The sequence below is a fragment of the Haliotis rubra genome, unplaced genomic scaffold, assembly GCF_003918875.1.
Source record: "Haliotis rubra isolate DU_JTF1 unplaced genomic scaffold, ASM391887v1 Scf495, whole genome shotgun sequence".
Lineage (NCBI taxonomy): Eukaryota > Metazoa > Mollusca > Gastropoda > Lepetellida > Haliotidae > Haliotis > Haliotis rubra.
Window position 1 is genome coordinate 659,736 of NW_025767185.1, and position 72,089 is coordinate 731,824.

General features: G+C 39.7%; 2 protein-coding genes across 2 annotated transcripts in view; one reads left to right on the plus strand and one right to left on the minus strand.

Moving 5' to 3' along the window:
- LOC124291546 overlaps window positions 1-325 on the minus strand; it is a 1,927-nt gene extending 1,602 nt beyond the window's left edge. Inside the window, exon 1 of the mRNA XM_046728562.1 lies at window positions 1-325. This exon is cut by the window's left edge and continues 1,602 nt beyond it. Within this exon, the coding sequence (XP_046584518.1) occupies window positions 1-250 (250 nt within the window). The 5' untranslated portion in view covers window positions 251-325.
- A 32,348-nt stretch (window positions 326-32,673) lies between these two features.
- On the plus strand, window positions 32,674-37,936 carry LOC124291537. Its single transcript, XM_046728540.1, has 3 exons — window positions 32,674-32,779; window positions 33,096-33,356; window positions 34,071-37,936. Exons 1-3 carry the CDS (start codon window positions 32,674-32,676, stop codon window positions 37,934-37,936), a joined length of 4,233 nt encoding a protein of 1,410 aa, XP_046584496.1.
- Window positions 37,937-72,089: the final 34,153 nt, after the last annotated feature.

Genomic DNA, 72,089 nt, shown 5'->3' on the forward strand with positions numbered 1-72,089 from the left:
AGTCCTTACACCAACTACATGAAGGTTTCAACCTCATCTTACCTCCCACACAGTGAGTGCATACATTGTGTAGACATTCGCTGTGACTTGGTCCACGAGGCTTAGAAATGATGTTCCCGCACACACAACATGATAGAGCTTGACGAAGATATGGTAGATAACGATACAAGTCTGTCCACGAATCGTGGTCAGCCGCGTCGGCCTGCATTACATATCTACATGTAGAAATGTATAAACTGATAGCTGTCATTATGGGAGAAAACTGTACAAAGTTTAGGTTTTCCTTACTTCCGTGTGCAGGATCTTTCACATTATTCGCTGACGTCAATATAAGCTGTTGTCTAAGGGAAGCTACTCTCATTGTTTATTGCATGGACATACCACTAATAATTATGTCTTTGTTGTCACGTCGTTTCTGTGTAAATTTAGATTTGAGATTGCCAGCTTGAAATCTGTGTATTTCGTCCATTTTTATTCTGAACTTTAAATACGTATTTTTAGACATGAATTAATTTACTTTTACCTACATATGCTGTTTGGGTGTAGTAAATATGAAATGCAAGGGTATATCTATATATGATACGTAATGGTTGTATTTAGGTGTTTGGTGAAATCATTAAATCGTAATTGCGCACACCTACACGCGCGTATGCTGGATGAGACATGTATTGACAGTCTTTTGACAGGTAAAGGGAGAATGGGAGATATAAGTAAGACCGCAACTTCGTGGAATCAGAGACCATTTATTATATGGTCTCTGGCGGAAAAGTGTCAAAAGAGTATCAGCAGCAGCATCGGAGGTTTCGGGATAGCCTTTGGTCTGGTCCTATAACCCTCTTAGGAATAGGGCCACCAACGATTTAGAGTTATATACGTGTCTTCAGGACCTCCGGGAAATAAAGGTTAAACGTGGACCCGCAGACGGACTTGTGGTGATGGTGTGCATTTGCGCTATGTACGTGTATTCTAAAACGTTACAATGGACATGGATGCACATACATATGAAAACACAGAAAATGAGCAGATGACGATCAGTATAACGTAAGGCTCCAGTCAGTACAGGTTTGTAAGCGCCAGTGATCTGACAAATATATTTGCGAGAGTCATGAATGTTGCTGATGTTCCTAATATGGAAGTAGCATATCAGAGGGTGTTATAATAAGGCTGTATTCACTGTTAACTCCGAGTATTGATACAGGCTAGGGCTTCAACGAGTCCATTTTTTTGGACTCGAGTACTCGAGGGGTGAGACTCGACTCGGACCCGAGTACTCGAAATTCAAGCAAACAATAGCGTGAATTGCATGACGTGTTCCGATCACACAAGTGAACACTTACTTCTTTCCGACTTCATATCGTCATGTGAACTAACATTTCCTATTGGTCAGAATCAGTATTTGGATTTTTACTTGACAGATGTTTTTTTCTTCGTACTCCTTGTACTGCCTGCAAAACGCAGTGAGATAACGCACAGGCGGCATTTGGTTATTTTGCTCTTTTCACTATCCAGATCAAGATACGCCCATATATTTGATTTTTTATCTTCCTCCATGTCTATCAATTGTCAAGATAGTTACCTAATCATTTTAAGAAGTGAAATCTCAAACGATGTATAATATTTACTCTCATCTGCAGACTTGTAGCAACTAATACCATACAGCCACACCGTGTGAGGAGTAAACTATTTAATCTAGGTGTTAATGAAACCATTATCAGATGGGTTAAAGAATTCAGGGTACATAGAACTCAATATGTCAGTGTCGATGGCTATCAATCTTCTTTTCTCTCAACCTCTACTGGAGATCCACGTGGCTGTGTTCCTTCATCCTTACTCTTCGTTTTGTATACCAATGACTGTTACTTGTCAATTTTTGACTTGTTTACTGTGAAATTCGCAGATGACGCCACTGTCACTGGCCTAATTTCTGATTCTGAACATTATTATCGTCAAGGCATTGACAAAACCGTAATGACAGTTTTTTATCAAACCTTAATTCAAAGTGTGTTGACCTACAATGTTCTGTGTTGGTATTGGGATCTGTCTCATCGCAACAAAAACAAACTTTTCAAAATTGTTAATACTGCTTGAAAAAATTCTGGAGTGTCTTTCGAGTATATTCCCTTTATCTATTAGCGCCAGATTATCAAAAAGGCAGCTAAAATTAGATTTGATAGTTGACATATTTGATCTCATCATTTTGATCTTCTTCCTTCTGGACGCTGCTGTCGATTACCTTCCCACAAACAAACAGAGCTCGATAGTCTTTCATACCATCAAGTATTCGTGAATACAACAAATATTTTGAATCACCATCATGTGATTAGAACTAGAATTATTCAGCCTCTTTACCTATGTGGTTAATTGAATTATATCATGTCAGTTTTATTTGTAATAGCATTCGTTTTGAGCATGTAATTATTGTGTATATTTTTTGTGAACTGTGTATATATTCATTTTGAGACAGAATTTCATCCGGGATAATAAAGTTATATCTTATCTTAATATTAGACGTTAACGGCCGCTCGTGCTTAGCACATGGCAGGCAGTCTGTCAACGTCAAATAATTCGAGTTATCTCCCCTTTTCGAGTCCTCGAGTCCTTCAAAATGGACTCGAGTCCAGCTGAACCCGACTCGTCCTCGAGTACTCGAGTACCCGTGGAAGCCCTAATACAGGCCCAGGCTCTTGAAGCCTCTTGAGCTACAACTTTGGTGCTTGGTTTACAGGAATGGCACAGCTTTGGATGATGTCCCCTAATTTAGGTTTCTTGTGCAGTGTAAACAGCTGTGTGAGCAGGACTGGGCAAGGCGCTGGGGTCTCTGACAGCGAGTACTTGGTTACAGTCTGATAGGTAACATGTAAACCATTATAAGCATTATAGCTTAATCCAATGCAGTTGTAGAAGAGGTAGAATTCCATTGCCAGCTGAACACTGCAGGTCACCCCCACACGTTACTTGCACGCTCAGTAAGGTCTCGGTCTTACAACTTTATGGATGACAACTTCTTGTTTATTGGTGAAGATTCTAAGTAGCTACTGGTCTGGCTATACAACACTAATACACTGTTGTTAATCACCCACTTATCACCGATCCTTGTTAATTGCTCCCAAGTGGAGGTGGACAGCCGTACGTTCGCATGTGAATGGTTGTAAATATATTTTACCCAGAATGGCAATAACTTCTAGAAGAAACACTTGCATAGAACCTTTAAGAGCCTTACCCAGAAACCTACTTCTCCGTATCAACATAAAACCCCGGGAGATCACAGTCAATTTAGGCTTGGACTGTTAGATCTTATGATAAGTGAAAGAAAGACATTTCTCTTGACTTTATGTTTCAAACATGCTATTTCTCTTAAAAGGGAAGTGTTGAAAATTAATATTTCTCCAAATGTGTAAAGAGTTGCACTTATGTATAACTCCCGTGTGTATGGAAATGCATGTACACATAAAATAAATAACTTTGATTTGTGTGAATGCATGTGTCGTGATTTGTTTGAGTGGCATTCTAGAAGTTGGTGGTATAGAGAGATGACAAGACTTTATGGATGATCAACTTCTTTATTTTGACAATGGCGACGTTTTGGTATAGATTCTTATACCGTTTTCAAGCATATGGGGGAATGAAGGGGTACACCAGTTTATATACAAGATAAGATAAAGAGATACCAATAACAAAGGAGGAAAACAAAGCATCAAAGAAAGTTACATGATGAGCTACAGTAGCATGATGATGAGCTAAGATAACATAAATGAGATGAGTGGGATTACCATGACAATTAGTGACTGTAAGTTAATTAGGCAGAAGCCAAGGTGGTGGGGATGAATTAGTGGGAAGCCAGTGGTGAGGAATGTCAGTTAGGCAGGTGATGAGATGCCAGGGTGGGTTGAGTGTCATCAACTCCACCCTCAACCCAGCACCTAAATCTACCACTAACAAGCCCGACTCCGCTCCCATCTCACTACCCTACAGTCGCTTACTTAAACAACAGGCAGGCATAGACACTTACTTTTCCACGGCCACACCTCTCAAAACTATCATTAAGGCAAACGGTAGGAAACACACTACAAAACAACAACAGCCTAAAGGTGTGGTCTACAACATCAGCTGCGACTGTAACAGCAACTACATTGGTGAAACACCCAGACCACTCAACATACGCATCAAAGAACATAAGACATCCACAAACATCCAGACCACTCAACATACGCATCAAAGAACATAAGACATCCACAAACATCCAGACCACTCAACATACGCATCAAAGAACATAAGACATCCACAAACATCCAGACCACTCAACATACGCATCAAAGAACATAAGACATCCACAAACATCCAGACCACTCAACATACGCATCAAAGAACATAAGACATCCACAAACATCCAGACCACTCAACATACGCATCAAAGAACATAAGACATCCACAAACATCCAGACCACTCAACATACGCATCAAAGAACATAAGACATCCACAAACATCCAGACCACTCAACATACGCATCAAAGAACATAAGACATCCACAAACATCCAGACCACTCAACATACGCATCAAAGAACATAAGACATCCACAAACATCCAGACCACTCAACATACGCATCAAAGAACATAAGACATCCACAAACATCCAGACCACTCAACATACGCATCAAAGAACATAAGACATCCACAAACATCCAGACCACTCAACATACGCATCAAAGAACATAAGACATCCACAAACATCCAGACCACTCAACATACGCATCAAAGAACATAAGACATCCACAAACATCCAGACCACTCAACATACGCATCAAAGAACATAAGACATCCACAAACATCCAGACCACTCAACATACGCATCAAAGAACATAAGACATCCACAAACATCCAGACCACTCAACATACGCATCAAAGAACATAAGACATCCACAAACATCCAGACCACTCAACATACGCATCAAAGAACATAAGACATCCACAAACATCCAGACCACTCAACATACGCATCAAAGAACATAAGACATCCACAAACATCCAGACCACTCAACATACGCATCAAAGAACATAAGACATCCACAAACATCCAGACCACTCAACACACGCATCAAAGAACATAAGACATCCACAAACATCCAGACCACTCAACATACGCATCAAAGAACATAAGACATCCACAAACATCCAGACACCAAATCAGCCATTTCGGAACACATCACCAAATTTCCTCAACATAATATCAACGGGGACACTGTCAAAACACTTACAAACAACAAACATTGATTACACTCAGCGGAAATTTGCCGAGGCATTACAAATACGCCGTTTTAACCCCTCTATTAACAGGGATCAGGGCTATTACATCCCATCAGCTAACAACCACCTAATCCACAAATAATTATCCACTCAACCCACCCTGGCTTCTCATCACCTGCCTAACTGACATTCCTTACCACTGGCTTCCCACTTATGCATCCCCCACCACCTTGGCTTCTGCCTAATTACACACCGTAGGAACGTGTACGCCTGGACATCGTTACGCACCAGGAAGTGAACGAGTTGCTTTGCTAACGGTGAGTTTGTTTCATGCATTCAGTGTAGCATTTTGTGTTAAAAACAAATTATTATAGACATTTGAGGTATTATATTTCTGGCTGTAAAATGTAGACACAGAAGATATCAAGTGTCTGTTTATAGATCTTGATGTGATCTATGAGGAATACATGGGCGACTTTTAGACAACAGCCCTTCTAAAAAATAGCAAAATGTTAAACAAAATTATCTACAATCATTTTGAAAGGGTGTGTGTGTGTGTGTGTGTGTGTGAGGGAGTTCGAACCCCCTGAACCAATCATTGGCTCCGCCAACGCAAAAAAAAATCTTCAATGTGGTCTAAGTCATTTTCAAAGGGGTGGGGGGTGGGGTTCGAACCCCCTGATCCCCTCCTCTTGATCCGCCAATGACAATTATCATAAAACTAAATAAACAATATGAACAAATGTACATTTTAAACGATAAATGTATGTTTTGATTATATCCAAAATTTCAAAAGATTATAGCATACGGTTTCTGAGATATAAGCATTTGAAATCAAGTGGTATGATTGCCGTGGTGAACACATTACGCGGCCACTGTTTTAGCGTTGGTGAACGATTTACGTTATCGGCAGTGAACGCATTACGTCACAAATTTTTAGGTGTTTTCTAAAGGATTTGCCCTTTTACGTTTCAGTTAAACCTCTACAATGCAACCATACACATGTGGCTATTGTGGGCATGCTTCTCAAAGTTTTTGTGATGTCATTACGCACATGAAAGACGAACATTCATCAGAAAGAATCATTATCAGAAAACTGAAGCTTTGTGGGGTGACTGGGTCACTAAAGTATGTGAGGAAAGATTACAAGCACGACCCATCTGAGCTTTCATTGATTCATAAGGAAATAACTGTTGCTCACATCCCAGAGACATTGAAAAGTGTAGTTTAAAGGATGATAGTGAGTGTGAGCCCACAGGCCCTCGTGTCTTTGCGAGGATTAAAGATTATATAATTTATATACAAAAATTTGAGATGACCCCCGACTCGAAATGCTTCACAATATAATACATCATGACATGTCATGATGTATTGTACTGTGAAGCATTTCGACTCTAAAACAATATGTTTTTAATCATTAATCCTCGCAAAGACATGAGGGCCTGTGTGTGAGCCTCCAAGAAAGAAAGAAAAGGTTTCCTCGGAATCTGATGAATATGATGCGACCAACATCCATATTTCTCAAATAAGTATAATGTTGCCAGAGGTTTTGAGAGAATTGGATAAACATGGTTTGTCAGAGCTTTATGTCAAGTTTAACGAACTGGTTGCACTGAATCAAATTTCAAATCGACAAATGCGATATAGTGGGCAAATCAAAATGTTCTGGTTGACAGGGTATAAGCTATTTCATGGCAAATATATATCCGTTTCATAACTCTGACAGGACAGAAACGAGTGATATGTCACTTACACCCCAAACTTCTGCCTTAAATTTCGTGGTTCCTGACATAATGACTTTAGAGACTGCCAGTAATAGTATACATCCAAGTGGAATTTCACCTGGAATTCTCAACAGCTGCATCACTGAAGATGAAGGAGATGTTGACCTCTTTGGGTGTGAACCATCACCAATAGTTGCAGAAATAAGGCAGAGAAGGAAGGAAGAACAAGATATTTTACAGAATATCATAGAGAGAACCCAGTCTGCTTTGGACAATACTTAGGACGAGCATCAATTTGGTACATGTGTCACAGAGTTACAAGAAGTAATTCGCCTGTTAAGTATGAGAATTAAAGATATGAGGGAAACATTAGTCACAAAGAAACCCTGTTTGGAGAAGTTCCAGATGCTTGACAAACCGGATTTGCAAAAGTCTAAGTATCAGTTTGTTATAAGCAGTATCCAGACTCAAATATATTAAATCAATGAATGCATTACCAATTGCTTGAACACGATTTCACAAATTGGAGGAATGTGTGCAAAAATGCAAGGCGCTTCTCATCTTTACTGTTCTGGATCAAAAGTTGACCTAGACTGTTTGCATAAATGCTGATGAATCCCTGCACACTGCCAAGAAGAGTTCAACAGGTATTGAGCAGCATATCCTGAAGCAAAGCTCACAGAAGTGGTTTTCAGAACGGGAGAAAGCAAAAGCTGCAGGCAGTACCGTCTGTAAAGCGATTGACTTGGACATGCTGAAGTCACAGATCCAACACTTCATCAAAGGAGGAGATTCCGCTTTCAGACCAAAAACGTTTGCAATACGGTACAGACCACGGGCAGGATGCTTGTGCAACAAAAGTTGGTGTAGTAATGCCAGTATATTATCCACATCTATCCTTCATTGATGAGGGGTGCTACAGAGTTCAACACAACGAGAAGCGCTTCCTAGTCGTGAGTCCCGACGGGTCTATTAGGAAAAGTCACAAAGATAAGGCAGTTTTGGGTATTGAAATCAAATGCCCCTACCCCGACAAGAAATGTACTATTCAGCAAATGTATTCCCTTCAAAAGTACTATGTGACGCAAGTTCTTGTTCTTGGTTGTACAGAACTTTTGTTCATATGCTACACTGAGGCCACGTCAACCATTTTGAGAATAAAGTTTTCACAGAAATTGTGGGATATCATATGGGATGGACTCCTAAATTTGTATGGAATTGAGCAACCGAAACGTCCAAACAAAACGGAGTTTGAATGTCGATAGGATCAAGACAGCTTTAGCTGAATTTCAGCGTGTAAATGTCAAATTTGTTTGTGAAGTACCGTCTGTTGTTGCTGAGCCGTGTTCACGTGATCTGATATTAACCATCAGGGATGAAAAATACGCAGTATTGGGCTGTGAAACGTATTTATCTAGTGGCGTAATTCGTTCACTCTCAAAATGCAGAGGTCACTGTAACACGTTCACCACCTCTTGACGTAAGGCGTTCACTGGGTTTTTATACTAGGCATATAAAAAGTCTTATAATTTCCTTATTTCACAATATTAAGTGCTAATATTCAGCAAGTGGGTAGAGTGTTTGTTTAACTATTGTATGGTATCTACAATTTTGTAAAATATTCTCATGAATTGTAATAAAAACGGAAACTAATCATATGTTGCCTCTGTTAGGTCAAGTTGATGCGGGAAATGTTGGCAGCAGAGGTTCGGATTAAGAGCTTATGTGGCGTTCTTTCACCTACACCTTTAGAGATGTCTACATTTTTACAGCCTGAAATATAATATCTCAAATGTCTAAAATAATGTGTTTTTAACACAAAATGCTACACTGAATGCATGAAACAAACTCACCGTTAGCAAAGCAACTCGTTCACTTCCTGGTGCGTAACGATGTCCAGGCGTACACGTTCCTACGGTGTGAATTAACTTACAGTCACTAATTGTCTTGGTAATCCCACTCATCTCATTCATGTTATCGTAGCTCATCATCATGCTATTGTAGCTCATCATGTAACTTTCATATCTAAAGGTCAGTTATGCCCATATCAACTTTGTACATGTATCATGAACATGCAGTATGGCGTGTAAACTGTAAACATGTTCTACATATATATTTAGATTTGTTAGCACCATTTACCTGCAAATACCCCATCTTGGAAACTACAATACTTGGCAAGCAGCTGAAACACATGATCCCCTCTAGACTATACTTTCAGAATTCCTGCCTCACTATGTTGCCCTCATTGGCCCAGGCGAGTAATGGAAGACATTTTTGTTTTAAAGAAGACAGCTGAGAGGTTTTACACCGCGGGCTGAAAATGTTGGAATGGTACAAGTAATTGTACTCACGTGACAGAACCATACCGGACCCACGCGGTCAGTTCTGCCTTTTTCAGCATTGGTGAATGTATTGAATAAGGAGGTGAGAGGTCAACGTCGCACGATCCGACCTCATATGTTAACTGACATTTATAGACAACACATTGCTTCATCTGTAGTTCTGACTGTTACCGCCTTGGTTCACGTGTAACCAGTACGTGTAATATAATCAAATGTAGCGTGCCTGTCATACATAACAAAGATGCCGAAAGAGACAATATAAATGTTAATCCCATCCTGACCAATGTTTTCACACAAATAAAAAGGGAACTGAAAGCATTATTTATAAGAGTATTGATTCTGTATTTAGATTATCTAGTTTGAGAGAAAATAAACCGATTAGAAGAGCAAAATGAAAACAAAAACAACGAGGAAATGATGTTTCGAGTCAAGAATCGACTTTCTAATTTTTGTTTAGGGAGGTAAACACGTGCACATTGTGTAATATTCCCTATAGAATATTTACCCTAAGGATTCACGCTTTTCATGTTCATAGCCCCTTGAACCCAAATTAGGTATTGAAGTCAAACCTTATCTACAATAATATCTTCACAGGCTGTTACTTTGTCATTAACATAAGAAATGTAACGTAGACAGCAATACGAACTGAGTGACATCGTTACCCCTCCGTCTCTATCATCAACCAGCCAGACAACTAATATATAGTTTGTGGGCGTCGCCTTGAACTGCCACTGAATAACTTGCAATATATTTATTATGCCATAAGCTGGTGTCATAGAATATAATTACTTACTTTATAATAATAAATAATAATAGTCCATTATACTGCGCATTTATCCATGCACATTGCATGTTCAAAGCACTGACATATTACCCCTGGTCAACGAGTACAGAACACTCCCTGTGGAGAATACAACCGGTCGCCTGTCAGGCGCTCAAGGTTCAAATTCAGACTACCATCGTATCATACCAGGTACCCAATTTTACTGCTGAGTGGACAGAGGCAATTTTGAACAAGCTCACTTGCCTAAGGTGAGACCACATGTATCACAAGTGCTTCGTTGTGGGGCAGGACTGAAGTCCTAGAAACACTCAGGAGTCAAGCTGCCAAACACGGTCACCCATCCGAGGATTCTCCGCGCCCGACGGTGTTTATAATAATAACAAATAATAATAATAATGAGTGAATTTGTAACGCGCCAATCTCCACGCCAGCTGGTATGCTCATGGCGCTACAAGTAAAGTTATTTGGGTGAGAGTCTAGACAAAGGACTTCTTAAATAAAAACGTTTTGAGGAGAGTTTTGGAGGAGTGCAGGCTTGGGGCTGTTTTGAGATCTTCAGGCAGAGAATTCCATAGAACAGATGATTGGTAGGCAAATGATCTGCATCCAAATCGTTTTAGTCTGTATCTGGGCACTGTGCACAGAATTTGGGAATAATGTGAAAAACGTCAATTTACCCGACGCCGCAGATCGCTGCTCATACCATCAACCACTAGTGTGACGTCACACAGTTGGAATATTTCTGAGTATGTCGTGAAATAATAACAAACAATATAATGTTCACATTTTCCTAATTTTCTGGGTTTCTTTGGACAACATATCCTTAGCGATACGATTGTCGTAAGTTACGTCCACCTTAGGGGTAAGTTGGTTGGTTGGCTAGTTGTTTAACCCCGCACTCAGCAATATTCCATCTATATGGCGCTGGTCTGTAAATAATCGAGTCTGGAAAAGACAATTCAGCGATCAACAGCATGAGCATCGATCTACGCAATGGGGATATGATGACATGTGCCAACTAAGTCAGCAAGCCTGACCACCCGACCCCGTTAGTCGCCTCTTACGACATTCTTTGGTTGCTGAAACCAATTCTAACCCGGATCTTCACCGGTCTTAAGAGCTAAGTAAAAACCAAACTCTTATAGTTGAGAGATTTGAATTCAGCGGAAAGAGAGATTCAGTAAAAACCTTGAAACAAAAGCCACTGCTAGCGATTGTAAACAGACTATATCATACTCAGTCAAACAATTTTTGTAAACAAAATCATGTCCATGCGCTCTGTAAAAAATTAATCCAAGTTGTCATTCTGTACTATTGGCCTAATGGCCGCATTTATGAAGTAAACCTGTCTGTCTTTAAATAGACTATTTCAGACCAACATAACTAATACTACAAACCCGTGAAGATCCGGGTTAGAATGAACCTTCAGTAACCCATGCTTGTCGTAAGAGGCGACTAACGGGATCGGGTGGTCAGGCTCGCTGGCTTGGTTGACACATGTCATCGGTTCACAGTTGCGCAGATCGATGCTCATGCTGTTGATCACTGGATTGTCTGGTCCAGACTCGATTATTTACAGACCGCCGCTATATAGCTGGAATATTTTCTGAGTGCGGCGTAAAAATAAACTCACTCACTCACTCACTAATACTAAATCACACCGATATAGACTAAAGAGTCAAATCAGAAGAAACAGTGTTTTCATTCATTTGAATGATGATACAATATTCTGAAATGTTGCTCAAAGCACAGTTGTATAACGATAATACATTCACCTAGCATTTAATAATGGTCTCACGTGATATGACATTATATATTTCACACATCACTCTGTACTCTACAATAATTACTACTTAAAATAATTCTCTGCCCTAAACATGAACATTAGGGGTAACATCACCTTGTACAATGGCATACTGGTGTATAGTTTTGTATTACTATTTTCAATCTGGCATCAATGAGTGAATGTGTATTTGCGACTTAACGAGTTCAGAACCTGTGTGAGTATTCACATGCATTGTATAGGGTTTATGGGATATATTCTGCGTAGTGTACTTCAAACAAGTTTAGCGGCGTGACTCTCTCTCCTACCCAGAGTTCCATGCTGCCAGCCAGCATAGTAAGGTCAGAAAGATGTGACGATTTGTCACATCTTACACAGTCCATTCAATATATTGTACATATTTCTTAGCCCTTTTATTTTTGACGAGTCTACACATCACATTAAACATCATTGTTAGTATTGTTTAGTTTCACGGAGAAAATATCCTAAAACGTGTAACACTATTTCGATTTGCGTAGCGATCCTTTGTTTACATGGTTTGTACGGCTCCACGTGCTGTCATCGAAGCCTTATTGAGAGCAAACGATCCATCCCCTTTGATATGTCAATATGTATTGTCATAAACCTTACTGTCGCAGTTGTAGAAGATTATTTATGTAACAATGTAAAACATTCTGAAGACGGCGCCGAATCGCTTGCGTTTGGGCAGTATCTTCTGACTTACGAATTATGCGCGTTTGTTTACAAACAAGAGAAACGTCCGTTTACGTGATATGCAAATTAGCCTGTGGCAGTGATGTCATGCTAAGTCATCGCTGCGCCGGAGTGTGGGCGTGACTTCAACTTTCAATCATATTATCGCGCTAGACTGTAGTGACGTCATCTTTTTGTTGGTCCTGTATGTGACAACCGGTGTAAGATTGAAAACATACCCGCGTTGAAAAGGTACCCGGCGGGTACTTTTTCAACATTGAATTATTACCCGGACTCACTTTTCAACGCCCGGGGTCTTTTTTCAACATTGAATATTTACCCGGCTGCTATTGAAAAATAACCCGGGTCACGTATTGAAAAGATACCCTCGTTGAATAATGACCCTCGTTGTTTCAACACTGTCAAGTAAGATACATATGTTAAGATATATACGCGTATGCAACGTACCGGACATCTTTGGTTTGATGCAATGTGCGAAATAGCCACTGGTCCGCTAGTCCGTGGCTAGTAAAATTCCAGTCGGGCCAGTAAATCTCCACAGTCACTGGGCCGACTGGCAAGTGAACTTTCATGGGGTGATTTTGAAAACATATAATTCTCTTCGACATCATGCAAGATTATGGCCTGATAAAAATGTTCATCATATTGGCAGCTTAATGATGAAACTCGTGTCTACATTCAAATTTCGGGCAAGTGATATGTTTTGTGGGCTAGACACTTTCAGGCATAGCTTGCCCGACTGGTAAAGTACAATCTGGAAACTATTTCGCACACTGGTTGGATGGTGAACATAGACACATTTTAGCTCACCTGGACAAACTTCAGATGAGCTTATGTCGTTGACTGTATGTCCGTCGCCGTGCGACATCTGTAAACATCATTTCCGAAACTACTTAGCCGATGAGACTGAAACTTGACATACATGATCCAAACCAAGAGGACACCAAAGGTTGTTAGAGGCATTCCGATCCAATTTCAGATATGGCGACTACAGCGGCCATATACTGAACATGACATTTTCGCTCTTTAGTCCCCAATTTCTGCAGTGAATCAGCTGAAAGTTGATATATCTGTGCCAGATAGCAAACTCAACAGATTTGCTTTACTTCACCATTTTACCTGTTTGACCTGTTATTCGGCACGGCCTTTAATTTCAGTTATACCTTTAAAACATGTTCTCTGAAACTACTATCTACTTGAGTGATGAAGCTGAATTTTTTTTATATGTCTTCTTGCAATATGTATATGGCCATATTGAAAATGCCATTTTGCCCGATTTGTGACTCATTTCTCCAGCAATTCAGCTGAAATTTACTATGTAGGTACTGAATAGTAAGAGGGGCGGTGGGGTACCCTAGTGGTTAAAGCGTTGGCTCGTCACGCCGAGGACCCGGGTTCGAATCCCCACATGGGTACATTGTGTGAAGCCCATTTCCGGTGTCCCCCGCCGTGATGTTGCTGGAATATTGCTAAAAGCGGCGTAAAACCAAACTCACTCACTCACTCACTGAATAGTAAGAATCAACAAAAATAGTGCGGGTTTTGCTGTGCATCGCATTTTACCTTCATTATAAAATTGCCATCCTGTCTCATTAGTGGCTCATTTTCGCACCGATTCAGCTGGAATTTGTTAAATAGCAATGCGTAACGAATGCATATCATGTTACGGATATGGCTGTGTGTTTTGTTTTGACCTCTTTCGTTGCGCTAAGCACGTTTCCGTAAACTACAGCGGCATGGCACCATTGTTTCTGATATAGTTGTGTTATTGTAGGTCTATGTCTCTTTGATTAATTGTATCATGGCGAGAGTACTTTTGTACTGTTGAAATTGGACCAGTAGTATGTTGCACGTTTCATAACGTATGACAGAAGTAACTTTGTCAGCGTTCCTTGAATGTTGTATACCGTGCGTGTCAAATCTCGTAGATTGTAGTAGAATTATAACTTATAGCATGAACTATTTTCAAGAGTAGATGTCCAATTTTGTTAAAACATGTTGATCACACGTTCTTTCTAACTGTGATATGGATATGTCGTTGTCACAGACAAAACTCAATGTCTGTTTTAATGACCTCTTTGTGTCTGCCTGGGTGTCTGCTAATGACAATATTCAATACACAACTTCGATCACTGACCACATGCAATTTGAACACCTATCAGGCTATACACCATAAACAAGACGCATTGATTTATGGCCGGAGTTCGGTCGCTGTCACATTATGTAATTACACAAACAGAAAGGTGTGATACTTGAACACATGTCATGTTATGATGTCTGTTGATTGCAAAATGTTATACACAAAAAATGAGCATGTATTTACAAAACCCAACATCTCTATATATACACACACAATGAGCCGTGAGGGCATCTGCAAATGTTGAACCAGCCGTTACACTTGAGTGCACACCCACCCGCTCAGACTGGGTTCGGTATCCCGGCTCCTTCGTTTCTTGGGCAGTAAACCCAAATACAAAATATTGCACTTTTGATTTGCGATTGTACGCTTATAATTTTGTTTATATGTTTTTTTCATAATCAGCAATGTATATTATATGTCATGAATAAGTGATAATTGTGTTTTAATTATGTTTAATTTTTTGGTTGCATGTGACCTTTAAGTTTATAGCTAATTCCATTTAAGCCTTCTTACTACGAGCTGCAAGCTCTGAGACAACTTGTCTAAGACTACAATTACAAGCGAACACAAAAAATAGATATTTGTAGCAGTTTACCGCTTCAATGTTTCTCTCATCATAAAGCGAGTTTTCCTTAACCGCTAATTCCCCACCTCTCCTAAAAACAAGATTTTTAGTTTTATCTAAATTTACAGTTAATCCCCAGTTATCTGCATACGATTTTAAAGTGTCTAACTGGCACTGAAGACCACCAAAAGTATCTGACACAAGAATTACATCATCCGCAAATAACAACATTAGAATTTCAAGTACATCTGGAAACAATTTGTCTCCATGTTTACCATAATTTGTGATTTCTATAGGAAGTTCATTTATAAATAATGGGGAAAACATTGGACTCAACATACAACCCTGCCGTAAACCAAATGTACCGTTAACTCGGATTGAACTCTGACACACGATTTCACTGTTTTATATATACTCATGAAAGCAATTTCCAGAGTTTATCTGTATTTACAAAACCAAAAGCTTTTATAAAACCTTCTTCTACACAGATTTTTCTCGATGATAGCATACAATGTGAAGATATGGTAAACAACTGAATAGCCCTTCCGAAAACCAGCTTGAGTTTCAGAAGCTTTATCCTTAACATTTGCCCATTTTGTTAGTCTTTCATTTAAAACACAAGTATATATTTTCCCGTGTGAGCTGAGTAAAGGAACTAAAATTGCTCTACTCCACATTTGTTGGAAACAACCATTTAAAATATTTTATTGAACATTGCTACTCAAAAGGGCATTATTTTAGATTCACTTGTTTTAATCATTTCTATAAGGACGTTATCAATACCTGGAGATGTACCATTTTTCATATGTTGTATCACATGGATTCAAATCACTGTTTGGACACTGTTACGCAGTGGAAAATTAAATTAAAACTTCATAAATTTTGACTTACCTTTCAATCAACTAAATGTGAAATCCCCTTATAAACAACTAAACGTGAAATCCCCTTATAATCAACTAAACGTGAAATCACATTTTTAACGCAATGAGAAATGTGAAATAAACTAATAAATCCTGAAGTTTAAACTTAATATGAGGAAACTGTCCATCTAGCAACTGTCAAAATGTTAATGGATAATTCTCTCGACTATGTGTATTTCTATTTAATCTATACTTTTCTTTCTAGGTCAACGTCTATCACGTGCAGAGATTTACCCATTAACAACCGTCACTAGCGCCTAAAACTGAAAGTTTTAACGTCTGTATCATAGCGGTCGACCTTCGCACAGAATCTCGTGCAGCATGAAAAGCTAATGTCCTTGCCGCGCGTGTATTTGTGCTATCAAGTACTGTGTCCGAGAACATCAGTTCTTCACGAACCCTTCAGAACAGACACTAATTTTAAAAAAATGAAAATCTAGACTTTCGCAATCGTATATTGCTTTCATATGTTATGATTAACATGTATTTCAAGTTTGAACAAAATCGGTGAAGAAATGAAATTTTAGAACATTCTACCTCTACACCCGTTACATAAAACACACAAGGTGCGACACTCGCGATGCTAGAAACCTGATCGAAACTGGACAGCCCGATTCTACACAAAATATTGTGTTGAGCTTGTAGGTCATGCTTTTACCTTTCTACTCATCGTATTCAACTTGTCTGACTGCATTTCATATTTGACCACTGACCCTCGCATTAGCACTACCCTCTCCTTTGAACAAACGTCTGGCCTCTCGTCGGTAAACATCGACAGTTTCCGTAAATCTTGATTGCTATTTAAGCCGTTTCGAGACAATAACGCATATGCCATTTGTAAACAATAACACATATGCCATTTCCAACACCGACATGTGCGTTGATATTTCGTGTCAGCTCGCTGTTGTCTCGAAATAGTACACACAAAACAGGGATCTTAACGACCATATTGCTTGAATATAGTTAGTATTAATGTAGTTTGACTAGGTATAATTCGATGATTTGGTCCCATTTCCTCCAGTTGTATGCTGGAAATAAACTGAACGCCTAGTAATAGTAACTAGAAAATGGTTGTTACCACATTATGTAATTAATGATAAATGGATCTAACACATTTGAAACACATAACTGATTAATTCGAAAATTTATTTATGCAAAAGTGTAAGTGTGAAAAAAATAAAATAAAGAAGAATATATTTATTATTTTTCATACATCATTTCAATATACATGTAACATCTATATCTTTTCTTCCATTTTGCATGGGGTTGATCATGGTGACACAATATAAGCATTGATCTTAAAGTATAACAATAGTCATGGTATGGCAACATCTGCGTGATGCTACCGAGAAGTTGATTACACATCGGACCACTGGCGTGTTATCTACTGGATATGGAAAATCACATCACTATGATTATATAAAACTGAATATACCCCTCCAACCCCAGATACAGCAGTGGCTGCTGCAGTTTTTTATGTCATCGGAAAACGGACACATTATGAAATATTAATAGAAAGAATCCGATAAACTGTTCACAGAACTGCACCATGATTGCAGTAGGTTGTGAAATAATCATGGTTTGAAAAGGTGAAAAAATATCTTCACATTTCTCACATCTTGTTTTAACCAGACATATTCAAATCCAAGTCTAAACAGAATATGTTTTATATGAGTAGCCCATATTGTACAGCCAGTGTCGTCCATTAGATAGATTTGGCGAGGCAGTCAGTGTTCATCCAAATACAGTAGCTTGCACCAATACTTAATATTTAACCCTTGGTGTACTCAAGTCTGAGAGGGGCTCACCAAACCATATCATTGTTTGTTGTTTTACACATTTTATGCTGTACATCTTCAATAATTTTACAATATGAGGTGCCCTACACTTCTGCACCATAACACACTATAGAGACAATAATAGCATCAACTATCTTAAATATAACTTGGCATTGTATATTTCCAACTTTCTTTTAATACATGTACAATGTCATATTTGCCTCTTTACTCTGTGTACGATGAGTAGTTTGTGCTTTAGTCCAAATAAGTTTAGGTGGTAACACAATATCCAAATATCATAAAAAGACACAATTTCGAGACACACCATACAATTTTAATTTTTAAAACAAATCACAATAGTGAACTGGTCAACAATTTCAGAGAACATTATCCAAGCAAAATCACTGATTGTGTGTTGAAATATAGGTATGTATGCACTGCTGTAAAATATAAAAAAGTAAAGCAAAAAGAGTCCATTGCTGCATTTAATCAAACGTGTTACCTGCTACCTGGCTGAATAATTGTTGATATCAAATTATGTGATTATTGACATGTATCAGATCTATTCTAGTATCACCAGGGTTATCATGCTCAAAATGATCAATATATAATAATAATAATAATAATAGCATGCTTGTAATGCGCTGTTTTCCATGTACAACATGCTCAAAGCGCAAGACAGAGAAGTACATACAAACAGACTATAGGAGAGAATAAAAGATTAGAGAGATACATGGAAACAATGCAATGAATTATCGTTTACACTCATAAGCTAATCTGAAAAAGTGCGTCTTTAGTAAAGATTTAAAATTAGAAAGTTCTGAACAGTCACGTAGATATTGAGGTAGTTGATTCCAGGCTGTAGAGGCTGCATACGAAAAGGACCTTTCACCATACGTAGAAGTCCTAACAGTGGGGATAACGAGGAAACGTTTATCCTGTGAACGGAGAGAGCGACATGGGCGGTGCTGTGTGAGGGACTGGGCCAGATACGAAGGGGCAGATCCAGACAGACAGCGGAAAGTGAGGCACAGAAGCTTGAATTGAATCCTATAGTGAATGGGCAGCCAGTGTAAAGAATGTAGAAGTTTCAGAGCGTCATCAGATTTACGTGACTGGGTCACTATACGTGCAGCAGCGTTTTGCACACGCTGAAGTTTCCTTATCTGTGTCTTAGTGGCACCAGCGAGAAGGGAGTTACAGTAATCAATCCTGCTCATAACTAGAGACAGGACAAGAGTGGTGGCAGATTCGGTGGTGAGATATGGTCGGATATGTCCAATAGTACGCAACTGAGCAAAGCAGCTCTGGACTAGATGGGAAACGTGATCATCCAGTGACACAAATGTATACTCTCATACTGGCTTCAAGCCATAAAAACTGCAGTGCTCAGGACAGGTGTCATAAGTAAAAATCACAAATAGTGGAACGTATCTGTCTAAAAAGTTCATCTACAAATATATGTACCCTTATGGCAAGGTATGCATTTTTAGGGTAATCTATTAACATACTGATCATACCGTGTATTTTTATATATTCAGTTTAGTAAAATAATGTGTCAAATGCATTGTATCGAGCAGTATATCTCTGTGTATTTTTGTGTACAGAGAATTTGATTCTCCATGTTTATTGCAATCATAAACATTTCTGAATAATATCGGTATACCTTTGTCATGTTGTTTTGCAAACCGATTCAGACACTTAATGTGACAACATTCAGATAACTACCCCCCCCCCCCCCCCCAACATACATCCCCACCTCCACAAACATATATCCCCAGCCAACAACCAGACATCCTACTACTGTAATGTCCATCCCCACAACACCATACATCCCCAACACCTCAACCATACATTCCCACCCCCAAAACTCTAGATCCCTACCCCCACAACCATGCATCTCTCACCCACACGTGATTGGGGGATTTGGGATTTGTGGTCCTTAGGGTGGATATCTTTGGTTGTGGGGATGGGAATGTGCAGAAGTGGGATATATGGTTGTGGGGATGTAGGTTGTGGGGGGTGTGGATTTGTTGTTTGGGGGTGGTGATGTTTGGTTGTTTGTATGGGAATGTGAGAAGGTGGGATGTTTTCTTGTGAGTGTGGGGATGTAGGTTGCTGGGGTGGGGATGTGTGATAATAGTGGTGGGTTTGTATGGTGGTCTGGGCCGGGGTATGGTTGCGGGAGTGGGAATGTGCGGTGGGATGTATTGTTGTGGATGTGGGGATGGGTGTTTGTTCTCACAGGACGCAAGCAATCAGTTATCATCGATGGGGTAAGGTCTGAGAGCAGAGAATTAAGGTATGAAGTACCACAAGGCTCAGTCCTGGGCCCAATTCTGTTCACTGTATATACCATACCCGTTGGTGATATAGCCCGAGCCCACAATCTCAGTTATCATCTCTATGCTGATGACACTCAGCCATATCTCGGATTCAAGCCACAAACTGCATCTTCTGTACAGAATACCCTGCAGACAATAACACATTGCATAGCTGAGATCAAATGTTGGATGAAGGGTTATTTTCTGAAACTAAACGATGACAAAATGGAGATTCTCATCATCAGCTCCAAACAGATAAAATAAAAGTTCAAGGTCCCTGGAGTTCAAATTGGAGACACGTTTGTTCAACCAGAAAGCCATGCTCGAAATCTAGGTGTCATCTTTGACTCAACATTAAGCACGGAAAATCACGTTAGTATCATCTGCAAATCTGCAAATTTCCACCTAAGGAACATCAGACATATTAGCAGGTACATGGACACACCATCAGTAAAATGCCTAATCCATGCATTTGAGACATCACGCCTAGACTACTGCAACAGTGTACTCTGTGGAACACATCAGCAGTGCATGGACACGTTACAGCAGTGCATGGACACATGTATGTGCACATAACACCAGTCCTGAAGGATTTACACTGGCTCCCTGTAAAGGACAGCGTTGTATATAAACTTCTTGTGTTGGTTTACATGTCCATTAATGGGCTTGCTCCAATGTGCAGGGGTGGGATGTCTGGTTATTGGGGTGGGGATAAGTGGTTGTGGGGATGAGGATGTATGATTGTTGGGGAGGGGGATTATGGGTGTGGGGATATGTATGATTGTTGGGGAGGGGGGTATGGTTGTGTGTGCGGGGATATGCGGACGTGCGATGTAGGGTAGGGGGTCTATGCTTGTAGTGGTGTGGATGTCCAGGCGTTATGTGTCTTGTTGGGGTGGGGGATATATGGTTATAGGGGTGGGGTGTAATGTTGTGGGATGAGATGTCTGGTTGTGGTGAAGGAACAAAGTGAAGAAAAACAAGCTTTGTGAAAGAAAACAACATAATTGCTTAGAGATGATTATTTACGGCACACAAAAGCAATAAAATAAAATTATTGCAGTTTCATTAGGATAACACTGAATATTGAGATGTGTATGTTTTTTAAAGCCATGACAACACCAAACACACTATCACCGTCAGTCACCTATAGGAAATCGGATCAATACAGAACAATCTCATAGGAGAGAAGGAATGTAACCATAGTTCTGTCAATGACGTATAAAATCCACGTTCATCAATCACGGCTTTTCACCTTTTTGGTAGTGCTAGTGTCGTGTAAGGTTTTGTTCTCGGTATAATTCAAAGGAAATTTATGTTGTACGAAAACTAACGTTGCTATCAAGTTTGATGTTCTATATACGCCTTAGTGGACAGGTAATAGCGGATTCATATACATACTTCAACGCGTCAAAAGGTCAAATAAAATAAAACCGCAGCTACATTAGAATATCAGTAGATTTTGCATTTAAAAAAGCGTGTATAGTTACGTTTTATTTACACCAAGGTGTGCCCCAATTTCCTGATGGACGCTCTTCAGGCCCAATTTCTCGAAACAAGCTTAAGTCTGAGTTTTGACTTAAGTTAGAGTTTTTACTCAAATTTGAGAAAATGTATTTCCCAGAATGAACTGAAATCGATATAAAACTCAAACATAGTAGAGAATTTTAGTTTGGTGGATAGATTACTTAAGTTGTTTGGGTTTTTTTTTTTTTCAAAATGCACTTGAGTTAAACAAATCAGCTGTTTCAAATTGTCAAACTCAGTTTGAAATTTGAGTTAAAACTTAAGTTTGTTTCGAGAAATCGGGACACTGGCACATCTGCCTTGTGAGGGACTCTTAGCGGTCCGGATTTGGATTTGAAAAACAGGTTGTCGTTATCCAGATTGAATTTTTCACATTTTCGCCGAAAGTTTGATTTTTAGACGCCCAGTTTGGGTAGTTCCTACTGCTTTTGTAATCTTAGATATCCTTGACTTCTTGTTCTTCCACATTGATTAAAAGTGTTGAAATGCAATGACTTTATCAGTGTTATATTCTTTTGAAATGTGTAACATTTTTATACGGACGTGCATCGGCACGATATCAAAGATTTGAATGTTCCCGTCTGGATCTGCGGCGTCTATCAAAGACAGGCACAGTCGTCCAACAAATGAGTTATTTCGGTCTCACCGTATGGACAGCATTTTTAACAAAACATTTTGATAAAACCATAAATATGTGTACACAAGCCATTCCACGCGGAATTGCGAGAGACCATATTAAAACACAAACACGAATCTATAATTAAGTTATATTGCTAGAAATATACATAAATAAGTACATGGGTAAAAAGCTAATCAACGGTGTTTCAATTGGCTACGTACGTTTACAGCGTTAGAAACAGCGAGGGTCATTATTCAACGAGGGTATCTTTTCAATACGTGACCCGGGTTATTTTTCAATAGCAGCCGGGTAATTATTCAATGTTGAAAAAAGACCCCGGGCGTTGAAAAGTGAGTCCGGGTAATAATTCAATGTTGAAAAGTACCCGCCGGGTACCTTTTCAACGCGGGTATGTTTTCAATCTTATAATTCCACAACAATATGGAACAAAACGTTATAACATCCGAAAACACAGAAAAGTGGCAATAGACATAATTTTAGAGTTACTTTGTCTGTTATTTGTATCCTGTGTTGAGATTGACATCCAATGATCGAGGGAAAAACAAAGCGCCTGTGAGCTATATAAATAAATTATAATAAAAATAATGTGTAATTAACAATGTCGAAATGTACAGAGTGCTCGACCTTATATGTAATGTTTATTGTTCAACGTTAATATCGCGCAATCGTACGCCGTCTGTTTGGTCTGCCACACGTATAACAGAAAATAATATACATAGTCTTTGGCAGATAAAGTTTGGTATAAATGGAAATTTGACTGTGATTAACATCACACGTCATCGTATCCCAATCGCGTATATCGATGCTCATGCTGTTTATCACTGGATTGTCTGGTCCAGATTCGATTATTTACAGACCACCGCAACATAGCTGGTGCGGCGTTAAACAACAAACCAACTAACCAGTCTTCCCCATTATTGTACATCAAAAGAAATAAGTGTATGGTGACATTGAACGCACTCCCTTTGCCCTCAACAAATGTTTCGGAACGCAACCAGGAGAAAGAAAACTAATTCCGTTAATCGAACCGTACATTATCGATAATCCATTGTCATCTACCAAACTTAATCAGCGCTACTAAGGTAGAAACGTCACCTTTTGTGTATTGCACTTCTCACATCCACAGGACACCGAATGTCTTCTCAAACGATTTTATTCAGGACCGTACACAACGCACGCCACTCGAGAGAGACGCGGTCACAGGAGCAAGTGAACTAAGGGACGTAACTCTATACGTCTCCACAGATGGATAAAGGGACGTAACTCTGTACGTCTTAACTAACAGAATACAATATAGTGCTAATGCACTGGCGTGACTTCCTTTTCTTTTCTTTTTAAGAGGTAAAACACATCGTAGGGAACAGAACCTCAATTCGTGTGAAAATCAATTTCAGGAAGGATAAACTATAATCTTGTAACTGTCCTCTGGTCCAGATGGGATTATAAGGGCATATGATGATACAACTGTAAAGCCGATTGGTATAACTGTAAAGCCCATTGAAATGGACAAATAAAAGTCATTAACAGGAACCTGAAATCTGAAACAACTTAATGGATTGAACCATCATCAGGTAGACTGCCCTCAGGTTCAAAAGGGATTATTCTGCCCTTGTTTTGCACATTTACACCTCAACACAACATGATTTACAAGAGGAAATGACAGTCATGAATGACAGGATTATAAAACACACTAAATAGTTCAACTGGGAGTCAATACTACGAACTTGAACCCTGAACAACAATTCGAGTGAATGAACCATCCTCAGGAGACTATCCTCAGGTTCAAAAGGGATTATTCTGCCTTTTGCTTGCACATTTACACTTAAACGCACTTGGTTTGTTGTAGAACTAGAAATCTGTGACATAGTCCGCGAATCTCAGTGGAACCTCCGGCATATTAACTGGAGACTCATTCATTTTATCAGTCACATGATCATCAGAAAGTGTTCTCTGACTGTCGCTCTGTGGTGAGACCACATCTGGATGAGACCACAGGCGGAGGTTTAGCAATTTCCTCGGGGATCTCGAGTGCACACAGTGGGCCAATGTATGCATCTCCTTGAACTGTACTGGAGGTTGGTGTTCCTGGCTGATAGTGTGCTTCATCATCGCTTATGTCATCACTGTGGTTGTCAGCAGGCACTATGGATGAGGGTACTTTGTAACACTCTGATATTTTCACGTGATATGATGTGTTGCGAAGTTGGGACCCAACAAACTTGCGGACGTTATGTAGACGGGCTAGTCCCATATAAGACAAGGGCCAGCCGTAGGGCAGAGTTCTTTATTTTTGGTTCAGCCAGAGGTGGAGGTATACCCTCGCACGATCAACTCTGCAACATGTTACAACACATGTATATGTGTTACAGAGCACAACATTTAAACACAACATAATCTTTAAACATTACCGGTACATAAGCATGAAATAAATACAACTAACTATTTAAGGAACATTACAGAAACATGTGGCCAGTGACAGCTATTATAATTATTGAAAATAGCATTATGAATAAAACTACCAAATTATCACATAATTACCAGCTATGGGCTGAATCAAATGGCTGGTGCTTCATCAGAACGCCTTCACAAGAATATCTAAACACAATATCAAAATCATAAATGCTATGCAAAACACTAGTATAAAATACATCACAAATGCAATACAAATTGTTTTGCGCAAATACATTACCAAGAATTGAAAAGTATTTTATCTCAACATTCCGTATACTCCCAACAATACTTTAAAATACCATAAACCAATTGAAATATTTTTGTAATGTTTATCCTTAATCAAATATATTCTATCACTTAAAACTAACCTTCATTTCTTCAAGACCACCACATGTGTCCCTGGTAAAGTTGCCAGCCAGAATGACAATTCATAAACTTTAGGCCAATCAGCACAGTTAATGAGTGGTCCTGAGGGTCACCACCTCATTATGAAATTAATAATCTTTTAAAGCTTATAATAAAACCCAAATACCAAAACAATGCCAAAATAAATACAGTATTTTGCACCCTATTACAGTTACACCAGTTCCCTTCAATGGATACCACGATGTACCGGTTTCTAGCGCAGGTTTTGTTCCTGTCGCCATGTAAATAGACAATGTCGTCCACCTTAAGACTTGCAGGGGGCAAACGTTGTCGTCCTGGTGCTTTGGAAAGCTCGCTTGGACCATGGTTAGCACTTCTACTTTCATGTTGATTGGTAAGTAGCTGGCGGTCTAGCAATGGGAGTTGTTTGTTGGTGAACTGATCACGCTGCATTAACATTTCTCTTGCAGACATGCCACTGGACCGGATGTGGGTATTTAATCTAGCCATGGCTACAGCTAATGTAGTTGTAGAGAAAGGGCCACGAACAGGGTTTTGGCGCAGTATCCCACCTTCTAGTTCATGGATGGCCTTTTCAGCAACCGGATTTTTATTGATGTTCTTCTCCCTCCCTATCTCAACCGAGATCCTGTTCTTGTGGATGACTTTGTCATTCTGAATGGAGAGGAAGCCTGGAGCAGGGTCTGTTCGAACGACAGCAGGGGGACCATCAAGAGGGCAAATCTCAAGGCAAAGACTGATAAGTGTGTCTCTGAGGGTTGGACCCTTTTCATCTGTTATGATTAAAGCCATCATGTAAGAGGTGACACATGGATCTTACGACAAGGATCATTTGACGCTCCCTGCGCATGACGTAAGCAGAGAACAAATATCCAACTCCTTCAGGGGGGTCAGAGGTGGTCTGTTCAACTGCATGACGTGGAGTATTCTTCAGCGCCTGACATTGGTGGCAGGATGAACATGTTCCTTCGATACACTTGTCCAGATCAAAAGCAAACAGGTATCTTTGACACAGCTGCTTCATCTGGTATGGAGTGGGGTGGTCAAGTTTGATGTGTAGAGCTGTCAACAGTCCATGGGTCAGTGATCTTGGGACCACAATACGTTCTTTGATGGGGCATAATGGTTCTGACCGTTGTACAACCAGCAGGCCATCTTTGGCAATAGTCACAGTATTCAAGTATCTCTTCACATCCTTGATGTTTGTGAGTTTTGTTGAGGGTCTCGTCCCTTGAAGTAGATGAGCTCGTGTCCTTCTGAGGTCGGCACATTCTTCCTGGGCAGTGCACCACACTGATCTGTTGGTGAATGGAAGTCTGGAGCTTCCTTGTATGACATCTTGTATGGAAAACTGTCTCACAACACAGTCTTCAGTTTGCTGAATGAATGAGCAAACTTGACATGAATGATTGCTGCACTCAGGAGGGTTGCGACTCGCAGAGTCAGACAGTGTATTGGCTACTCCAGCTAAATGCTGTACTGTAGCTTGACAATGGCTGACTGTAGACAAGAATGTAGAGATGCGAGGGCTGGCAGAGAACTCTCCTCAGCACAGTTTTTCAAATGCTTGCACGCATGGACGACTGTCAGTAAGAATGCATGCCTTGTGTTTTGACTCAATGATAAAAGGGCTAAAGTGTTTGGTTGCTGTGGCTATAGATAGGGCTTCTACTTCACATGGTAGCCAGTTCACTTGTTGTTTGCGAAGCTTTGCACTATAGATCTCTGCGACATGAAGGGTTTTGTCTTGGGTGACATATAAAGTTGCGCCAATGCCTGGTTTCTTGACGGCTCCATCTGTTACGATCCAGAGTTGATCATTTGGACGTGGCAAAACTATAGCCTTTGCTGTTGGAAGTCCTTTCTGAGCCTGTTTGAAGGCGTCCAATAGGGAATCAGTCCATGTCAGTTTGTCTTTGGAGGAACCACCGCTGATGGCCTCATCTAAAGGTGCCAGATGGCTTGAACAAGCAGGGATTACTCTCGCCAAAGCTTTGTAGGCTCCAATGAACGACCGTAGGCCAAAGACTGTGTCTGTCGGTGAGCAAGTGGCCAGAGTGGTGACATGGTGAGGACTCGCTTTTATGGTACCTTGTGTCCAATGCCAACCTAAAATAGTGGCTGATCTTGGGGCAATGTATGTCTTCTTTGCAGATAACTTGAGTCCATTGTATTGGAGTACCTGTAATACTTTTTTCCAGACAACTAGTAAATCGTCAGGGTTGTTGGCTCCACAGTACAGATCATCTGCTAACTTCGCAATGGATCCCTCCTGCAACAAGTCACCGAAGATACGACTCATCAGCTCTTCTAGAGCTGTCTCCGAACCAGGCATACCAATTGCTGATCTTGCATATACTCTAACTCCCTTAAAAGGGGTTACAACGCCACAGTATTTCATAGAGTCCTTTGCTAAGGGGATCTGGTAGAAGGCACTACTCAGATCTGTTGTTATCAGGTATTTCCACTGGGCTATTTGTCTCAGAGTAGAGTTTACATCTGGCATCAAAGAGGGTTGTGGTTTACTGTAACGGCCTACATCTGAGAAGGCTGTGACGAGGCGGAACGTTCCATTTGGTTTTCTCACCAGGAAAGATGGATTCAAGTATTCAACCTGAACATTGGCATCTTCGGGTCGGACAAATAAGCTCAAATCTTCAAGTTCGTCAAACTTTTGTTGTAGCTAAACCAGTTTGTCTCTGCTGTACTGGGGAACTCTACCCTTGTGTTATGGAAGCTTTACCTTTCCCATGTTGACCTGTGCTTGGAAGGGTCCGGATGCTCCATTGTAGCCTGTGATATTGGGGTCAAAGACTTCATCATATTCCCTATTCACAGACTCGAACATGGACTTGAAATTTTCAGGTAAGATGTGGTCAGGGTCAACTGACACTGGTGATGAGTGTGGGACACTGACGGATGTCGGAGTAGACTATGGGACATTGACAGGGTCTATGTTGGGAGTGATGTCATGTGCTTGAACCGAGCGAACCTGACAGAAATGTTCATGCTTCTTTAAGACTTGTGGAATGTCTGTCAGGTTGGGTACCTTGATTCTTCCATTTACACGGGATATTATGTCTAGCTTTGGCCAGTCAGGCGACAATGTAGAATGATCGGATCTAGTGTCAGTTCGTGGTTCAACAGCGAAAGTTCCATCTTCTTTAGAGTAGTCTTCAGGGACACACAATTCTATGAAATCGCCTGGCCATATGGTAGTGCTCTGGTTTGGGGCTCGTAAACTACATGTGTGTCTGATGGATGGCTTGTTTGGGATAGAATTGCGCTTTGCTGGGTAGGTATAGATAGTTCCATCAGAAAGGATAATTTGACGTTTTGCTGGTCGTATAGTCACGTCATTGACCTCCATAAAGGGAATGCCTGCCAACACTTCGACATCAAGGTCTTCTACAACAAGCCCATTGAAAGAGAAATCTCTACCATCTCGACTGAGGTTAATGTCAACTTCACCAACAACCTTCATTGGCGAAATACCATCTGCTTGGTGAGAGGACTGTGTGCTGGGCTTGATGTCCACGCCAAGGTCAGTTGCTGTAGATAATCGCATAATATTACCCTCTGCACCACTGTCAAGTGTAAGGCATACAGTCTTATACTAGTCACTGAAGGTATTCATATATGGCGATTGACGTACCTGCACACGCTTGGTGGAAAATGATATATTTCCACACATACTTTCTGTCTCAGTGATGGCCTCATCACATCGGTCCTCTACCTAATCTTCGTCAAATATGTTGGCAATCTGTCTTGCTTTAAACCATGTACTTCTTGTCCTGTTCAGGAAGAAATCTCCAGTGGCTAAGGAAGTGAGCTTTCTCAGGACGACCTGCTGCCAAACAAAGAGGGCACAGGTTTTTTTGCTTCTGTCTGTTCACTAGGTGCTGACGTGTAGTTGGTGTGGAGCTCATGATTTTTGCATCCTCCGACGTGTGAATCTCAACAAGGAGGGAGTCAAGGGCTTGAGATATCTCCGGTTTCAAAAAGGAAATGGTTCTTTACGAAGATCAGTTGTGTATCTTTGCTTTACAATTTTTGGTAGATCTTGGTGAATAAGTCTCAGCCATGTTAGAATGATAAAATTTTCCAAGGAAGGGGATAATTCTTCCTCTTCATCGGGGAGCTGTCCATGGTGAGTGATGCCACCTTCGTCCTTTAACAAGTTGTCTTCCGCAAACGCCATTAATCGTTGGTACAAATCTTCTGGTCTTTCATCACACTCAAGCTTGAAATCGACAAAATCGATGAAATGAGCGCCAGTGGACTGGAACCCAAAGTGTAAACGTATGGCGTGCCATATAAAGTTCAACGAGGTGCTTGATTTTATTATTGTTTTACGGGAAATGATGGGACAGAAGTTTGCAATTTGTCCAAGCATTAACTCCAACTGGTTCACCTTCTGCCTTGCGGTAAGTCTAGCTGCCTCTTTGACATCATCATTGTCGTTAACAAAGCCCCTCAAAGGTGCATTTCTGCCCTTCTTCTCCCATGTCACACCTTCGGCGAGGTAAGGAGCGAATTTGGTGTCCAAAGATAAGGTGTATACTAAATTTTGTCGCCAGTTTTCGAAGGAATTTATTGTTTCTGTCCTACTGAGTGACCACTGTTTGGGGGCACGCTGTGTACTAGTCATGTTTGCTTGAATTGGAGTGAAACGGTGTTATCCAGATTCAATATGGCGGTTTGACCTCGAGAGAGATACAACACTAAAAATGACGTAAAAGTTCATTAGATTCGTTAAACGACGGTTCTAGTCGTCGCTGCCACCACGCCACTAAGGTAGAAACGTCACCTTTTGTGTATTGCACTTCTCACATTCAAGGGACACCGAATGTCTTCTCAAACGATTTTATTCAGGACCGTACACAACGCACGCCGCTCGAGAGAGACGCGGTCACAGGAGCAAGAGTGAACTAAGGGACGTAACTCTATACGTCTCCACAGATGGATAAAGGGACGTAACTCTGTACGTCTTAAAGGTCACATGCAATCAAAAAATCAAACATAATTAAAACACAATTATCACTTCTTCATGACATATAATATGCATTGCTGATTATGAAAAAACAAATAAACAAAATTATAAGCGTATAATTGCAAATCAAAAGTGCAATATTTTGTGCTTGGGTTTACCTCCCTCGAAACGAAGCAGCCGGGATACCGAACCCAGTCACAGCGGGTGGGTGTGCACTCAAGTGTAACGGCTGGTTCATTAGCAGATGCCGCCTTCACGGCTTATTGTGTGTGTATATATAGAAAGTTGGGTTTTGTAAATACATGCTCATTTTTTGTGTATAACATTTTGCAATCAACAGACATCATAACATGTCATGTGTTCAAGTATCACACCTGCCTGTCTGTGTAATTACATAATGTGACAGAGACCGAACTCGGGCCATAAATCAATGCGTTTTGTTTATGGTGTATAGCCTGATTGGTGTTAAGTTCAAATTGCATGTGGTCAGTGATCGCAGTTGTGTATTGAATATTGTCATTAGCAGACAGGCAGGCAGACACACAGGTGTCAATAAAACAAGACATTGAGTTTTGTCTGTGACAGCGACATATCTATATCACAGTTAGAAATTGTGTCAACTCTAAATAATGACATTGCTTTTAAGTATCGAACTGAGAAAGTGACTCGGTAAGAAGGACGTGTGGTGAAATAGACAAATGAAATTATATAAACAGTTTATTTACTGTCATACCATACAAAAATGCTCGCGCCTGTGAGATATCAACAAAACATTATGAAAATAGCTCACACCAAAGCCTTCACCGAGTATTCACCAGACAGCCCGCTTCCAAGTTGCGCGAACCTATTTCACTGCGCACGTGCTATGAGCGCAGCCCGGCTGTTGAAACCCGTATTCCCCAGAAAAGTCTGGGGAAATTTAGTGAAACGTTTGAACTCCGATTTCGCGCGGTTTTTTTCATCGCGTTATTTTTCAACTTTATAAGTTGAATTTGCATTTTTTGACGCTTTGTTTCGGTAAGTCCATACCGAAAGGTATCAGAATCTGCAAAGTTGTGTTTTACGTTGCATGTGACCTTTAACTAACAGAATACAATATAGTGCTAATGCACTGGCGCAGAGTGAAGTTCCTGATGATTATCATGATGATTATTCAGGGTGTCACGGAAAATGATGCTTTTAAACTACTTTAGAATATGTTCATGCAAAGCCTAAGAAAATATCCCTCCAGCAAAACTGATCTTGTGAATATCCTTTTTGATATAGCTAATGAATTTATTTGTTATTGAATTTTCTGTCTCTTTTGACAACGTTGTGATTGGCAAGGTTCAGGAAAAGCATAATCAATATGCGAACTTCGACTTTAAACTGTTCCGTTTGCATCCCAAGTCTTCAGACTCCCCATTGTTCTCTGTCCCCCTGAGTTTGGTACCTTCTGATCTCTTGACGCAGATCAGGAAAATGCCCGGGTTTCAAACGAGAGCACAGCTCTGACACTTTGGGTAATGCAGAAGTGTTGGGAAGTCTACATATTTTCCGGAAACATCTTGGTGGGTTCGACTTTGCAAGTGCTTCCTGAGAGAAGGGAATTCGCTGTCTAGGCTGTGTGTAGAGAGTTTAACTGAGCTGATAATGAGCCTATCCAGGATGACTGTGCCAGGACCATCCAACCTTTCTCTGCTGCATTCTATTTTAATCTAACATAACAATGATACGAAAATGATCACCACCAGTCGGGACAAGGTTATTGTGATATCTATAGACCATGACAACTAAACGAACACAGTTTTTAAAGATGTCTTCATGAAGATGTCACTTCCGGTTGTAGTTATCATGACGAATCTTCATTGTTTGAATTAAATGTTTGAATTATTGTGGCATTAGAGCAACATGTTATTACAAGATGATATGACAACTGAACTTAAGCCCCACTGACATGGACAGTTATATTCATGTGTGCATTTGTACTTACACCAGTAAATTTACTTGCGGTGGCAAGTGAACAGGTTTTAACGGGTGCGAATCTATGGCTTAAGAGCATCTGCCAAAACCCCAATTGGCAAGCATCGCCCTTTTGTTTGTTTGTGCAGTCGACTGCCTTTACTGTATACTCCATGAGTAAACCTCGTTACAAGTAAATGAGGCTTAGTTCATGAATCTGTACATAAACAGACTTTGCTAGACTTATTTTAACGATTGATGCACTGTCTTATGCATGATTGATATTTTCATTGCTTGGAACCGTTGCTCAGAGCAAACTTTTATGCAACTAACTAAAGTGATAATTAATTGATTTCAAGCGCAATGCAATTGTGAAAAGGGATTCCCAGAATTTTGTTTCCGTATAATTTCAGCAGTATGTCAGCGTGGGGGCCCATGCATCCTGTGCCACTAGGCGCGTCGCCACAACACACCTGTTTGTCATCTGATGTTGAACGTACTCACAGAGACCCACATCAGCAAGGTAACTGACGTCACAGTGGCACATGCTACCCAACTTTTAACCCACATCATACTAGTGAGAGGTCCGAACCTTATCATCTGTGAAATGAATACAAATCTTCTTTACCAAATTTCCAGGTGTTCTAAATTGTAAATATTGTTTAAAGCCTTTCAGGTAAATAGAACATAGATAAACATACTTAAGTGTCTTCTGATTTCAAATACATGAATAGAGTAAAAAGGTGTATGTATAAAGTGCAGCTAACCGGTTTCAGTGACAGAAAGGATAGCGATGCCATATTATCCAGTTTAGATAATAACGTGTCAACCATTTGTAGGAGAAGAAGACTTTGCCGAGGAAGGTTACTGCCTATATCCAGAATCACAGGTAATGGCTGTTCCATCAAGCAACACTGAAATAGCAACTTCTGATTGCCATAGCTCTACATTCCTGTCTCATAGCAACCACTCGACTGGTTCCAATGTCTTCCTATCTGGTGGAAGTGGCGGAGACTTGTTTCTCTCGCACGGTGAATCGTCTGTTGAGGAAGGTCGATACTTTTCCTCACCCGGAACAGCGTCTTTAGCATCTTGTGAAGGTGAGTGACCCAGACAATATGTCTTTGAAGATGACCCATGATGCGTCAGACAGTTGTTATATGTATCTTGTCTGTGGAAGTTGTCATCTGGGGTGTGGGGGCTGTTAAACATCAGCTGACCTGCTGACATGTCGTAATACAATTAAAAAAATAATCGTAACTCCCATACTTTAACAATGCAATAACTGTGATTGTAATGACTGAACTAAACCGAGGGACATATTTCAAATAAAGTAAAGGTTTCATCTGACACGTTTTGCGTTGAGCTTACACGTTCTGGTAGATGCTTAGATCAGATGTATTGGATCAAGGCACCAAACTCTACCATGTGAATCATCCCTCGTTCTGATCGGTACTGATCAAACCTACGTTTAATCAAAATGATTGTAACAGCGATCTTACTACCAATCCTGATTGGTCAGTTACTATCACGTCAAACCACTGCATTGCAATAAGAACAATATGAACTGTTCCAATGTTCTTCAAGTCACAAAGCAATAGCATTTACTCATCAGAACAATAGATTGACATAAGCATTCGTTTTGTCTTTTGAATGAAAGAAGGAAAGAGACCACTCGCTTAAGAATCGAAACAGTATTCTTTCTCGTGGGACGAATGTATTCTCTTGTTACACTGAGGAGATATGCATCACATTCACTCAGTATCAATTTATGTAATGTTGGAACTTAACGATATATTTATCTTTCAAATCAGATGTTGGTAGAGATGGGTCCTGGTCTCCAGCATTTGTGCACACAGCCCAAGTAACAAGCCGAGTTTCAAGCAGTGATATCAGTGATGTCAGTTCCATCTACGCACTCTCCCCTAGTAGTGAGAATGCTGCTATCTTGAGCACGTCTGAACGTGATGAAGATGGGCATGCTGAACCCGACAAAGCACCAGATTGTTACACATGCATGGGCGAAAGTCTGACTGAGGGGTCAAGTATTCAAGAGGGTCAGACAGAGACAGGAAGTTCATTTCATTCATTACGATCGAATATTTCATCTATCATTGAGGAACGTCAGCGTTTCCAGGATTCGGATAATTGGCCACCATGTCTCAGCCTCAGCCTCAGCTTTTGTGATACATCCTCCGTTGATGAGATATGCGATTTTGAATCTATTGTTCCTCAGGATGACGACGACATCCTGTCTCTGAGTGAACTTTGTGCAAACAGCGAGGAGACACATATTGTTACTTTCAACGGGGAATCACAAAGGAGAAGTAGCATGCTGGTTGACAGACCTGATAGAACTTTCTATCCCCTTCAAGACAAAGTCTCCTCACAGTCAATAGAGACTGCGCTTGATAAACCTTCAGATGAGGCATCGTCAGAGGACCAAGATTTGGTGAAAGTTGAGCATACTGGTAAACGGGTGGACCTATGTCAGACTCTGTCAGAAGAAAAGTGTGTGTCGTTTGTATCTTCCAACGTGGCAGACACTGAAACACACCAACCACGCCGTGTTGAACTCGGTCCAATCTCATATGACCTAAATACATCTATGACAATGCCCAACAAAAAGGAAATTTTATTTGCATCCGATGATAACACTCGATGCCAGCTTATTGAGGAGTCATTACTGTATTCATCTACTCAATCATCTCCACACACTTCGGATATTGTTTCGCCACACACATCCTACAGTGGTGGATTCAAAAGTTCACTTCAGCCTCAGTTATCAAATGTGATTATTGATCATGTGGCCCGCGAGCTTGCTAAAACGGCAATTGCTGTGTCACTACGGGAGACTGCAAATGAATTCCAAAGAAATATGTTTAATGTCATGCTACATCCAATGGATGAGAGGGGAGCTAATTATAAAACATCGCTTTCAGAGCAAAAGCTAGGAGCTAATGAAGAGCACAAAACGTCTATTGAAGACAGCATTGGCCTTGCAAAGCCACCTTTGAAATCTTCATGGATGAAGAATGTCATCAAGAAATTTGAACCGTGGTATGATTTCAAATCATGTATAGACATAGCTTCCACAATTGGTGAAACACGTGGAGAAAAGGTCGAACAAGCTGTAGATGCAAACGAGGGCAATTGCAGTGAAAAGAACAAAGTCGCATTAAACAAACCTTGTAAAGATCGCCTCATACCAGCAGTGCAGCAAAGTCAATGTATAAAACACCCTGAACAGAGGAGTTTCAATGGATTTAGCAGTCACAACGATAACAGAGGTGTAAAGGTGTCTTTAGCTGCAGATGAAAATGGGGCTGCAGAAGTAAACTGGCATCCTAAAGTGCAGTATCCTGTCTGTATAACAGAAACACAAATTGCTCAACAATTACAGGATAAGACTGATTGTGTGCTTCCTGCCACTAACCACAACATGCAAAGTGAATCACAATATTATGATGTAGATGAAAAAAGTGAAACTTTTGAAACTGATTCAGAAACTGGATGCCGTAAATGTGTACTGCAACCAACTTCACCACTTTGCATGCCCGCCAAGCCTTCAAAAGCGGAACCACTTGTGAACAGTGAACATCAACATTCATATCACAGGAAATTACGGGATGCGTGCCACGCCGAACAGAAACGAATACTAGCTATTCATTCTTCGCCAAATACTATTCTGTGTGAGATAGATGGAAAGGTAGGACATCCCAAAACGTTTGCAACGTATGAAAGACTTGTCCCAACTGAAGGTAATTGTGGTGAACTATCAGGCTCAGAAGATTGTAATGTGGTTAAAGTTGGTAGCTCAAAACAGAAAAACAGTTTCTGGAAAAGAAAAAGTAAGAACAAGGCCTGTCTTAAAGGAGAGCAGAACAACTTCTTCAATAATATTGGGTCACAAAAAGGTTTAATGGAGTATGCTGTATACATTTTGCCAAACAATATTCTTGAACAACAGAACTCTGCTACTAATCACAGTTCGGTTTTTGCTGAAGAAAAATCAGATCAGCTGTCACACAATCTGTCAGGAGGCGCAGACAGGAAAATAGTAGAGATAGCAAATAACAAAAAAGCGAAAAATAAAAAAAAGCAAAGACCCCCAAAGCCATATAAGGGGCCAGTGGAAAAATGTGGAGATCCCCAAAGCGTCATGTCACGTTTCAATGACAATGCTGTGCAGGTACACTCAGGCAAATGGAATAAAAAAAGTATTTCAAAGAAGATGCCTTCTTCAGATATTACTTCCACTGCTTCTGGAACAGTAAATGAAAGCAAGCTACCAAAGGGAAGGTGGTGTAATACAGGAATCAGAGACCTGTCTGTCATCAAGCGTGCCACAGACGAACATTTGTGTCAGATAGTAGCTCAGTATACCAAGAATTACATCACTGAAGTTTTAACTGGCATTACAAGCTTGGCTGAGAAGGGCACTGGCCATAGACAAGCTCTCAGTAAAAAAGGTCAACTGTCAAATAGGAAACGTCTACAAACTGATCTGAGAGAAGACATGGGCGATAGTACCTTCTTTGACCCATCCCATCAGTCAAACGTATCTGATGAGCACAGTGTTGAGGGAAATATACCTTTAGAACTCAGTGAAGAATGTAAAGTAATGAAAGAGGCTGGAGGCAATACTGACTCTAAGGAACTTCAAACAGCGAAGTCTATTCCACCCCTAACGTCAACGAGCACCATAGCCAAACCTGAGACAACAGCATACAGTGGCAGCAATGCAGAGACAAATTGCCCGAATGATAGGCTAATACACAATACAGCATCAGCATTTGTTGCTGCTTTGGTGTTGTCTGGAAAATATGAACAGCTTGCACACAAAGTCTTGTACAGAGCTGAGCAGGAAATGGCAACATACATGATGCATTGTAGAAAGCAGCAGATGTCAATGTCTTCAAGTAAACCTCTTCCAGCAGCACATTATTCTGGGAGTGAAATCAGGGAAAGGGTCACTGCAGCTGCTCATAGTCTCATCCAAAAAGCCTTTGGTCAGTTGCAGATTAAACTGGAAGAAATAGGATTGACGGGCAAGAATTCTCGACAGAAACAGGATTCTATGTACAAACTGGAGGCATACGAGATTGCAACTGGTTGTATTTTAGGGGCAATGCATGACAATTCATTGGAGAAAGCTTGCCCAATGCCAGAATTATGGCTAAGCCATACATCCAGTTCCAACATCAGAAAGGTCACCAACTCCACTATTGCCATCTGCAGTAGTAAACCACATACGACAGACCACATAAGTCAGACTTACGTTGCATCCCAGCTGCCTACCCAGTTAAGAAGCTATGTGCATAGTCATCCGCCCACTTCAGATGTTTCCCAGTCCCTCCATCCACAAGGAGGCGCCAGCAGTGTTTCAGCAAAAGACCATGATGTACACACTAGACCAATGTGTCCTTTCCCACGACATCCTGATACAGATTATGAGCGGTACAAAATGCTGGTAGAACCTAGCAAGTATCCCTTGCGTTCTTCCTGTGGACAGCATGAAAGTGACATTGATGAATGTGACTTAGCTGAGAACCAGGGTAGATCTATGGAAGAAATACCGTGCGTTGACCAAAATAACACAAAGCCACTGCAGGAACGGTATGCCTCTCAGTATTACTCTCGGAGAATTCAGTGTGCATTGTGTAAGAAACAGCAATAATTGCTTCTGGTGGTACGTAGTTGATTGCGTTATTCTTTACCAAAGATTGTTCTAAAGGGCTTTGTTGGAAGTCTGAATGTTGTTCTTGTATTTGTATGCATTGATATTTGATACCATAAAGTTACAATAGTCGTATTCTAGGTCTGTACATAATCACACCCTGTAAATCGAATGATTTCATGCAGACCTTACCTTTATGATCTGTACCTTTATTTGATAAACGATTCTGATCCAATCATTTTTGTTGTCAATCTTTTTTGTCTGTAAATTCCTGATTATTAGTGTTCATTAGTTATACTCTAAGGTATTTTTGTACGCGTTAACAAAATATCATATTGGGTGTAACTGTGAGTATAAATTATCTCAACCGTATGAAATTCAGAATCAGTAACAAAGAAAAGTCTTTTTTTTTCAATGAGATCTGTCCGGGAGACATAATAGATGAGTACTGGTATAATTAGTTCCTAACTAATGTCCAAGGGGACCTAACAGAACTGGCAATTACGAACGCCTGGTATCATCACAATTTGATATTGAAACAAAGACACTGCTTTTACAGCAATACTAATAAAACCCGAGCAGAAGGCAAACAAGCTATGGAATATGCACACATTTCAAGTAGAAAAAGCCACAGAAATTTAGAAAAAGAGACAATTCACATACAATATACATTTTGTATTGTAACGATTAATTTCCGCCACATGTTCGATAGAACCTAACACAGTAAATCACGCAGACTGCAGTTGGTATGGTTCTACTTCTTCCGAGAGTATGACACCTCAGGTTTAATTGTTTGAAACCAAAAGCAGTCAGCGATGTGCAAATCTGCTCATGTTTACCTTTTGCAAGAATCTGAACGGTGAATGGACAAAGCTGATACGAGTCTGTTAGTGCCCAGCAGTCAGCTGGATCCTGGCAACTACTGTTGTACAGTCTATTTGACGGGATGACAGTGACGCAAACCTGTCCACAGTGAGCGGTCCCCAAAGTCTAAGTACCTGAATAGAGGAAGGTTCAGGTGAAACTGAGACAATTAGCTTCTTCGTTCTTCCATCTGTCTTGGAAGTCTGCTTTAAGCTGAATGGAAACATGGCAAGTTGGATGTTAGCTTGGAGCCCGAAGATGGTTTTTGTAACAACAATGGATGACGATGTCTGTAAAGTGTTTAACCAATGCCGAACATCTACATGTCACCAGCGATTATTTCTCTGTCGAAACTATGGTGCTGAAACTATATTATATATCCCATGCAATCATTAAATCTTTAGATTTTATCTCTCTGACAGTTTCCAGGTATACTTGTATGGAAAAATGGTGCTGAGTTTGAATCATAAAGTACATGCAACAATGTATAAAGTGGTAACGATGACAGGCATAACGAAAGTCCCCAGAGCAGTACCAGTGTCTTGATGTCATGAGTTTATTTCATATGTGTATGTGGGTTTCTCACTGACCATTGCTTCTGAAGATTAAGATAACTCTAGCAGTGCCTGCATGTCAGATACCATTAAACCTACCACGAGTTGTTTCAAAACTTATCAAACGAAGGAAAACGAGATACGTTTTGAAACAACCAGTTGTGGGATAACTGAGGATTTTTCCCATACCTGTGCTGTAATCTGTGCGTACACACCATGAAACCACTTTAGATGTATATTTCATAGTTTCTCATCGCAGCTGCACATTAATACACAGCATAGCGTCCTTGAATGAGTGACGTCCCTCGTCATACTGCTCACTTCTCACACCTTAGTGTAAATACGTTCTGTCACATCTGTGCAATCCCAAGGCGATAATGAAGCAAACCTGATAAACTCAAAGAACATTGAATAAACACTCGAAACGCCCATGTTTCTTCAATGTAGATTATTCGACAGTAGGACCTCCTTGTAATCGTTTCGGACATTTGCTTGCACCGCTCACTGAGCTTGGATACAGTCGTAATCTTCGTCCCACAGCCTGTTTTTTTTCCAAGACCCCGATACTGCCGTTTAGGATGTTATGGTGTCGTGATGAAGTGTGGCTGTTGTTAGTGACGCTGCATGTTACAACCACATGAAACTAATCAGTCACTTGCTGTACCATGCCTGTATATTCCCCAATTTCATGTCGGTGTGGTTGTTTACACCACAGATTCCACTCCGACTGGTTGTGTTGTCTTGCTGACGAATCAACACATATACATGGCGGATGCCTCTAGTAGAAGTCAAATGGCCGCCGCAAGGAACTCTGAGTAGGAGGCTGCTTCTGACACGGGGAGCCAAAGTGTGACAAATCGTCACATCTTACACAGTCCGTCAAGATATAAACTAACATCTGAAATGAACTAACTTTACAGAAAAAGCAGTTCCTAAATTTTCCTGATAACGTGTAATCAAAAGAAGCCGAGAGACTTTCTATATTTTCAGCTTAAAACTGCGGTAATTATGTATCATGTCCTAGATTTGCTATGGCTGCATTGGACATATGTGTTTCAGGGTCTGTAAATGTCTGTACGTCTAGATAAAACAATATATGATAGAAAGGTTTACTTTCATTGAGAAACTATCTTTAAACGGGCTACCCTTTCCATTATGGTGGGGCGGTGGGGGTAGCCTAGTGGTTGGCTCGTCACGCCGAAGACCCGGGTTCGAATCCCCAGATGGGTACATTGTGTGAAGTCCATTTCTGGTGTCCCCCCGCCGTGATGTTGCTGGAATATTGCTAAAATCGGCGTAAAACCAAACTCAGTCAGTCAGTCCATTATGGTAGTTATCCTTTGTTTACATTTGTTGTACATGTAACAGGGCGTGGAGTCATCCCACAGATGACATCCTTACCTTGTGAGCTTGCTGACGGGGTAAACCTCTTTGATCATGTGGACAAAGCGTCCGACTACGGATCAGAAGGCACGGGACCCGCTACATACAGTTCCACGTGCTGTAATGCAAGTGAGTGAGTGAGTTAGGATTTTAAGTCACATCGGCAATATTTCAGCCATATCGTGACTAGAGCAAGTTATAAATATATCAACAAGTTAAGTGAAATTATAAAATTCTGCCAACGAAGGACAGTAAAATAACTAGAATATCACAGATATACATGTAAAACTAGTAATTAAATCTAAAACATTTTAACTTTAGGGGACAGCACAATATAAAAATAGGCAATAGATCGCCAACAACTGAAGTTAGATCACCATACTAGGGACCATGGGGACTTACATTACTTTTGCTACCTGCATGGACCCTAGCTGGATTTACACCATCCCTTCAGCTGCTGGCGATTGGAAGAAATGTTAGCCAAAATTAAAAGAACAAGAATACTACGTTTAAAAAATCCTGGCAAGTTTAAATTGACATTGAAAGTTTTGGGACTTACGTACCCTCTCAGGAGGACAATAATTTTACGCTACGTCAACCCCCTTTAAGGGTACAGCCACTAACAATCTCAGTTACTAATAGAAACTACCAACAATATAATATTTAACTATTTACAGATCAGTCCACAAATCTAATTCTTTTAAAAATTCAACTATTAAATGATAATTAACATTATAAAAAAAGATCCTTCAATGTCTTGACATTAAAATACTTATCCCTTGTGATGGAATATTCAACACAGTCAAGCAGGACATGCTTGACTGTGATTCTTTCATCACAAGGGATGCAAAACGGAGGATCTTCGCCTTTCAGTAAATATTGGTGAGTATATCTAGTGTGGCCAATGCGACATCGTCGCATAATGACCTCTTCAAATCTGGACTGACAACCCAAGTAGGTGTAACCAATGTAGGGTTTTATTGCATGTAATTTATTAATACCTACTTGGGTGTCCCACTTCTTTTGCATCAGATCGCGGATGTATGTTCTAATGCTGGCTTTATAATCAGAGTATGGGATAAGAAGTGGCGTCACAGATTTGTTGAGGGCTGCCTTAGCAGCAATATCAGCCATCGTGTTCCCAGAAATGCCAACGTGGCTGGGCAACCAACAAAAGACGATGTCGCATTGGCCAGTAGCAAGTTCATTGTACATTTCAATAATTTCTAATAAAAGTGGATGTTTGCAAGAAAGATTTTTAATAGCCTGAAGACACGAAAGAGAATATATTGTTTATATTTACGGTGTTTATTAATATATTTAAGAGCTGTTAAGATGGCGTTTGCTTCTGCTGTAAATATAGAGCTGTTATCTGGTATTCGAGAAGATATTGTTCTGGATCCAATAACAGTGGCACATGCCAGTGCGCCACCATCCTTGGACCCATCTGTAAATAAGGATTTGTATGTAGTATATTTATTTCTTAATTGGCTAAGTTCTTGTTTATACTGTAATTCATTTGTTTCTGATTTTTTAAATGTAGTTAATGTTAGATCAACTTGTGGCCTAACCAATTGCCAAGGCGGAGAAGAAAGAAAACGGGAAGGAGCTATATGTTCTAGCTCAATGCCAGCAGCAGAAAGAAAAGGTTTCACTCTTATACCAAGAGGCGGAACAAGAGAAGGCTTATTGTTATACAGATCTTCATATAGTGGATTAAAGACACAGTTATATGCAGGGTTTGACTCATTTGAATAAAGTTTTGTAATATACTGTAAAGTTAATTTTATACGGCGTTGTGTAAGTGATGGCTCATCAGCCTCGACATATAGGCTGTCAACAGGTGAAGTTCTAAAGGAACCAAGACATAGTCTTAGACCTTGGTGGAGGACAGAATCTAAAAGTTTAAGATTACTGTAATGCAAGCCGCAAATGAGAGCTTTCGTTGCACCAATACGTTCTGATTTCAGAATTCCACGTTTGTTTACAAACAACAAAAACTTGAGGTCGTGTATTTTGGAAATATGCCAGATCAGATGATTTTATGTCAGTATTAAGGACTCAGGCCCACGTACAAACAGTTAAACATTTTACAGATACATGCACAAACAAGGTAAATGATAGTAATTACAGTAGTGCAATCGGAGGTTACTGACGTCCTTGATAAACATTGTTAGATTATTTAGGAAAGGTACATCAATTAAAGCATATTTATTAGTGCGTTTTTAATTTATGAATGGAGAAGTAACACGTAAATGTGGGGAGAACTTTAAACGTATATCTGTATAAATAGACATATATACGTTTACAAAACGAATTTTATTTTCGACATGACGACTTACAAAGACAAACATGAAGGTTGATGTCAATATCAGGGCCCTTATTCTCGTAAAGTTCGTAGCCCTAAGAATTCTTAACTTTGATCGTAGCCAATGTGTTAAGAATAGGTTTAAGAAGTTCGTAGGGCTACGAACGTTTCGAGAATAAGGCACCAGGTCTTCTTCCTTCATTGTAAACAATGTCTAGTTCGCCGATTCTTATCAAAGAAAGCATTCTTCTATTATCCTTTGATATCACATTCATCAGGTACGTTTCAATTGTTAAAGATGTCTAACACTGAGAATGTCAACCAATTTTAAAAACTTGAAACATCAGAATACCCTGTTTGGACACTGCACCCGATACCAGAATTGAACAATCTTTTCAATCAATGCCTTGAGATTCCCATACGACTCCAAAGTCAAATAAAAATAAGATATTCTTATATATCAGTAGCCCATGTTTTCCTGCCACCTGTGTCTAATCTGACTAACATATCATAACACTGTTTGGGATATCTATCAAGTGGCATGTCACTTCAGACATCTACAATATGTATCTATATGAATAGGGCAACGTCTGCGTTCACCTAAAACTGCGCCATTTGTTGCCTTTGAGCCTACTCGCAACACATACTTGAAGAATTGGCCTTGGAAACGTCCAAGAATAAGTCATTGGTGAACTCCCTACATTTCAAACCTGTGAAAAATGATAGACTTCACCTGAAAATCAAACATTCTAAACAAGACTTTTGAAGAAATATTATGAAATTTATATCCTAATTGTTTTATGGTGGTGGTGAAAGTAGTAGTAGTAATAGTAGTAGTAGTAGTAGTAGTAGTAGTAGTAGTAGTAGTAGTAGTAGTAGTAGTAGTAGTAGTAGTAGTAGTAGTAGTAGTCTTCGTACACGGGCCTCAGCGGCTTCTTCCCAGGTGGAATGGGGAATGTCACAATGCTTGAGAAACTCCTTCAGCGTGTCTTTGTAGCGTTTTGGGGGTCTGCCGGGGCGCGGTTGCCTGTGGATAGCTCTGTAGCAACCCACTATGTAATGTAGCAAACCACTATGTAATAACAACGCACTATGTAATAAAATTTTCAAAGTCCCAAAACATTTCGGACTTAGGCGATTTTATTACATAACGGGTTATTACAAACTGCGTTACACCAGTAGCAACCCACTATGTAAGAACAACGCACTATGTAATAAAATTTTCAAAGTCCCAAAACATTTCGGACTTAGGAGATTTTATTACATAACGAGTTATTACAAACTGGGTTACTCCAGTAGCAACCCACTATGTAATAACAACGCACTATGTAATACAATCCAAAAACAGTTCGGACTTGGTACTTTTGCCTAAGGCTGGAAAATGACTGAAAATCAAAGTTGAAGATATTCCTTCCGGTGAAGACAATATGTGTTCTACACCCTTAATTAAGTGTAAACTTCAGCTTAAACCCGTTCCATGATATGAACTGTTAATATTTCGGAGTTTTCTGATGGTTTATTACAAAACGCATTGGTATTACATACCGGGTTGAGTAGCGAAATGTAACAAGATTTTGCACATCTTAACGCATTATGTAATAAAATCTTCAAAGTCCAAAACAGTTTCGCACTTAGACGATTTTATTACATAACGGGCTATTACAAACTGGGTTACTCCAGTAGCAACCCACTTTGTAATAACAACGCACTATGTAATACAATCCAAAAATAGTTCGGACTTAGGCGATTTTATTACAAAGCGCGTTGGTACTTTTGCCTAAGGCTGAGAAATGACTGAAAATCAAAGTTGAAGATATTCCTTCCGGTGAGGACAATATGTGTTCTACACCCTTAATTAAGTGTAAACTTCAGCTTAAACCCGTTCCATGATATGAACTGTTAACATTTCTGAGTTTTCTGATGGTTTATTACAAAACGCGTTGGTATTACATACCGGGTTGAGTAGCGAAATGTAACAAGATTTTGCACATCTTAACGCATTATGTAATAAAATCTTCAAAGTCCAAAACAGTTTCGCACTTAGACGATTTTATTACATAACGGGCTATTACAAACTGGGTTACTCCAGTAGCAACCCACTATGTAATAACAACGCACTATGTAATACAATCCAAAAACAGTTCGGACTTAGGCGATTTTATTACAAAGCGCGTTGGTACTTTTGCCTAAGGCTGGAAAATGACTGAAAATCAAAGTTGAAGATATATTCCTTCCGGTGAGGACAATATGTGTTCTACACCCTAAATTAAGTGTAAACTTCAGCTTAAACCCGTTCCATGATATGAACTGTTAACATTTCTGAGTTTTCTGATAGTTTCTTTCTGTGAACGTGCTTCTCGAACACCTGGCTGTCCCTTTCTCTGCACTCCTCCCTCGTAACAAACAGTGAACTGTGTCAATATTTTAATGATAGATTGTTAAACAATTTTATTATTTTTAGGACAAAAATTCTGCAAAAAACTCACAGAGTGGGTATGATGTTTTGATTATGATCAGCGTTTCATTGAGTATTTTATGTTTATTAGTTTTCGAGTTAGATTGCAATTCATCGGTCCGCTTTTGAGCCAAACGGACTATACCAAGACCACCGCGACTACAACCACCACTACAACATCCACTTCCATTTCGACTACCACTTCGACTACCACTACGACTATGTACCAGCTTATCGTAAGGCTCTCAGTATATTTCGCTGTTCAGGCCATCAGTTAATGATAGAGTCTGGAAGAAAATCTGGTCTGACAAGAAATTCTAGATTATGTCCATTTTGTGTTATACCTGTAATTGAGACAGAATATCACATATGTTTGGAATGTCCTTTTTACTATAATCTCAGACGTACAATTTTGCCTGAGTTCTATTGTACTCATCCTTCTTATGATAAACTGGTATTACTTTGCACATCACACGATTTAGGTATTTTAAATCGTTTAGCGAAGTTTCTGGTCCTTGCATTCAAACAACGTAACAATTACCTTAACAAACCTTGTACAACCCATTAAGTGTATGTTTATTGACCTTGTACAGTGTTATGGCGCTCCAGATTTCCACTTTCATGATATGACTCATGTAACTGTATAATGGGCCTGTGGCCCCTTAATGGAATAAACCAATTATTACTAGACCGATTACGACGAACGATTACGACTACCGCTACGACTAATACTACGACGACCACTACAACTACCACTACTATTACTACGACGACGTCCACCAGCCAACACCACAAGCACTACTGTTGCCACTGCTGCAACTTCTACTGCTACAGCTACTGCTGTTGCTGCTACTGCTCTACTACTGTTAAGGCTACTACGTCTACTACAGTTACTGTTACTGCCATTATATATTCTTTTACTACTGCTACGATACTGTTCACCCACGATGTGAACTCTATACGTTTATTTAAAAAATGTATGTATATATCCAACGTATAGAGCTTAAGTAAGTTGTACAGTGTGTCCAAAAATATATGTCCCGCTAATAAAGAAAAATATTGTAATAGTTAGGAATTAAATGTATCATGTCCTATATATCAGTTTGAAGCTGAAAGGTTTTGTGTAAAGTATGTCAAAAAGTGATGTGACGTTATCGTAACGTCTTATGACGTCATTTATGACATTATATGGTATGTTTCTTTACTTGAAAATGACTGATTATGCTGAAATGACATACACTTTGACGTCATTTTCGACGTCATTAGGTGTTACGTGAACCCTGCATGCCGTTCTGGTATGCATTTTCAACCAACGAATATAGCTCACCGTAAGCTCTATACGTTCTCAACCACCGAATACAGCTTACACGTAAGCTCTATACGGCGTCAGCTCTATGCGGCGTAACAACGCCCACAAAGAAAAATAAACACCCCTTTTATGTACGTTATTTTTTTTTTTATTGGCGGGGCGGCAAGTGCGCCCGCTCCCACCAATTAACTATCAGAAAACACCTGAAGAAATATCTTCTTAAGGGTGACGTTTGGCACTTTGAAGATTTTATTACATAATGCTTTAAGATGTGCAAAATCTTGTTACATTTCGCTACTCAACCCGGTATGTAATACCAACACGTTTTGTAACATACATAGTGCGTTGTTATTACATAGTGGGTTGCTACTGGAGGAACCATGTAATACCAACGCTTTTTGTAATAAACCATCAGAAAACTCAGAAATGTTAACAGTTCATATCATGGAATGGGTTTAAGCTGAAGTTTACACTTAATTAAGGGTGTAGAACACATATTGTCTTCACCGGAAGGAATATCTTCAACTTTGATTTTCAGTCATTTTCCAGCCTTAGGCAAAAGTACCAACGCGCTTTGTAATAAAATCGCCTAAGTCCGAACTATTTTTGGATGTTATTACATAGTGCGTTGTTATTACATAGTGGGTTGCTACTGGAGTAACCATGTAATACCAACGCGTTTTGTAATAAACTATCAGAAAACTCAGAAATGTTAACAGTTCATATCATGGAACGGGTTTAAGCTGAAGTTTACACTTAATTAAGGGTGTAGAACACATATTGTCTTCACCGGAAGGAATATCTTCAACTTTGATTTTCAGTCATTTTCCAGCCTTAGGCAAAAGTACCAAGTCCGAACTATTTTTGGATTGTATTACATAGTGCGTTGTTATTACATAGTGGGTTGCTACTGGAGTAACCCAGTTTGTAATAGTTCGTTATGTAATAAAATCGTCTAGGTGCGAAACTGTTTTGGACTTTGAAGATTTTATTACATAATGCGTTAAGATGTGCAAAATCTTATTACATTTCGCTACTCAACCCGGTATGTAATACCAACGCTTTTTGTAATAAACCATCAGAAAACTCAGAAATGTTAACAGTTCATATCATGGAACGGGTTTAAGCTGAAGTTTACACTTAATTAAGGGTGTAGAACACATATTGTCCTCACCGGAAGGAATATCTTCAACTTTGATTTTCAGTCATTTCTCAGCCTTAGGCAAAAGTACCAACGCGCTTTGTAATAAAATCGCCTAAGTCCGAACTGTTTTTGGATGTTATTACATAGTGCGTTGTTATTACATAGTGGGTTGCTACTGGAGTAACCATGTAATACCAACGCGTTTTGTAATAAACTATCAGAAAACTCAGAAATGTTAACAGTTCATATCATGGAACGGGTTTAAGCTGAAGTTTACACTTAATTAAGGGTGTAGAACACATATTGTCTTCACCGGAAGGAATATCTTCAACTTTGATTTTCAGTCATTTTTTCCAGCCTTAGGCAAAAAGTACCAAGTCCGAACTATTTTGGATTGTATTACATAGTGCGTTGTTATTACATAGTGGGTTGCTACTGGAGTAACCCAGTTTGTAATAGTTCGTTATGTAATAAAATCGTCTAGGTGCGAAACTGTTTTGGACTTTGAAGATTTTATTACATAATGCGTTAAGATGTGCAAAATCTTATTACATTTCGCTACTCAACCCGGTATGTAATACCAACGCTTTTTGTAATAAACCATCAGAAAACTCAGAAATGTTAACAGTTCATATCATGGAACGGGTTTAAGCTGAAGTTTACACTTAATTAAGGGTGTAGAACACATATTGTCCTCACCGGAAGGAATATCTTCAACTTTGATTTTCAGTCATTTCTCAGCCTTAGGCAAAAGTACCAACGCGCTTTGTAATAAAATCGCCTAAGTCCGAACTATTTTTGGATTGTATTACATAGTGCGTTGTTATTACAAAGTGGGTTGCTACTGGAGTAACCCAGTTTGTAATAGCCCGTTATGTAATAAAATCGTCTAAGTGCGAAACTGTTTTGGACTTTGAAGATTTTATTACATAATGCGTTAAGATGTGCAAAATCTTGTTACATTTCGCTACTCAACCCGGTATGTAATACCAATGCGTTTTGTAATAAACCATCAGAAAACTCCGAAATATTAACAGTTCATATCATGGAACGGGTTTAAGCTGAAGTTTACACTTAATTAAGGGTGTAGAACACATATTGTCTTCACCGGAAGGAATATCTTCAACTTTGATTTTCAGTCATTTTCCAGCCTTAGGCAAAAGTACCAACGCGCTTTGTAATAAAGTCGCCTAAGTCCGAACTATTTTTGGATTGTATTACATAGTGCGTTGTTATTACAAAGTGGGTTGCTACTGGAGTAACCCAGTTTGTAATAGCCCGTTATGTAATAAAATCGTCTAAGTGCGAAACTGTTTTGGACTTTGAAGATTTTATTACATAATGCGTTAAGATGTGCAAAATCTTGTTACATTTCGCTACTCAACCCGGTATGTAATACCAATGCGTTTTGTAATAAACCATCAGAAAACTCCGAAATATTAACAGTTCATATCATGGAACGGGTTTAAGCTGAAGTTTACACTTAATTAAGGGTGTAGAACACATATTGTCCTCACCGGAAGGAATATCTTCAACTTTGATTTTCAGTCATTTCTCAGCCTTAGGCAAAAGTACCAACGCGCTTTGTAATAAAATCGCCTAAGTCCGAACTGTTTTTGGATGTTATTACATAGTGCGTTGTTATTACATAGTGGGTTGCTACTGGTGTAACGCAGTTTGTAATAACTCGTTATGTAATAAAATCGTCTAAGTCCGAAATGTTTTGGACTTTGAAAATTTTATTACATAGTGCGTTGTTATTACATAGTGGGTTGCTACATAGCTCGCCACAGAGCAGTCTCTTTAGGAGGTGACATACGTCCATGCGTCGAACGTGGCCAGGCCACCATAGCTGAGAGCGCAGTAGGATGGCATGGATGCTCTCCATCTCAGCACTCTGGAGCACTTCAGTGTCACACGTTTCGCACGCATAGAGCAGTGATGGTAGAACTACTGCTCTCAGGAGCGTAGCGACCATTAGGAAAAGCTCGGGCTTACACATGTTTGTTGCTGAAAAGGTTGGGCAAGCCCTCAATCGTACCTAAATATATAGCTTTGCAACCTCTCGGGCTTACACAAGAAAATTGGCTTGCTAAAGTACTGTCGGAAATAGAAGAAAACTTTTTTTAGGCTGTTACTCTGTATCCCTACAATTTACACAATTGCAAATGGCATATGTCGAAATAACCCACATCGGCCTAACTGGGCATTCAGTGGGATGCGTAATAGAATATCCAGAATAGCATGTTTACTCGAAAATCGGACAAAACGTAGAAAAAATACGAACAGCTGCTGAAAACAATAGATCAGACAATAAATGGCAATTAGGTCGCTCAGCCAGGTATGACGACGGATCGTCAACTCACTTGGCATGAAATGCACGTGCTGCCTACAGACACAAGGGCTCATCTCAAATATCTTTTGTGCTTTTTCATGTGTATTGAATATGTCTCTACTGATTATCTCATCTTAGCTAATATCTCTATCCCAAAGCCCGACCCCAACTACTGTCAGCAACACCCGTCTTGGTTTTGCTTTTGAGATGACCCCTCCTACCTGTTTCTTTTTATAGTGATAGTGAGACTCAATGGTATCTATATCCTTAATAGTTTCAGTATTTGAAAACAATCGCATGGTTCATTTCTGCACTCATATCTCCTCAGTAAAATCCTTTTCTAACGTTTCCTATCTCGCTACCACTGAGACTGTAGTTAGGCCGAACTTAGTTCAACAGATATTTCACACTTTCAAATATTAACTACCTAAATTGTAGATATAAATGTGAAAAAACATTTCTTTTCTATTTCCGACACTACTTTAGACGCCTGGCTCTGTATACTGTGAGCTGGGTGCCAAGGCTCAGTCATCGTCGCTCACAGACTTTGTCCTTCAGTCTGTCGAAGGTTGTCCTGGCTCTGGCGATCTGTGGGCCGCTTCCTCGTCGATGTTGGCGGAGCGTGACAGAGTGCAACCAAACTTGTCTGCAACTGCTAGTCTCTGGCCATTGACAGTAGTGTGAGGTTCTATGTAGGGCGCTGCAGGTGCAGGTTGGTGCAGGACTTGGGTCTTCTTAGTAGAAATTGTGAGGCCAAAGTCATCGCAGGCTTTCAGGAAAGGTCCATGCTTCCTTGCATGCCAGACTGGGACCTGGCATTGAGTGCGCAGTCGTCGGCGAACAGGAAGTCACGGGCCATGTCTTCATGCACTTTTGTCTTGCCTGCAGTCTCCGAGGGTTGAAGAGTCGGTACGTCAACGGAAGCCGACATCGATGTCTCCATCTCGGAAGGCGTCTGTCAGCATGGTGGAGAACATAATGCTGAACAGGGTGGGAGCCAGCACGCAGTTTTGCTTGACTCCGTTGATGACGGGGAACGGCTGGGAGTAATCGCCGTCATTCTGGGCTCTCGCATTCATGCCGTCATGGAACTGCTTGACCATCGCAATGAACTTGGCGAGGCATCCAAACTTGGCCATCATCTTCCACAGTCCCTCACGGCAGACAGTGTCCAATGCTTTAGTCAGGTCCACGAAGGTGGTGTTGAGTCCATCGTTCTGCTCCCCACACTTTTCTTGTAGTCGCCGAGCTGCTTAGATCATATCCACGATACTGTGTCCCGCCCGGAATCCACACTGGCTTTCAGGGAGCAGGTCACGATCCAGATGTGCGCTGAGGCGATTGAGCAGGATGAGGGCCAGAATCTTCGCAGCATTGGAGGGCAAGGAGATGCCGCGGTGGCTGTCACAGGCGTTCCCGTTCCCTTTGCGCTTGTAGAGGTGGATAATTGAAGCATCCTTGAGTTCCTGTGGCAGCTTTTCTTGAGTCCACATGGAGCTGACTTTTGAAGAAATATTATGAAATTTATAACCTATTTTTTTATGGTAGCAACAGCCTTACTAACTTTTAATGTCAATGTCTGTACAGTTTTTTACCAACACAATTTCTTTAAAAAGAATATACCAAGATAACTTTAATATGTAGATACTTTAACAGACACGTAACCGAGCTTCCAATTCTCACACTTCCTCAGTGTATTACCACTTTTGAAGACTAAAATTTCAGTCTAATTTATGTTGACTTTAAGACACCATATATTTTAAAACTTAACCAAAACACCTATTGTTCTTTGTAAATCAAGAACGGAATCGGCAAATATCCAGGAATCTTTCTCTAACTGAGAAATGAATGAAAATCTTTCTCCAACTGATTTATGAATGATGAAAACAAAACGGACCTAACTACCACCTTGTCTGACTCCGCTGAAATAAACTAGTCTTTCCTATTATGACAGATGCCAACGCTTTTGAATAAATGTCTATAATTATGTTAAATTAATGACCATGAATTCCATTCAAAATAGAGAACATGCCAGAGGAGCTCTTTGAATCAAAAGAATTCTAAAAATAAACAAATGATCAGTAACATCTTCCGCTTGATACTTCTGAACAAGTGACTGACACAAATCAACACTTTGACAACTGTTAAAATGTCCCTTTCGGAAACCATTCCGGCATTCCGGAAATTTGGCATACAAGTCCCCACACTATTAAAAGTGCGCAAAAAACTTTACCGCAAATATCCGTGAGTGAAATACACCGATAAATATTTACATTGAGGATACTGCCCTTCTTATGGGGCGTCAGTATGATACTCTTCAACAACTGATCAGGAAATGTACCACAATTAAGAATAATATTGAAAGGATGAGAAGATATCACTACCATACTTTAACATCTTTACTTTAGCATTGCAAGAATGTCAGTAACAGCTTTTTCTTTGAATGCGTCTCTTCTACGACGGCACATTTCGCTGAATTTATTTCGGCTCCTATGCTAATTCTTCAGTGTATCAATGTTTTTATTAATTCTAAACTAATCCATGCAATAGGTTTCAGTTCTTGGTTTTTAGTGTTGCACATTCTGAATCAAACCAGGGTTAATCCCAATTGAGTTTCCTACTACTAAAAGAGTTTAAGAGGTGTTATTGGATCACAGAGTAACTGGAAGTGGTGTAGTTGTCAATACATACAGTGTAACTGGAAGTGGTGTAGTTGTTAATACATACAGTGTAACTGGAAGTGGTGTAGTTGTTAATAGATACAGTGTAACTGGAAGTGATGTGGTTGTTAATACATACAGTGTAACTGGAACTGATGTAGTTGTCAATACATACAGTGTAACTGGATGTGATGTAGTTGTCAATACATACAGTGTAACTGGATGTGATGTAGTTGTCAATACATACAGTGTAACTGGATGTGGTGTAGTTGTTAATACATACAGTGTAACTGGAAGTGGTGTAGTTGTCAATACATACAGTGTAACTTGAAGTGGTGTAGTTGTCAATACATACAGTGTAACTGGAAGTGGTGTAGTTGTTAATACATACAGTGTAACTGGATGTGGTGTAGTTGTCAATACATACAGTGTAACTGGATGTGATGTAGTTGTTAATACATACAGTGTAACTGGAAGTGGTGTAGTTGTTAAAAGATACAGTGTAACTGGAAGTGGTGTAGTTGTTAATAGATACAGTGTAACTGGATGTGATGTAGTTGTCAATACATACAGTGTAACTGGATGTGGTGTAGTTGTTAATACATACAGTGTAACTGGAAGTGGTGTAGTTGTCAATACATACAGTGTAACTGGAAGTGGTGTAGTTGTCAATACATACAGTGTAACTGGATGTGGTGTAGTTGTTAATACATACAGTGTAACTGGATGTGGTGTAGTTGTCAATACATACAGTGTAACTGGAAGTGATGTAGTTGTTAATACATACAGTGTAACTGGAAGTGGTGTAGTTGTTAATAGATACAGTGTAACTGGAAGTGATGTAGTTGTTAATACATACAGTGTAACTGGAACTGATGTAGTTGTCAATACATACAGTGTAACTGGATGTGATGTAGTTGTCAATACATACAGTGTAACTGGATGTGATGTAGTTGTCAATACATACAGTGTAACTAGATGTGGTGTAGTTGTTAATACATACAGTGTAACTGGAGTGGTGTAGTAACTGGAAACTGGAGTGGTGTAGTTGTCAATACATACAGTGTAACTTGAAGTGGTGTAGTTGTCAATACATACAGTGTAACTGGATGTGGTGTAGTTGTCAATACATACAGTGTAACTGGAAGTGATGTAGTTGTTAATACATACAGTGTAACTGGAAGTGGTGTAGTTGTCAATACATACAGTGTAACTGGAAGTGATGTAGTTGTCAATACATACAGTGTAACTGGAACTGATGTAGTTGTCAATACATACCGTGTAGCTGGAAGTTGTGTAGTTGTCAATCCATACAGTGTAACTGGCAGTGGTGTAGTTGTCAATCCATACAGTGTAACTGGAAGTGATGTAGTTGTTAATACATACAGTGTAACTGGAAGTGGTGTAGTAGTTAATACATACAGTGTAACTGGAAGTGGTGTAGTTGTCAATAGATACAGTGTAACTGGAAGTGGTGTAGTTGTTAATACATACAGTGTAACTGGATGTGGTGTAGTTGTTAATAGATACAGTGTAACTGGATGTGGTGTAGTTGTTAATACATACAGTGTAACTGGAAGTGGTGTAGTTGTCAATACATACAGTGTAGCTGTAATTTGTTTAGTTGTTAATACATACAGTGCAACTGGAAGTGGTGTAGTTGTTAATACATACAGTGTAACTGGAAGTGGTGTAGTTGTCAATACATACAGTGTAACTGGATGTGGTGTAGTTGTTAATACATACAGTGTAACTGGAAGTGGTGTAGTTGTCAATACATACAGTGTAACTGGAAGTGGTGTAGTTGTCAATACATACAGTGTAACTGGAAGTGGTGTAGTTGTTAAAACATACAGTGTAACTGGATGTGGTGTAGTTGTTAATACATACAGTGTAGCTGTAAGTGGTGTAGTTGTTAATACGTACAGTGCAGCTGGAAGTGGTGTAGTTGTCAATACATACAGTGTAACTGGAAGTGGTGTAGTTGTCAATACATACAGTGTAACTGGAAGTGGTGTAGTTGTCAATACATACAGTGTAACTGGAAGTGGTGTAGTTGTTAATACATACAGTGTAACTGGAACTGATGTAGTTGTCAATACATACAGTGTAACTGGATGTGATGTAGTTGTCAATACATACAGTGTAACTGGATGTGATGTAGTTGTCAATACATAAAGTGTAACTAGATGTGGTGTAGTTGTTAATACATACAGTGTAACTGGAAGTGGTGTAGTTGTCAATACATACAGTGTAACTTGAAGTGGTGTAGTTGTCAATACATACAGTGTAACTGGATGTGGTGTAGTTGTCAATACATACAGTGTAACTGGAAGTGATGTAGTTGTTTATACATACAGTGTAACTGGAAGTGGTGTAGTTGTCAATACATACAGTGTAGCTGGAAGTGATGTAGTTGTCAATACATACAGTGTAACTGGAACTGATGTAGTTGTCAATACATACCGTGTAGCTGGAAGTTGTGTAGTTGTCAATCCATACAGTGTAACTGGCAGTGGTGTAGTTGTCAATCCATACAGTGTAACTGGAAGTGATGTAGTTGTTAATACATACAGTGTAACTGGAAGTGGTGTAGTAGTTAATACATACAGTGTAACTGGAAGTGGTGTAGTTGTCAATAGATACAGTGTAACTGGAAGTGGTGTAGTTGTTAATACATACAGTGTAACTGGATGTGGTGTAGTTGTTAATAGATACAGTGTAACTGGATGTGGTGTAGTTGTTAATACATACAGTGTAACTGGAAGTGGTGTAGTTGTCAATACATACAGTGTAGCTGTAATTTGTTTAGTTGTTAATACATACAGTGCAACTGGAAGTGGTGTAGTTGTTAATACATACAGTGTAACTTGAAGTGGTGTAGTTGTCAATCCATACAGTGTAACTGGATGTGGTGTAGTTGTTAATACATACAGTGTAACTGGAAGTGGTGTAGTTGTCAATACATACAGTGTAACTGGAAGTGGTGTAGTTGTCAATACATACAGTGTAACTGGAAGTGGTGTAGTTGTTAAAACATACAGTGTAACTGGATGTGGTGTAGTTGTTAATACATACAGTGTAGCTGTAAGTGGTGTAGTTGTTAATACGTACAGTGCAGCTGGAAGTGGTGTAGTTGTCAATACATACAGTGTAACTGGCAGTGGTGTAGTTGTCAATACATACAGTGTAACTGGAAGTGGTGTAGTTGTCAATACATACAGTGTAACTGGAAGTGGTGTAGTTGTCAATACATACAGTGTAGCTGGAATTTGTTTAGTTGTTAATACATACAGTGTAACTGGAAGTGGTGTAGTTGATAATACATACAGTGCAACTGGAATTGGTGTAGTTGTTAATGCATGTGAACTTTCAGTTGCCCTGTGGTGAGTAACATCTCTTAAAGTGAGTTTGAGTTATGTTTTACGCCGCACTCAGCAATATGCTATCCATATGGCGGTATCGTAAAGTCTCTGCTCCTTCAGTATGATCAGTAAACTAGGAACTATCCGAAAATAGTATATATGCCTGGGTTCGTGTTTGAATAGCAAGGTTATAAACGTGATGACACAGGTCAGTAGATGCAATAATATAATCAACAGTGCTGACACGTTGATTAGCCAGTTTCCATTAAAGCAGCTTCTTCATATTCTTCACAACATGTAACAATCAGAAGTAATAAGTTCATATCTCAAACCTCGGATATTCCATGTTATCAGCAAGATATTTTCACGACTGAATCGCTTTCCCACCTGTTCTGGCGATCTGGATCACAATGGACCATAGTGAAATAACTGTAACTATCGTTAACGCCTGGTATAATAGTGAAATGTTAATATACTCATGAGATAAACCCATGCTTGTCGTAAGAGGAGATTTATTGGGTTGTCAGGTTCGCTGATTTGATTGACACATGTCATCGTATCCCAACTGCCTGGATCGATAATAATTCTGTTGATCACTGGATTGTCTGGTCCAGATTCGAATACAGGCTGCTGCCACATTGCGGGAACATCAAATAACAAACAAACAAAAAGTATCACAAAATGATTCATCTGGATAACAAATGCAATTTTTTATATCATAAATTGATTTATCGATATCACAAATACTAATATATATCAGATCACAAAATGATTCATTAATATCACAATTTCGATTCATAAATTGCAGGACAAGGATTGCGGGTACTTAAACTTAATATATTAATCAAGCCAGTCCCAATTTGACAGTGAAATTTCACACTTCTGTAATTGATCTAGCCAGTTGTCCCAATTTTGACAGTCCTCGGCTCACACATGTTAATTAATCCCTGATTAGCCAATGATTGTGGGAGCTCCTGTAACAGAAGCTTCGGATACGACTAAAAACGAAGACTAATACAAAAAATGACTAATATACCCACATGTATATATCCAATATACCTCCATATACATGGTTGGCTGAAAGTCGGAGTTTCTTAACTCATAACTTGTTCGGTTGCCTACTACAGGTGGGAGTGAGTGAGTTACAGTTTATAGTCACAGCGGCAGTATTTCAGCAATATCGTGACTTAAAATAGGTATAAATGATAAATGAGCAAAATTTAAAAACTTGTCGACGAAGGACAGTAAAACCAACTAGTATATCACAGTAACAAGAAATAAAACTAAAATCCTGTCGGAAATAGAAAAAATTCTGTACCCCTGCAATTTACACCATTGCAAATAGCATATGTCGAAATAACCCACTTCGGCCTAACTGGGCGTTCAGTGGGATGCGTAATAGGATATCCAGAATAGCATGTTTACTCGTAAAAAACTTAGAAAACTTAGAAAAAATACGAACAGCTGCTGAAAACAATAGATCAGACTATAGATGGCAATTAGGTCGCTCAGCCAGGTATGACGACGGACCGTCAACTCACTTGGCATGAAATGCACGTGCTGCCCACAGACACAAGGGGTCATCTCAAATATCTTTTGTGCTTTTTCATGTGTATTGAATATGTCTCTTCTGATTATCTAATCTTAGCTTTTGTTTGGCATGACATGCATGTGGACCCGGTTTTTTGTAAATATCTCTTCATCCAATGACCCCATCGATCTCAAACCGTGCAAGTGGATGTTTTGTCAGACAACCTAATCACATTGTAAATCACCGATTTTATGCATTTGTATTAAAGAATCTGTCTATGTAACTGTTAACAAAATAAACAGCAGAACGCAGAATGCTTGCAGAGGGAGGGAGCCAATGACCTTGTAACAGCGGCAGTGTTGGGTTATAAAGGTCAACTTTCGTCAATGTAGGTCAGCTATGCACGTGACAGGTATGAAGAGGTGTCACAGGTCGTGAATAGGGTAATGTGGGTGCCAACCGTTAACCATCATGCAGAGTTTGTTTCTCTGAGTTTTTCAACATTAACCACAAAACCCATTAGTGAGAATTATTCTGTAGGTTAAAATCTTTAAATTTGTAATGTTAATGTCATATTTTGTTTAAGCAGTACCTAAGTGGAAATGCATTGAAAGAACACAGAAAGTATATTTACACTAAATCATTAATCGGACCACCTATGGTTAGAACTCAACAACTGTTAAAGCCCTGTTCCCTCGGACACAAGCACACACAATCATGCACACTCATTGAAGAAAAGATAGAATGAAGACAAAAGTGTTATGTTTTGATGTCGTTCACTTTCCAAATTAAGCAATGCATTTCTAATAGCTTTAAGCATATAGATAGTTAACAGTTATATTTTCATTATAATTTTATGTGAAATGAGTGTTTCATGTTACACTTCAAGTCGTTGGAATTAGTCAGTGCTGTCATTGTTAAAAGAAGTTATATTTCTTTGAGCATATCTGGCTGGATACTATTATTATCTGTAAATATAATAACAGAATTAAACTTCTTCAAGTTCACTCCATTCTTCCACAGAGGAGTCATCAGTGTCCAGACGATTGACAACTGGATTAACTGTTTGCTCCTTCAAGCCATCTTTGAGCCAGTACTCTTTCTCCACCTTCTTGACATGTTCAACACATGCATGCCAGCGTGCAATGTCAATGTCACATATAGCAGTGTTGACAATGTGCTTGACATCATTCAACTTGAATGATTGATTTTTCCGGGCCACTGTACTTTTAAGGTCTCCCCAGATAAGTTGGATTGGGTTGAGATCACAGTGGTACGGTGGTAATCTCAAGACCTGATGGCCGTTTTGGCGTAGCATGTTGTCAATGTGGGTGGAGGTTTGTTAGGTTTAATCAAAGAGTACAACTGTGCTTTTGTGGCCTTAATTGAAAATTGTATATTGTTATTTGTTAGCCATTGCTGCATATCTGACTTCTTTGTATTAGAAGTTGGGCATCTATTGTTTGGATCTCGAACACTGTGATAGGGAGCATTGTCCATGACAACAAGACTTTTGTAAAGCAGATCTGGCAACAGTTGTTCCTCAACATACTGTGTGAAAACCGTTGAGTTCATTTCTGTATGATAGTCCCTACCATCTGTGCTCTTTGACCGAAATACCAGATCACACCCAGGTAGGAATCCACGGTGGGAACCAGCATGAAGAACGATTTAACGTTCACCTTTGCCTGTTGGTATTTTCCTACCATCACTGGGATCAGTGGGTAGCCACTGTCTGGCAGCAGTATGGTTTGCATTGACCCAGGTCTCATCCAGATATATGGGTTCGAACCCATCCTCTCTTGCCTGCTTAATTTCTCTCAGATAGTTACACCTTATTTTCACAATATCAGATCTCTCACACATTACAAGTTTCTGGTGTGCTACCTGCTTGTACTTGCATCCAAATCTGAGCAGTAGTTTGCTTAGCATAAACCTAGAAACATTAATGTCGTGATCCTCTGCAAGGATGTGTTTTAACATTCTTGTGGACAGGTGTTCATTTCTAGCAAATAGCCGGCGGATGACATCTCTGATGACCCTGATGTCAAAAGAATCTAACTTTAGATGCCTACCTTTTTGTACAAGGTTTTGTTTATTGGTTGTTGGTTTATTTTTCACAATTTTTAGCACGATGTCCTTTTTCATGCCAAGAGCAAAAGTTGTACGTTTCATGTAATCCGACTCCGGCTACGTTTGCTCTCTTTTAAAAAAAAATTCAACACATTTCTAATTTAACGTTTAGCATCATCTGAATAAGCTTTCATGATGACAGATAGAAGTAGTCAATGTGAATGATCCAAACGGTCTATCACTGTGCAGTGCACAGGTAACTATCATGAACTGCACGTGCATTTACCTTTATGACCCAACACTGCCGCTGTTGCAGGTCATTGGCTCCCTCTCTCTACAAGCATTCTGCGTTCTGCTGTTGAGTTTGTTGACAGTTACATAGACAGATTCTTTAATACAAATGCATAAAATCGGTGATTTACAATGTGATTAGGTTGTCTGACAAAACATTCACTTGCACAGTTTGAGATCGATTGGGTCATTGGATGAAGAGATATTTACAAAAAACCGGGTCCACATGCATTTCATGCCAAACTATAATATCTCTATCCCCAAGCCCGACCCCAACTACCGTCAGCAACACCCGTCTTGGTTTTGCTTTTGAGATGACCCCTCCTACCTGTTTCTTTTTATAGTGATAGTGAGACTCAATGGTATGTATATATCTTTAATAGTTTCAGTATTAAAGTTATTTTTTACGTTTGCTATCGTTTATTATGAAGCTAAGTCTAATTTCAAAATGGACATTCAAAAAGTGTCATTGGTTATACAATATCATCGCACACTGATTTGCATAAAGCCATGGTCTGCTCCAAATAAGTCTCTTCGGACTTTGAAAATAACCGCATTGCTCATTTCTGCACTAATATCTCCTCAAGGAAAATCCTTTTTTTAACGTTTCCTATCTCCCTACCACTGAGACTGTAGTTAAGCCGAACTTAGTTCAACAGATATTGCATATTTTCACATATTAACTACCTAAATTGTAGATATAAATGTGAAAAAAACAGGTTTTCTTTCTATTTCCGACACTACTTTTTGGGATTTCAAATTAGGACAATACAATATAAAAAAGGCTGAGGATCGCCAACAACTGAAGGTAGATCACACTACAGGGACCATGGGGACTTACAGTACTTTAGCTACCTGCATCGACCCTAGCTGGATTTATACCATCCTCTCAGCCACTGGCACAGGTGCGAGTAAATCCTGAAGAAACACTGGTGCAAAACCTTTCTGAATTTTATAAAATATTGTTAATTGCATCTTCTACTTCTCTCAGGAAGTAAATCCCATCCAGTAGTATACATAATGGGGGTTTTGCCGCAACTTCCTCTGAGAGGTTTATTTGTGGTTAATTAAGCTCCCTGACGGGTTAAAAAAGTGTTGTTTTTATCCATGGAGCATCTTTGTTGAGCAGAAAAAAATATATTTCCTTTTTTTTTAAATAGTACAACGATGTCCTTAAGCATAAGTCGTGACATCATCCCACTTTTATATATAGAAATAGTTAGCGATTTTATGGATGTTATGGATGGGGTCTGCCATAAATTCATCAAAGTCGGATAAGGAATAGGTTGAATATGGGTAAGGGCAATCTCTGATCTCGAGGCTATAATCGACTAAAGCATCCATGAGAAGTTGTAACCGTTTGGTTCCCCCTAAACCTAAACTATCGTGCAGGGTGGTGAATTGACCTCGACTAATCACTTGACATAGGGCTGAATAGATATCGAGTCCATCAACGTCCACTCCAACGTGATTGAACAACCGTTTCTCGATCAATCTCCACATGATGATAATATGCTGTGAAGGGTTCAAATTGTTCATAGCAAGGTAATATCGTGTCGCGAGGTACGACAAGCAATTCCTCTTGCATGAATCCTCTGCCAGGTCCATCCTTGAGGTAATACAAATGGGGTTCATCTTCTTTGATATCCACCTGATCGATTTGGTACGTTTTCATGGACCACACAGGGTCCATGGTGTGGCCGAGTCGGTTGCACCGATTTCATTTTAATGGCTTCGACTTTTTTTTGTCGATGAGTCGTGTCACTTAATTGTTGATCGCCCTTACCACTTGAGGTAAACGCACGACCCATTCCGTCGATCGTTTTTCGGGTGTCGCCATTTCTTTGGTGTAAGGTGTCCAAACAAGTGTTCAGTTAAGGTTTGCTTGAATCTCTCGACAATGGCTTGGCTGTGATGCGCTCTAACCATACCGCGCCTGACCTCGACTTTGAGTTTGGACAGCAGTTGTGACACGGAGCCCATAAATTCATGTCTGGGATCGACTTGCAATTCTACAGGCCACGTTAAAGGGCTTCATTTGTAAATATGTTCCAGTGCCTTAGCAACTTGAGTCAAATCTTTTGCTGTGAGGGGTTCAGCTTCTTTGTAGCGACTGGCCACATCCACCACGGTCAGGGCATATTTGTACATTTTGCGTCTCACCCTATCGTGTGGTAGAAACAAAAGGTCGTCTTGATGAACTCGATTGGGCGTCGATACATTAAACTTTCTTCTCGGGATGTATCAAGGAACTGGCAAGTAAATTTGCCATAAGGCTTTTTTTACGGTCTCATTGGAGACTTTCGAGGCTTCGTCAAGCTTGGGGATAGCACTTGCAACTTTCCAGGAGCCCTGCGGTCTGTAGTAAATCTTATCCCTTATATCGTTTTATTCATATTTATTCTTTGATAGAGAAAATGATTTTTTTTTTAAATTTTCATTCTGAGTAGGCGATTACGTTCGTTGAGATAATCTTTTTTCTTGTCATAAATAAGTTGGTTTCAGACCACGTCTGCTTCATGGGCTTTGCACAAACAATAATGGCATTTCACCCGGACACGTGTAGTTTACGAATCCCTTTTTGACAGACATCATGTGTATGCTGCAGTATTCAGTCGTGGATTCCCTGTCGCAGGTTTCGGCTTTTCCAAGAAGCATGTATTTGCAACGATACAGAGCAGGTCTCATCTTCGCTGCTATATATGCACCTAGATATACGTTAGTCTAATTGCTTATCTATTTGCACCTAGATATACGTTACTCTAATTGCTTTGCAATTAAGACTTTTTGCGTAGTAGGCTTGCGTGGCTTTTTATTCCTCCACGGCTAAATCATGACGTTTCTGTTCCGCCTCTATTTCGGCTGCATTAGATGTTCGTAAATAAGAATAAAGGTAATTGCTACCTGAAAAGGTGAGGTCGTTGACTAAAGCCCCACCTAGCATCACAGCTATCGAGGCCATTTTTTATACGTTTTATAATGGCTCTTTACATTAATATGTTTTCCGGAAAGATGCCTTGCTTGATGAGCATATCTTTGGTGGCCATCGCTAGTCCCAAAACCAGGGCCAGCATGCCCATGTCGTATGCTTTGAAATTGAGTTTCGGAGTGGTTTGTTTGGTGATCATTTTACTTATTTGCGTGTAGCTGATGGCTAAGCCAGTGACCACAACGGAGTGATACTCGTCATTGACGAACGTTTTTCCATCGGTGGTAGACATGATTATAACATAACCTTGGGGTTCACCTCTAATTTTTTTGCCGAGGGTTCGACCATCATCACCGTCTCCTTTTCGTTTGGCTTGGTTGTTTTATATAACCATGCAGCTGCGGCGATACCCGCGAAAGTGGCTGCCATAGCTTACGGAATCCATTAGTTATTTGTCGGTTTATTATGATGCCTAGCAAACCCACCTACTTTTTAGGTTTTTTTTGTTTCTTCTTGAGAGTATCAATTAATACTTTGGGGGTCGTCGTCTCCTCCACCTCCACAGCGGGTGGAATCGCTTGAGGTTCACCTCCATCATCTTGTATATCGTAAGGCGAACATTTATGATTAAAATGGCAATGCTTTGCCATGATGATAGCTGCGGTTATCGGAGCGAGCAACATCCCGTCATCTATCATAGAGTTCGCAACTGATACTACTCAAAGCATGTCCAATGAACGGATCTGCGTCGAAAGCTTCGCACTATTACGATCGACATTCTGGTGGAATGGGAAGGAAATACGAAGCTATGCTGGTGTTGAGTTGCATCGGCGACCCTATGGTTTTCCTCATTTCGGCACCGAGTCTGCATTCATATCTCGCATACAGTTTATCGATTTCTCCATTGGTCATTTTATGAATGTTATCCGTGGTGATATTTTCACCCAAGTAATGTTTTCCCTTACCACCAACGATGAGGGATGGGATTACTTTCTCACTTATCCACACTCATGATGGAGGGAGGTGTACCTCCTCAATCCTTACTATTTTTATCTTCTTCGGATAACATTTGCTTGAGCAGGCCATTGCACTCCATCGTGTAATACATCAATAGATTTTTATATCTAATACAACAAAATCCGGCATAACCCAAACATAACGATAGGAATGTTAGGTTAAAAAGAACGAGAATTTCAAATATCATGATTTGATATAATGTTATAGAGGTAATACATTCAATTTGCCAAATATTTTGCTTGAATCTTGCTTGAATCTGCTATAATTTTGCTTGAATCTGCTAGAATTTTGCAAGAATTTCGCTAAACTAACATTTGATAAGCCATGGGTTTGTCCGTTTTTAATAAAAATTTGGCATATTTTGTTTCGGCTATCAATTCTTTCACTCGTTCTCGCGCGGGTTTGGTGGGAATCACGTCGTTTTCTCGTAAACATTCCTCCAACGAATCCCTATCCTTGCAGTGAAACAAGGTGACCCATTGCATCTGTTTTCTCGTCTTTTTGGACAGAGTTGAATTTTTGCGTCAGAACCCAAACGCTCCGTTTCATGTCACGACCTGAGAAGACTAAATACAACAACATGTCTCGTTTTTTTGCCGATCTCTCTATTTGTGCTGCAATCATCAAGGATAAACAGTGTCGATTCTCTTTAAACTTGTCGTGAAACGCTTTTAACCAGTCCTGCAAACGCGTTCCAGGATTGATTTTATGTACCTCGGAGTCATTCATCACCCAGGATGTAGGTTTTATTGACGCGTAATGTAGGGCAAAGAATCACGATATGGCCGAAAACGTCCCGATAATACCCTTCCAGCATATCCAATACAAAAACGGTTTTCCCGCAACCCGTTTGACCGGAGATGATGGCACAATGCGGATCGCGAGGCAAGTTGATTGGGCACACCCTCGACGGTCACTTCCACTTTGGTAATCTCGGGGTTCCAATACATTTCATATTCTCTTTGAAACGTCGTAAATTCTTCCACCGGGATGATCAAACTACCCTTCATCGATCGAGCCTGCACGTTCAGATTGATGTTCCCCAGCGTATCGCTCTTATCTCTGATGATTTTTCGATGGCGCAGAAAATCGAGCGTACAAGATGGATATCTTTTCCAAATAATGGTTGCAAATTTGTCTGGCCAGTTCTGCATCCATTGCCATGTCGAACTCCAACGAATAAATGACATTGCTATAGTCGTTAAATGTATTCGTATTCCAGTCTGTCACCCTGCGTGTCCTGGTAAAACGGCATGTGACTTTCGAGCAACTTGATGTTGAGCAGAATGCAAAATCGGTTTCCGAATGCATTGGCTATGGCCTTAAACTTATTTGGTATAGCAGCAAGCTCGGCTGGCGTAAAAGCATATCCCACGCACAATCGAGTCAATGCACAACCTTCTGGACAAATGCCCTGATATTTCATGTTCTTCCATTCGCTCGTGGTTCTCCAAAGGTCCATGTAACTGAAAAACACATCGCTTATTGTCGATGCTCAATACCTCGTTTCCATTAATTTGAATCGTGGTTTTCTGGACGATCACTCGACTGATCTTTGTCCCCAGTTCTCTTCGCTCATCGTCCTCGGCTTCTAAACTGATGTGTAAAACAAGACGAACCGTCCCGGGGACGATGATTTCACAGTCATTACAGACAACGTGTAATGTTTAAATACATTGATAAACCGAGCTTGGAAATGAGAACCACCTGCATCGACCACGATCCTCGATTGCATGAGCTTGACAGCGGTTACGTTATTACCTTTAGGAAAAAGCACTCCAGGTGTGTACTTTGGTGTAGACATACTGAACGTATAATTTTAATACCTTTATACATTCAACATGTTCGTTACGCTTCCGGAATCATGAATGGTGAATCCGTTCAACTGCTTCACGCGATCGATACTAACGTTGGGGCTACTCGAAGTCGGTCTCTGCGATATCACGTATTACCCACGATGGTCAAATATCAATAGCGATAAAAACAACAAGAGGCTCTTCTTCAACGGAAACCACTGCTCGATATGCGACGGTTATTCTGATGTTTGTATGCTGAACACAAAATTTTAAAACCCATTGGAGCCAGTCTCAAACTAATTGAATCGGATGGAAAGCTGATATTAACCACTGGAAAAAATACCATAAGATTCGGTAAGCCCTTGGTGAGAACACTCGGGTTTATGTGAAACGAAATGCAACCCCACACCACCGTAACGGGGTTCAAATTACCGGAAATCGTTGCCTATCATGAGCTGTTCATTCATCTCGAACAGATAAGCATGACCGATAATATTTAAGGTGAACGCCCTTCGACGCTGTTAAGAGCCGTGGCAGTGAAACACGAAAAGTGCAACGACGGGAGAACGGTATTGTTCCTGTTGTTACAATACAAAAGGTTAAAGCAGGGCATGATCACAGAACTCCAAATCTCTGTTTTAGATATAAAATATAAACCGGTGTATATAGGATATCTAAGCATGACGCTGCACATCAAATATATCAAACCATGACGGATGCTTCTGGTCCCGGATTGCAACGCCCCAAAAATTGTCCTACCATAACGATCTCCAATCTCTGGGACACGCGAGGGTTTGACAAACCCGGTGTCAAAGGCAAATTATACGCCTTAGAATTAAGAAACAAGTGTACTGACGAGCGGAAGTGACAGACACCGGTGGTGGTGGTAACCTGGGACATTTAAATGATGTCGAGACTCGCAAAAAACGTACAGTACAATCTCGTCCGCAACAAAAATAATAAATGGGTGATGGTCCCAGCATTTGATGGTAATCTAGGTGCTTTAGACAATGTCGAGACCCGAGGTAACTTAAAAAAACACGTTGTACCAGTTCATCCTTACTGATGATAACCAATGGACGTTGATCTTCCTCAAAATAGACTGGCTACTCAATATCACCCTCGTTTCCCCCTACGTGTTTGCGGACTAAGGGTAATATTTTAATGAGATTCTAATGGGATTCTAATCACGGCTTACCTCCCATTGCAAAGAAGGAGTGTGCTCGTGGAAACCATCCCTCGAAAAGCAGGTCTTTTGGTAGCGAGTCGACCTGACTATTTATGCTTTGAATTCAAAAACGTGTCAGGCGTCTTACAAGGCATTCCACCCAATTCGACACTTTATATCGAAGTCTTACTCGGGGAGGCATCGCCGAACAATGATGTTGAAATCGTAACCGGGGTAAAACTCCGTTGGCCTCGAAAACATCAAAATCATGTTTGTGCGATTTACATACAGAAAGACGTCAGTGCTTACGTGATTCTTGAAGGGGTAGATTTTTCTACCTACCAAGACCCATCTCATCAGCTTAACGTTTATGCACTATAAATTGACGGAAAACCAATAAAACCTATTTGCTAACCTTGTATTATCATGGGCAACGTTTCATTCAGTCCACGTGCCACCATCTCGTTCTCTGATCTCGGGACACGCAAGGATTCGATCAACCCGGTAAGGAAAACGCCTTATACGCATTGCACTTACAAAATAATGTCTACAAATGACAAGAAATTATACCCGAATTGAACTGGACAATGAATATTATCTTTACCTACCCCTATATTGTCATGGATGATGATGGGTTTGTCACTGAAATAAAGAACAATGGGCTTCTACTCGGGGTTTTTAAACCTATAGAAAGACAAAGATGATGTACGTAACAACATTACCAGACCAAACAGGCAATATGTTTATCAACCGTCTGGAAAACGGTTTTCCATTTCAAAATTATGAAGTCCCAGAATCGTGGGTAAATGTTATACAAGGTTCTACACTTATTATTGACGTCTTTCTTGGAGATGCCCCTGCAGTAGGTAATCACATTCTGGATGGGTTAAACATATGTTGGAGTGATATACATCAACAACGCCGTTGCCGTATTTATGCACAACCAGGAAAAAACACCTCTACAAGCCTCGAGGGGGGTCATGGTTTTTTAAAAAGAGTACCATGGGGCTAAAGGTTTTCAATTTATCCGAACATATGTACCTCATCAGTGTAAAGTATATTCATGAAATATTGCCGGTGAATCAATTAAAGTGATTGTAATGTGTTCTCTAAATGCTCGCAAAACATGAACGTAATCAACGCGGCGTCTGCTTCTTCATACGTTCTGCTATATGTCGATCTATGCGATACAACAGCTGTGCTGCGCTGCGCTCATAGTGCATGTGCAATGAATAGTTTCGCGCAGCTTGAAGCGGGATGCCTGAATTATAAGGTCGTGAGCAGGAGTAGTCTAATCTCGGTTGTGTACACAAACACAAAAAGTAAATAATCTACTCGTTACATAACAGAACCATGTTAAGGATCTAGATCTACTTAGCTATGTGTCAACCAGTTCGACATTCCATGGCGGAAAGCCTTCACTGGCGGTGAGTACTCGGAGTAGGTTTTGATTTGAGCTATTTGTCTAATGTTTTGTTGATATTTCACAGGCGCGAGCTTGTTATATGTTATGGCAGTAGATTACCGATTTAACTGTTTATATAATTTCATTCGACTATTTCACCACTCGTTCTTCTTACCGAGTCACTTTCTCAGTTCGGTACTTAAAAGCAACGTCATTATTTAGCATTGTCAGATGGCACACCCCAGGGAAGTATCATCTCACCCACCCTCTTCAATGTTATGGTTGATGATATATTCAACAACCTCAGTAAAAACATAAACAAATCCCAGTTTGCCGACGATGGAGCAATATGGGTTAATGAAAAAAATATACACAAAGCACAAAACCAAATTCAAGCTGCACTAAACCATTTTGAAAACTGGACCAACCAATGGGGTTCCAACTCTCTAACACTAAAACAAAACTGAAGGATTCAAAGCACAACATCGAAGAAAAGAAAACGTACATCTTTATAAATTACACAAAATTACCGCAATCAGATACAGTAAAAGACCAGCACTTAACATGGAACAAACACATTCAATTCATACAAGAAAAATGCAAGTCAGATCTCAACATTATTAAATACCTATCACATAGTAAATGGGGTAGCAACAAACAAACATTACTACTACTATATAAATCACTTATCAAATCTAAATTACTATGTGGCTGCTAAATATTTCAAGATATGGCACAAACACATAAAAACGAACTCAGTTCCATCCAATTCCAAGCACTTAAATGTATAACTGGAGCCTTCCAAGGAACATCCCTCCAATCATGCGGGGAACAAGACCTCACTCTCGAATGGGAAAGATGTACAATGAACTATGTAACTCGAAAAGCAAATACCCAAAACCCTTTCGACACAAAATACAGGAAATTAAACAACAACTTGATTTATATACTACAGAATATAATACAAACCCATATTACAAATCTCTTCCTCCAGCATTACTGCCAAAGATCCTGACCAACACAAAACTTACTGAACACTATATACTTTATAAATTCACAGTACAAGAATTCATACAACAAAATTACAATCCACAAGATAATCTTCACATTTATACTGACGGATCCAAGGACCAAAATGGTAATACTGGTTTTGGTATTTACATATTCCAAAAAAGCCTTAAACAATCCTATAATCTCCCAGCAAACTCCAGTATCTTCACAGCAGAACTCGCATCCATAGATCAAGCCTTGCAAACAACATCTGACCAAACAAACACTACCATCTGCATTTTAACGGATTCCTTAAGCTACATACAAGCTCTCGAAAATTACTCTACAACAAAAAGACCAGATCTAATAAATAATATATACAGAAGAATACTATTCCACCAAAATAAAAATACTCAAATACATTTTATCTGGGTCCCGTCACATGTTGGAGTCCATGGCAACAAAATGGCAGACCAAGCTGCCAAACTTGGACTCCACTCAAAAAACAAAATACAAATACAAAATACACTATCTTTTATTGCCAAAATATAATAAACATAGAACCCCATTTACCAATGCTTTAAAAAAAGTACCTCAACAATGCTAACTCTTCTTATCTAAAGCACATTCTAACAAAACCCAAATTAATTAAACCACTCACTAAATATCTCATTCGTACACAATTATACCAAACAATCTAGTAACAAAAACAATAATACACTAATTCCACTTTTTACCATTTTAATAATTGTTATAAGTATGTATATATACTATCCCAAAAATGAAACGCATAGGCGTTTTGTATTTTTTATGATCTATTAATTACCTATTGTGTTATAACAATCGTGAAAAGTGTTGATAACATGATTTTACACAATTGCACAAGTAAAAAATCGACTGTACCTGAAAATGTTGATTTTGATGAGATTTCTTACAAAGATAAAAAACGCATCGCCACAACGAAACAAAAATCACCTTCCAGTTGAAATAATGCAGCAAAGAGCATGCACTGTCTGGCTATAAAAATCCAGATTACTTTCGGAGATCGGCATTCGTTCTGAAGGAGTTTCAAGGTCAAATCACTACGCCACGTCTTGACGCTGCGACACGGAACAGCGCCATAGAATGAATGCACGCTGGAGATTACCAATCTTCTGTTGCCAGGCGTCTGAATGTTAGTCTGAGCACGATATCACGGCCTGCAGCTCGTTACAACCAAACAGGTATAACAAGTGACCGTCCCCGTACAGGCTGATCTTGAGTCACATCGCAGTCCAAGATTGGTACACCCGGGTACTAATTTTGCGTGATCGTACTGCCACAGGCGAGAGCACAGCAGCCAGGGTGCCTGGACTTGGGATGATATCTGGTCGAACTGTACGGAACAGGTTGAGAGAGATTGCACTGAGAGCCAGGGGACCTGACGCCAGGACCGTGCTGCGTCGTCACCATCGCGCTCAACGTCTCCGTTATCTCAAATTATTCACTTGGTTGTACATGTATAGACATTTCCTTCTTCTAAACTGATGTAAAAATTCATGCACTAAAGTCTATTTGTGGACGAGTTATACATGTTTGAAAATAAGTTTCTTTTGGGGGATAGTATATGTTCTTTTAACCTTTCAAATGAGTTCTCTCTTTTTATCAACGTCATTTTTTAACCTTTTATATGTTTATCATTGTTCACTAAATAAATATGTTTTTAAACATGAGTTCAGTGTAAAAACAATAAACAATAACAATATCAATAACCATTTATTACACTACATCTATATTTAATTCCAAATCCCTATTACTCTTTACCTATTTCATATTTTTTACCTTTTTAATTCGGCCTGCCATTCAAATTTCCTTTAATACTCAGTTGTTGTTGTTTTTTTTGCTGGGATTTTTTTGCTTTTTTATTGGTAGTAACACCACTCTTTCAAAATTTCTATTTTTTGTTCCCCCCTAATTTTTTATAAGTGTACTACCCCGTCGCCGAAATACCTTACTTGTGCATGCGACGTTAAATAAAGCAAATAACAACAATAAGCATTGTCAGAATTTCTTACTGTGATATAGATATGCCTCTGTCACAAACAAAACTCAATGTCTGTTTTATTGACACCTAAGTGTTTGCCTGCCTGTCTGCTAATGACAATATATGCAATACACATCTTCGATCACTGACCACATGCAATTTGAACTTAACACCTATCAGGCTATACACCATAAACAAACGCATTGATTTATGGCTCGTGCACCCGAGTTCGGTCTCTGTCACATTATGTGATTACACAGACAGGCAGGTGTGAATACTTGTACACATGGCATGTTATGATGTCTGTTGATTGCAACATGTCATACACAAAAAATGAGCATGTATTTACAAAACCCAACATCTTCACACACACACACACACACACACACACACAGCCACACCCCCACACCCCCACACACAGAGCCCTGAGTGTATCGGCAAATGAACCAGCCAATGAAAGGCTTCTGTTACACTTAAGTGCACGCCCACTCGCTCTGACTGGGTTTGGTATCCCGGGTGTTTCGAGGGAAGTAACCCAAGTACAAAATATTGC

What these genes read in the sequence shown, in the direction of transcription:
- LOC124291537 (XM_046728540.1), top strand. Translation starts at nt 32,674, where the DNA reads ATGTCAGCGTGGGGGCCCATGCATCCTGTGCCACTAGGCGCGTCGCCA. An exon ending in CAGAGACCCACATCAGCAAG is followed by an intron (nt 32,780 to 33,095) that starts GTAACTGACGTC and finishes AACCATTTGTAG; the next exon opens with GAGAAGAAGACTTTGCCGAG. An exon ending in GTCTTTAGCATCTTGTGAAG is followed by an intron (nt 33,357 to 34,070) that starts GTGAGTGACCCA and finishes CTTTCAAATCAG; the next exon opens with ATGTTGGTAGAGATGGGTCC.